The sequence below is a fragment of the Rutidosis leptorrhynchoides genome, chromosome 2 (genome assembly GCF_046630445.1).
Source record: "Rutidosis leptorrhynchoides isolate AG116_Rl617_1_P2 chromosome 2, CSIRO_AGI_Rlap_v1, whole genome shotgun sequence".
Classification (NCBI taxonomy): domain Eukaryota; kingdom Viridiplantae; phylum Streptophyta; class Magnoliopsida; order Asterales; family Asteraceae; genus Rutidosis; species Rutidosis leptorrhynchoides.
The window spans coordinates 191115768-191187856 of record NC_092334.1 but is presented as its reverse complement, the minus strand read 5'-3'; positions in this window follow the sequence as shown (position 1 = coordinate 191187856).

The following is a 72089-nucleotide window of genomic DNA, read 5'->3' as shown; positions in this document are numbered from 1 at the left end:
AGCCATGATGACCACCTTCAAATTTCGGGACGAAATTTCTTTTAACGGGTAGGTACTGTAATAACCCGGAAATTTCCGACTAAATTTAAACCTAACTTCGACTAGTTCCGATGACTCACGAACAATTATTTGTAAATAATTACGCATTAATTTAATATATTAATATTATTATTATTAATATCCTTTTTAATCAATATATTAATAATTAATATCATTATTATCATTATTATTATTATGATTAATAAACAATATTATTATTATTATTATTCTTATCAGTATTATAATTATTATTATTAAAAATTATCATTATAATTAATATAATTACTAATATATTATTAATATTATTAGTATTAGTATTAATACTTAACATTTATATCAAAATAATTATTATTATTAATAATATTATTATTACTCGAATTATTAAAAATTCTATAATTATTATTATTGTCATTATAAAACAACTTAATAATATTTTCATTCATATTATTATTGTTATTAACATTATTACTAATAATTATTATTATCATTATTATTTATATTATTATTAGTATTTTTATTATTAATAATATTAATAGTATTATTATAATCAATATATTTATTAATTATTAATATCAATTAAAAGTCAAAAACAATGAACTAATCATGTAAATTTTTTTAAATCTCCTTTTTAATTATTTTAATTAAAACATGATCCGCTTTTAATTTTTTTTAAACGTGATCTCCTTTATTTTTTTTATCGACCCTTTTATTTTTTTTATTTATTTTTCTTATTTTCTTCTTGTGTGTGCTGCTGTCGACCTAATCTAGCATTATAAAACAATCGAGCATTCCACTGTCATCCTAAATTACCAATTTAAATTACAATTATCGAGTGAATTTAACAGAAATATATATAATTTTTTTTTCAGACCTCTGTTCTTGGTTTATATTTCAAAATATTCAAAACCGAATGAATTTCAAAAATCTATAATTGTAGTCTTATTAGGAATCTTATACTCAATCTATTTGCAAAGTTTCACGATCCAATTCTTCAAAGCGAGTTCAAATTTTTGAGTTAAAGTTTATTTTTAAAAAGTCAACTAATTTGTTCATCGTGAAATTCGTGATTTCTTTTATGTTTCCAGTTAAATTAATGATAAAAACAATTTCTAGTAATCATTTGCAACCTCTTTAATGTTGAAATCGCGAGCTAAATCGGTCTCTAATTCAAGAATCAATTTGGAGTTCAAGTGGGTTAAAAAGAAAAAAGAAAAACGAGCTGTATCTTTTTTTCCCGTTTTAATAAATTTAACTATCCACTAATCATTTCTGTACCTGTTTTAAATCCTAAATTTTATTAAGTGACTTATTGTTAGTTGGTTTTGACCTCTGGTCGAATTTGAAATTGAGAAGAAGATGAAATTAGGGACAGAAAGTTATATTAGATAAATAGATATAGGATGAGTGTATATTCAGAAAAACAGAAACGGCTCCATGGTTCAGGGTGTTAGTGAGTGTACGAGAGGTCGTGGGTTCGAGCCTGGTCTCAGCCATTTTTTTGGGAAAAGCTTAGAAGGTAGTTTTATTATCAAAGTTATTATATTTATTATTACTAGTATTATTATTATTATGATTAAGTATTATCATTTAGTGTTATTAATATTATTTTTAGTATTGTAATTATTATTATTATTGTAGAAACAAAACAACTTATTATTATTTTCATAAATATTAGTATTAGTATCATTTCCTAAATATTAAGATTATTATTATTATCATAAATACAATTATTAATATTATCACTATTATTATTAGTATGATTATTACTGTTGTTATTATTAAAAAGTATTATCATTATTATTATTATTACTAATATGATTATCTTTATTAGTATTATTATTATTAAAAAGTATTATCATTATTATCATTTTTACAAAAATTATCATTTTTACAAAAATTATCATTTTTGCTATCATTAACACTATATTATTATTATTATTATTACTAGTATCATTATGAAAATTACCATAATCATTATGAATATTATTATTATTATTACAAAATAATACAACTCTTTTTAAAATCATTTTATCAAAAAAATACTTATATATATATATATATATATATATATATATATATATATATATATATATATATATATATATATATATATATATATATAACAAGTGAAATAATATATATGAACTTATTCGATTACAACTATATGTGTTAATATATATACTTAATATAGGTTCGTGATTCCGAGGACAACCCTACACTTGTTCAATACTGTTGTATGTATTTTTACTACAAAATACAGTATCGTGAGTTTTCATAGCTCCCTTTTTTATCTATATTTTTGTGCTGAGAATAAATGCAATATTTTATAACGGATAGACACAAGTGCAAACTATTATGCGACCAACATGAGTACTTTTATTGTGTTGATATCTAACATGTTATTGAGTTCATATGAAACATGCAAAACCCTGCTTTGTAATATCATTAATTGCTAGATAATGAAGAGGCAAACAGAATTATTATAAATAGCGCTATTGGGAGTAACGTCCCGCAATGTTGACCTCAGGTCAATTGGTGGTATAATAATGATCTCGGCAATTACATATGTATTGTTACGGGGTAAAATCATTTAGTTTTGATATAATACGCTCATGGCATACTTTTGATATACATGATATATCGTCTTTTATAAAATCTTGTGATCTATTACTAAAATCATTATTTATGACAAACCTATAAACTTACTCAACCTCGTGTTGACTTTTAAAAGCATGTTTATTCTCAGGTACTTAAATATTGCTTCCACTGTATATCTGCTGCTTTGATGATGATTGCGTGCTATGCTTGGAGTCTTCATTACATATCATGTCAATTAAAAATATTTAATGCTCTAAATACAATGTAATCTATTTATCTTCCACTGCAAAACTCAATAAAATGACTCATATAGAGTTGTTCTCGTTTATACAACTGTGATTTGATATAATTAGTCACAAATACCCCAGGCCCTATTTGGGGTTGTGACATTCGAGCCTGGACATTTTTAATTTCAAGTTGTGAGTTGGAAGGCTCTAGGAGCACCGCTCCTGGCCTAGGAGCATGGCCTTTGGTCCCGAGTGAGTGCTGTTGGAAATTTTAAAAAAGTTAAATGAAGGTATTTGGGTCTTTTCACATGGGGTTAATGTTGAGCCATTAAACTGATTCATTGATCATTCTTATCTTCATTTCACCCACACTAACACTTTCATCAAACCCTAGAGTGAGAAACCCATTTTAGTAAGAGAAAGCTCCATTTGGAGAAGAAGAAGGTTGATTCGGGTTAAAGTGCAAGTGTTAAAGTTGTTCTACTCGTCAATGGCATCATTTTGGTGGTATTGGTAAGTCTCAACTCCGAATTTCATCTTTATGATTTGATATTCAAGTTAGGGTTTGAGCTTATTAGTTGTGAAACTCATTTGGATGATGAAGTGGGTTTATGGTGACTAGTTATTGTTGATACTTGGTGGGTTTTGGGTTGGTTGATGATTTAACCATGTTTAAGGCTTGTAAATGGTGTATAATCTGTGACAACCCTAAAATTTACGACCAAATTTAAACTTTATCTTTAAATGATGTAATGTTTCCGACACGATAAACAAAGTCTGTATTGTTGAAATCTCAAAAACTTTGAACTGTGTTCATGTAATCAATTACCCTTTGACTGTGCTCGACAATTCATGAACATTTATGTGTATATAGATACGTATATATAATATAGTTATATTAATTGAAAACATTAACAAAGTATTAGATGTATAATACTTTACATAAACGTATTTGTTTCAATATATGTTTAATATATTTATCGACGGAATTAAAAGATAATATCAAATGATTGAATTATCAGATACATTGTGATATGATTACGGGTCTATGTTTTGAGGTCCACTGTGATTTAAGAAATCTATTCTTTTTGACAACATTCAGAAAATGGTAAAGTGATTTATAAGTAAAAACAAATGTGTCAATTAACGGGAACTAGACAAGGGTTAGTGAAAATTCCTTTTTAATTTCCAATTCATGTTTTATAATATTTTCCTCGTGACCTTGATAAGATAACTATGTTAACTTTCATTTTATTTAATATGAAAGTAAGAACGTGGAGTGTAAATAACTTAGATGCTGGATATCGACAAGTTAAGTAACTCGACATTTTCATTAAGATGATTTCATATGTTTATTTAACCTTTGGACTTTATCCCATGCTTCACCAACAGACTGTAATTTAAAAACTTGAAACCTATTATGAATATATATAATTCTACTTTTCTAAAACGTTTTATGATATAACGATTTCCATTATTTTAACCTTTTAACAAAATGATTCTTAAATATATTTAGTTTTGGAAAAGAAAATTTTCATATTTATTTGATTTAATTTCAAACGTACAAAAACATTTTTAGTTTAAAAAGAACTTTATTATTAAAACGTATATAACTTTTATAAATATCTAGAACCACTTTTGACAACTCATTACTTAACCAGTATAATAAAGATAACGATATTTATATTTTATTTTATTAAATATATATAATGATTTAAATTAATACTATATATCTTTATACGAGTATTATACGTACATAATTTTATACTTTTACTATACTTTAACTTTACCTTTACTTTACTTTTACTTTACTTTAACTTTAATAATTTATTTTAATAATTCATACTTTAATAATTCATACTTTAATAATTCACTTTAATAATTCATACTTTAATAATTCATACTTTAATAATTCACTTTAATAATTCAAAAATCTATTATAAATTGAATTCAATAGGTTTCATTATTTCATAGAAACTTGAAAATATATTTCTCTAAACTCTCTCAATCGATTTACATATATATATTTGCTCAGTATTATTTCAAGATATTATTAGTATACATAAAATACTACGACGGAGTTATGTTCAGGCGATTTCAAAATAAGTTTTCAAACCGGATAGAGCTAAGGAAATTATGGGTTATAGCTATGGAAGTTATGGGTATTGTTCGAGGGTATTGTTCGTGAGGTCAACCTAACGTTTATCATTTTCGTTGCGTCTACGTACTTTCCTGCAATATTGAATCACAATATTGATACGTGAGCATTCATATCTTATCTTTTATATATTAATAGTGTATCCTTGACTAGTGCTCGAGTATATATGATTATGCATGTTTGTATGCTTAGTTTCGTCGTTAAATAGTTTATGATAAATCATAAATTTAATACATATGCTACTAAGATAAGGTATATGATATGCATGTAGTTGGAAAGCTGGCGAAAAATTAATAACTTTTCATTTAGAAAGCTTATGGTTTCAATGAACGAATTAAAAGATATGGTCAACTGAATTATTATTAATTTTAGTATTATTATTATTAAAATGATTATTATTATTACTATTGTCGTTATTATCGTCGTTATTATTATTATTTAATAATAATAATAATTATTATTATTAATATCATTATCTTTATTAATATAAATATTATTATTGTTATTGTAATTGTTATTACTATCGTTATTATCATTAAGGTTATTATTAATATTATCATTATTATTATTATTATTATTATTATTATTATTGTTATTATTATTATTATTATTATTATTATTATTATTATTAGTATTATCATTAATATTATTATAATACTTATTAGTATCATTATCATTAAGAGTAATATTAGTATCATCTAATTATTATGATTACTATTATTATCATTATTATGAATACGATATAAAAGAGGACTAAAAGCTATTAAACAAGTCAATTAGAAAATAATGAGTATAAGTATCATGATTCAGTTAAAATATTGTTAAGATTATGATTTAGATAAAAATATCATTTTCATTATTTTTTATCATTATTAGTAATGTTATTATGACATTAGTATTACTACAAAAGATTATTATTTGATATCAAATTTATTATTATCATTAGTAAATATCAATATTGTTATTATTATTATTATTATTAAAATAATTAATATTATTATTATTATAAAATAATAGAACTTTTGGGTCATTATTATTATTATAAATAATATATTATTTAATCAAATAAATACTTGATACAAATATATATTTATGATACATATCACTACATTTTTATCATTAAAAGGATATTATGTGAACATTATACAAATTATAATACTTACTATATAAAAATATATTTTTACTATATATTAACATAAATTTTTATCATTAATACATTATAATAAATGATGAAATTAAAATATTGTAAGATACTGATTTAAATAAAAATATTGTTTTTATTATTTTTATTATTATTATTATTATGAAAAGTATCATTAATATTAAAACTATCATTCTATTAAAATTATCATTTTTAATAGAAATATCATTGTTATTATAAGATATCATTTTTTAGTATCATTTTAGTATTAATTATCATTTTGAATAAAAGTATTATTTTTATATAAAATATTATTTTTATTATAGTTAATATTAAAAAGTATCGTTATTATTAAAATTACCATGATTAGAATTATCACTTTATTTTAATTAATATCATCATTAGTAAATAAATATTGTTATTATTATTATTAGTAGAATAATAATAATTATTATTATTATTACAAAATAATACAACTTTTACTCATTATTATTATCATTAATATTATTTTATCAAATAAATATGTGATACAATTACATTAATAATACATACCACTATATTTTTATGATATTGAGTGAACTGTATAAATTTTATTACTTGAGATATATAAAAGTATATTTTTATCATATATAAATTTTAATATAAATTTTTATTTATTAATAAATGACTTGTATTATTTAATTTAATAAAATCTAATAAATATATTTAAATATATAAGACTACTATATTTAAGTTATATAATAAAGATGTATAAATTTTAGAAGTCATTTTGGGTCAAGTTGACTTTTGTTGACTTTTGATATCGGTATCGAGCATTAGGATTGTGATACACTACGACTTGACTTAAATTGTTAGACAGATATTGACCAACATATAAATACATATACTAATATAGGTTCGTGAATCCGAGGCCAACCTTGCACTTGTTCAATGCATTCATATGTATTTTTACTACGAAATACAGTATAGTGAGTTTCATTTGCTCCCTTTTTAAATGCTTTTGCAATATATATTTTTGGGACTGGGAATACATGCGCTGCTTTTATAAATGTGTTACGAAATAGACACAAGTAATCGAAATTACATTCTATGGTTGGATTATCGAAATCGAATATCGCCCTTCAAGTCTGGTAACCTAAGAATTAGGGAAATGACCCCTAATTGACGCGAATCCTAAAGATAGATCTATTGGGCCTAACAACTCCCATTCATGTCTATGGAAGGCTTTAGTATTTCGAGATTATTATTATACAGACGACGATGTCTATGGGGATATTCTATGCATTATGGTTAATGTCGGTTACCAGGTGTTTAATCCATATGAATGATTTTTATGCAGATGGCTATATGCATGCATGATGTTTATGAGAAATGGAAATATGAAATCTTGTGGTCTATTAAAAATGATGAAAATGAATATTGATGATAAACTAATGAACTCACCAACCTTTTGGTTGACACTTTAAAGCATGTTTATTCTCAGGATTGAATGAAATCTTCCGCTGTGCATTTGCTCATTTTTAAAGATATTACTTGGAGTCATTCATGGCATATTTCAAAAGACATTGCATTCAAGTCGTTGAGTTCATTAAAGATTGTGATTAAGCAAATGACAGATTAGGTCATTTATATTTGGATATTATGAAATGGTATGCATTCCTATCAACTTTCGATGTAATGAAAGTTTGTCTTTTAAAATGAATGCAATGTTTGTAAAATGTATCATATAGAGGTCAAATACCTCGCAATTTAATCGTATGTTATTGTATTCGTCCTTATGGATTAGGAAGGGTCGTCTCATAATCACTAGTGTTAGTGATTATAGAAGTGTTGGAAACCATTTTGGGTGTATTTGGTTAACTAATTTTGAATTGGGTCAAAATTAGGGTTTAGGTGTCAAATTGGGCAAGATGGGTGTTTAACCCTTATGATTGGGTTTAATTGGTGTATTAGGAATATTCTCACTTGTGTTAGTGATTATTGGTTAGTTTGGGCGCGGTTTGTGCTTGGAAGTGCAATTGGGTCGAAATTGTACTAGTTGTCAAATTGGGTTGGTTTGTAAATCCACGCTAACTGTGTTGTTTGTATGTGATTAATGGAATATGTACATTCCATTGGCGATTGCGGATTTATTCAATTGCATTCATCAAGATGACAAGGTGAGTGTTAATATCCTATGTGCATATGTATGTGTAGGATGGGTGCGGGTCGGGTGAAGTGAATCTCGGCTATAGAGCTCACTTCACATATAGGTGGATCTGATGGACTTGTGTAATAGGTCTAATTGGTACGGTTGTGCGTTTTGGTTGACCACCTTTGGCAAGGTGCACACTTTGTGTGTACGTTATCACATATGTTTGTGATGTGGATTATACAACCCCAACGGTGAAGGGTTGGTATTGAGTTGTGATTGGAGAAGTGGATCACGTGTGGATGTGGATTCACGATGACGCGTATAGTTCGGTCATCTTATTGATGTAGTGATCTCGTGTGGTTGCGGATTTACTAAGGCTCGTGTAGTTCGGGCAACCTCGATGTTGTGGTGATATTGAAGATAGTAGTCTCGTGTGGATGCGGATTTACTAAGGCTCGTGTAGTTTGGCCAATCTTCATTCGGTATTGGGTTAAGGAGTTAACCTTGGGAGTTTATGCTTTATTGTTATACATATTGTCGTATTGTTGTGGTGTAGCTAGCCCCCCGGGTGTAGCTTAATGGCGTCGTACATATCGTCATTGGGGTACTTACATTGTTGATTTTATTAGCTTGTTGTAAAGCGATCGTACGGTATGCTTAGCTTAGCTTGCCTTTATGCATTAGAATCCGGTATGTGCTATTTGATTATTATTGTGTGGCGTGTCTATTTTATGCATATATATGTATGTAGTATATTCTCACTCACTAAGCATTAGCTTACCCTCTCGTTGTTTACATTTTTATAGATTCGCGTGGAAGTAGTGGCAAGGGTAAGTGCGGTGATTAGTGGACTGTTGTGAGTTGCTTTAGAAGACTTTGCTTTTGGATTAGACTTAGTATTTGGTAGTGCAATCCCAATCTCCATGCTCGGTCTTTTGTTGTGTTTAAACGAAACGGGTCATTTTGTTAAAAACTAATGATTCGTTATGGTTATGGGGTACTTAAATTGTGAATGAGTGTATTTTGAGTCAGTAAATTGTTAGACTTGGAATCGGGTTTAATGGGTTGGTTGAACACTTAGTAAAATTCGAGTTTGCATTAGTTCGGGTCCAAAAGCGCCGCTCCTGAGGTCAAAAGCGCGCTCTTGGGCAGCAAGTTGTAGTCTTTTTGGTCAGACGGCAAAAGCGCCGCTTTTGCCTGTAACAGCACCGCTATTGGGTAAAAAAAAAAAGTTTTGTGTTTTTCGTTAAAATGGTTTGTGGTCATTACAATGACTTACTGTAATATAACCACGTTGACCGGGCGTCATTATATTATACTAACTCATGCTTCAATTCCCAACACTTCTCCAGAAATCATTCATAATTTAAACTCAAATTTTACAGAAGGATAGAAACTAAAACAGTTTTTGTTATGATGTAACTTAGATAGCACGAGGAGATAGGTAATTTCTGGACAAGAATATTTATGAAATTATCCTCAGAAATATCGAAGATATTTATGATGATATTTTGGAATTTCTAAGATCGAAGGTTGAGGAAGAAAAATTTTGTGCAAGGATTTAGAATAAATAAGGAGCAAGATATTCGCTAAAGATTTCATCAGATACAGAATCATCTAGATTCTTTGAATACAAGGTTATTCCTTGTGATTTATCCACAGCCTCCTTCATGGTTTGCTCAATCCGTTTTTTTTCAGTTCCAAATCTGAGCCTTTTCAACACCATACTTTAGTATCAAGCTTTTGGCCATTAAGACCATCTATAGCTTTTGCTGCTTCATTAGCATTCTCATTTCTGAATCATTGGTTACCAATCCAGTGTCCCCAATGTGATATACCCCATCTTTCAAATGAAAGCCTTTTATAAACTAAGGCATGCCTGGAACGTTCTTCAAATGTTCTACAAACTAATTTTGTCGTAAATAATTGTGCCGACGAATTCTGACCGACTTTAGACAAGATTTCATCAATCATGTCCCCGGGTAGGTCTTCTAAAATTTTGGTTACCTATCCTTAACGTCCATTGTGTTTTTATACTGTAAAACAGACGAGAATTAGATTCGTAAAAGATAATTATCAAATAATACAAGCAACTTATACAAACAACAAGAAAATACAAGCACACTATATTACATATATTACACCGCATGATTACAACTCTTAATTTCGACTCACTTGTTTCTTCTTCTTCGGACTTGGTTTGTTTCGCTAATTTCCTAGGGATATATGGTGCTCCCCTAATACGAGCCGTTCTTTTCACAAATGGTCTAGAAGGACCCGGTGGCTTATATATATATATATATATATATATATATATATATATATATATATATATGTTCCCGGGTTATAGTTAAAACTTAAGAAATACGGGTGTTAATGGTATTTTCCATCGGGACATTTCATGTTAACATAGAGGTCATCGGGGTTGGACTTGAGTTTTTCTATTTTTATGCCTTTTCCCTTATTATTTTCTTTTGCCTTTTCAAATTGTGTAGGGGTAATTTCTATAACATCATCGGAATTCTCATCGGGATCCGATTCATCGGAAAATTGGTAATCTTCCCAATATTTTGCTTTCTCAGCGGAAACACCATTGACCATTATTAATTTTGGTCCATTGGTTGAGGATTTTCTTTTATTTATCTGTTTTTCAATGGTTACTAATATTTCTTCCTCCGGAACCTCTTCTTCTTCCGGTTCCTCTTCGGGAATTTGTGAGTCTTTCCAATATATATTCGACTCTTCATTATTATTAGGTGAGTCAATGGGATTTGTACCAGGGGTAGACATCTATCACACAATATCAAACACATTAAGAGATTAATATATCACATAATATTAAATGTTAATAATGTATAGTTTTCAACAAAAAGTGTTAAGCAGTCGTTTTTAAGAAAAATATACGGTCGAAGTCCAGACTCACTAATGCATCCTACAAACTCGATAAGACATACTAATGTAAATTTCTGGTTCTCTAAGACCAACGCTCGGATACCAACTGAAATTTCCCGTTCATAATAATTATAAACGTTTCATATTAATTGATTTCGTTGCGAGGTTTTGACCTCTATATGAGACGTTTTTCAAAGACTGCATTCATTTTTAAAACAAACCATAACCTTTAAAATATTACGACGATTATCAAATAATGATAATCTAAAATATAGCGTTTTCACACGACCATTACATTATGGTTTACAATCATATTACACAACAATATATGTCTTCGAATGCAGTTTTTAAACAATATTATACAAGCATGCTGACTCTAACTCTTGTCCATAAATTAGCATGCAATAGCGGAAGCTCTTAATAATCACCTGAAAATAAACATGCTTTAAACATCAACAAAAATGTCGGTGAGTTATAGGTTTAACCTATATATCAATTTGTAATAATAGACCACAAGATTTCATCTTTCAATAACATGCAATCTGCATAAAAATCATTCATATGATTGAACACCTGGTAACCGGCATTAACAAAATGCATCTAGAATATCCCCATATATAAACATCGAAGTACTAAAGCAGTTCAAATTCTCTGACTGGGGCGTGTCAAAGACCATAGATCTATCTTTAGGATTCGCGTCAATTGGTGGCAATTATAATAAACACAAATTCTTAGGTTACCAAGTTCAACAAGGGCGATATCCGGTATAACGATTCAACATAGAATGTAGTTTCAATTACTTGTGTCTATTTTATAAATCATTTTCAAAACTGCATGTATTCTCATCCCAAAAATATTAGATAGTAAAAATGGGACTATAACTCACTTTCACAAATTTTCACTTCGTCGAAAAATAAGAGTTGGCCACGGGTCGATTCACGAACCTATAACAAATATGCACAAATATGTACAAATATGTTCACAATATTTTTTATTACGTTTTTATGATTTAAGTTTGTTAAGTTAGCAGTCCTCGTTAGTTACCTACAACTAGTTGTCCACAGTTAGATATACAGAAATAAATTAATATATATTATCTCGAATCAATTCACGACCCAGTGTATACAAGTCTCAGGCTAGATCACAACTCAAAGTATATAAATTATTTTGGAATCAACCTCAACCCTGTATAGCTAACTCAAGCATTACTGCATATAGAGTGTCTATGGTTGTTCCGAAATATATATATAGACGGGTCGATATGATATGTCAAAACATTGTATACGTGTCTATGGTATCCCAAGATTTACATAATATGTATAATACAATATAAATTAGTTAGGAGATATTTAGTCTAGATTTGTTACAAAATTTTCGTAGCTAAAACTAGCAAATTTATCCAATTTTGTTTTACCCGTCATTTCTTCGTTTCAAAACCGTTTGGAGTGATTCAAGTTGCTATGGTTTCATAATTAACTAAAATTTATGAAACTAAACAGAAAAAGTGTAAGTTTATAGTCAGAAATACAGGTTACAAGTCATTTTTTAAAGAGGTAATCATTTCCGTCGAAAGAACGACATCTTGATGACCATTTTGAAAAACATACTTCCACTTTGAGTTTAACTATAATTTTCAGATATAGTTTCATGTTCATAAGAAAAATCATTTTCCCAGAAGAACAACTTTTAAATCAAAGTTTATCATAGTTTTTAATTATCAAACCCAAAACAGCTCGCGGTGTTACTACAACGGCGTATGTCCGGGTTTACGATGTCTTTCGTGTTTCCAGGTTTTAAATCATTAAGTTAGCATATCATATAGATATAGAACATGTGTTTAGTTGATTTTAAAATTCAAGTTAGAAGGATTAACTTTATTTGCGAACAAGTTTAGAATTAACTAAACTATGTTCTAGTGATTACAAGTTTAAATCTTCAAAAAAGATAGTTATATATATATGAATCGAATGATGTTATGAACATAATTACTACCCCAAGTTTATTAGGTAAACCTACTGGAAATGATGAAAAATAAACTTGAGCTTCAAAGGATATTCGATGGCTTGGAAGTTCTTGAAGTAGAATCATGACACGAAAACAAGTTCAAATAAGATTACTACTTGAATTAAGATAGTTATGTTTATAGAAATTGAACCAAAGCTTGAATATGATTATTACCTTTGATTTGAAATGAAAACCTACTAAGATTAACAAAAGTTTCTTGATCTTGGATGATTACTTGGAATGGATTTGAAAGGTTGGAAGTAATTTAGCAAGTTTGAAAGATTTATTGAAGTGTTCTTGAATGGTTTATTTTATGATGATTAAAGCTTGTAATTGAAGCTAAAAGATGTTGAAAATTCTTGGAGATGATCAAGTATGATGTTAGGAGTATTTTGAGAGAGAATTTGGAGTGTAAGTATGAGAAAATGGAATGGAAAAATGAGGTGAAATCATAAAAACATTTTTACTCATTATAAAGAAAGAAAAGATTCTTAAGTTTGTTTTCTTGCTAAATAATTCATGCTAGTTGACAAATGATTGGTTTCACATGTTCCTTAATCATTTAAGGCTGCTAAGGAGCAGATTTTTATGTGTATATATTAATAGTGTGTACATCTAGGAGCTGGGTATTGTACGAGTACGAATACGGTTGCATACAAGTAGAATTGTTGATGAAAAAGAATGAGAATGTAATTGTAAGCATTTTTGTTAAGTAGAAGTACTTTGGTATGTGTCATGAAGTCTTTCAAAAGTGTACTAATACATCTTAATATACAACATGTATATACATTTTAACTGAGTCGTTAAGTCATCGTTAGTCGTTATATATAAGTGTTGTTTTGAAACCTTTAAGTTAACGATCTTGTTAAATGTAATAGATCCATTGTTATTACACTTAAATGAGATGTTAAATTGTTATGTTAACATGTTAACATGGTGTATTAATATATCTTAATATCATATATATATATATATATATATATATATATATATATATATATATATATATATATATATATATATATATATATATATATATATATATATATATATATATATATATATATATATATATGTGTGTGTGTGTGTGTGTGTGTGTGTGTGTGTGTATGTGTGTGTAAAATACTATTACAATGATAATTGTTACATATATGTATTGTCTCGAAATCCTTAAGTTAGTAGTCTCATCTTACTCGTGTAGTTCATTGTTTATACGCTTAATGAGATATGTAATTATCATTTCATGATGTTAAACATACTGTATTAATATCTTAATATGATACATATGTATTTAGTAAGACGTTGTTATAACGATAATCGTTATATATATCGTTTCGAGTTTTCTTAATTCAATAGTCTCATTTTATGTATATAACTCATTGTTAATATACCTAGTGAGATACTTTCTTATCATAATATCATGTTAACTATATATATATCCATATATATATATATACATATATATATATATATATATATATATATATATATATATATATATATATATATATATATATATATATATATCATATCATATAATTTTTACAAGTTTTAACATTCGTGAATCGCCGGTCAACTTGGGTGGTCAATTGTGTACATAAAACTCATTTCAAATAATCAAGTCTTAACAAGTTTGATTGCTTAACATGTTGGAAACATTTAATCATGCAAATATAGTTTTCATTTAATATATAATCATGGAAAACTTCGGGTCATTACAGAATTGGTATGAAAATGGTTATTCGTGGATGAACGGATACGTATATCTGTGGTTGTAAGTAGGATAGTAAATGACTGTTGAATTGGATTTGAAGAATGTACAGTGTAACATGATAATGTGAAATCTAAATATTTCTCGGGTATCACCTACCCATTAAAATATTTTCACCATTAACAGTTTGTACAAAAAAACTTTTAATTACAATCTTTATGTAAATATACTTACATATATATTTTCTTCAGATGTAATCATGGATTTAATGAGTCAATATGATATTAAACTCATTTGATTTACCATTAGAACTAGAATACATAATCTCTAAAACATTAGAGATTACATAATCGCCAGGAAGAACGAAGATAATCGATGTAGAAAAAGATGTAGAACGAAGATAATTGACGTAGAATAAGATGTAGAACGAAGATTATGCTCGAGGTATAGTTTGTGATGTTGAGGCTTGTTTGTTGGTGGTACAGTTGTTGATGTTGGTGGTACTGTTGGTGTCAGTGACGCTGCTGTTGCTTGTAAGTTTTGCATCGTATTCTCCAATGCCACTACTCGAGCGCGAAGCTTGTTGACTTCTTCTATTATTCAGGGATGACTGGCAGTTGGAACGAGCAGATGAATAAGATTAAGATTGGTAGATGTTATGTAATCATTGCAAGCTATTCTGGAAATGAGGGTGAAAATGGTGTTTCAGACTGGTTCACCGGTAAGTGTTTCAGGTTCTTCGCCACGAGGTGAATTCTGTTGGTGAAAAGGATCGCCTTCTTCTTGTCTCCATTGGTTAAGTCGACTACGAACCCATCCCAATTCATCTATAATTGATGATGGCTAATTGGTTGATCCATTCCGGTTACACTGCTTTCGGGGCTTGAGTGGAAATCCATATCGGAATAGCTGTCGGAATCCGAGGAATTTGAACTAATTGCGAGTTCCATCTTGTACGGTCAGATAAAGGATTTTCGATATGAAATAATTTTCGGATATCGGATGATATTCTAATTACATAGAATACCTAATACCTATATATAGTACAGAGTATCCCGTATATTACAGAGGGAATTAAGGAAACGTTTCAGACAAGGTCTAATGTGATGGGATATGAATTTGTCTGTACACCATCTATGCAGTAATTGCAATAAGACGTGTCTAGACATAAAATGATAGGTAGATATTTTTGTGCATAGAATAATATTCAAACTTTTGACATGTAAACAAGGTCCAAGTCTAGACTCATTAATGTATCCTAACAACTACTAGGTCAAAGTCCAGACTCACTAATGCATCATAACAACTACTAGTTAGACACACTAATGCAAGATCTGGTTCACTAAGAGCACCGCTCTGATACCAACTGAAAGGACCTGTTCATACTGATTATAAACAATTCACAATAGTTGATTTCATTGCGAGGTATTGACCTCTATATGATACGTTTTTCAAACATTGCTTTCGTTTTTAAAAGACAAACTTTCATTTCAACGAAAGTTGACAGGTATGCATACCATTTCATAATATATCCAAACTATAAATGACTTAATAATAATCTTGTTGAACTCAATGACTCGAATGCAACGTCTTTTGAAATATGCCATGAACGACTCCAAGTAATATCTTTAAAATGAGCAAATACACAACGGAAGATTTCTTCCATACCTGAGAATAAACATTCTTAAAAGTGTTAACCAAAAGGTTGGTGAGTTCATAGGTTTATCATAAACAATAAAATTCATAATTTTGATAGACCACAAGATTTAAATATACATGGTACAAATGGGCCCGAATCCTATACCCACCTGTAATGTACATGCGATTTATTTTACATAAAGTACACATATCTCGTGTATGAAACCATTTGTCAACAATTCTTTATAACCGTACACATATCTCGTGTACAAAATATCTTACACATAACCTGTATATAAAAATCATTCTCTCTATATTACCTTGCTTGATAACCGACCTTAACATTAAATGCTCATCATGAATATCCCCAAAATAAACAGAACTTTCAGTCTGTAATAATATATAAACCTCGAAGTACTGAACACCACGCCCACTAGCTCTTCTGTCTAGTGAACATTCTGGGTGGGGGTGTTAAACCCGGAAGCTACCTCTAGGATTCGCGTCAATTAGTGGCAATTATAACGTCCAACTAATTCTTAGGTTACCAAGCTATAATAAACAGGGGGAAATATTCGATATAATAACCTACAGAACTTCTATTTGTATAATAATTCATTATAGGAATGTTTTTCTTGTGTCTATCTTGTCAAACATTTATAAAAGCATTTCATGTATTCTCAGTCCCAAAAATATATATCGCAAAAGCATTTAATAAAAAGGGATCAAATGAACTCACGCATATAAATATTGTAAAACAGTTATTAAAACTTTGCATGAATTCACAGTTCAAAAATGTAATGAGTAAAAGAGAGCAAATGAACTCACAATACGATATTTTGTAGTAAAAATATGCATACGACGAAACTGAACAATGCAGGGTTGGCCTCAGTGTAGTGACCCGAACTTTTCCATGTTTTTATATATTAAATGAAATTGATATTTACATGATTAAATTTTTCCAACATGTTAAGGAATCAAACTTGTTAAGACTTGATTAATTGAAATAGGTTTCATATAGACAATTGACCACCCAAGTTGACCGGCGATTCACGAACGTTAAAACTTGTAAAAACTATATGATGGAATATATATGGATATATATATAGTTAACATGATATTATGATAAGTAAACATATCATTAAGTATATTAACAATGAACTACATATGTAAAAACAAGACTACTAACTTAATGATTTTGAAACGGGACATATATGTAACGATTATCATTATAACGACATTTAATGTATATATATCATATTAAGATATATTAATACATCATGATATCATGATAATGTAATAATTTAACATCTCATTTGATTTAATAAACAATGGGTTAACAATATTTAACAAGATCGTTAACCTAAAGGTTTCAAAACAACACTTACATGTAACGACTAACGATGACTTAACGACTCAGTTAAAATGTATATACATGTAGTGTTTTAATATGTATTCATACACTTTTGAAAGACTTCAAGACACTTATAAAAATACTTCTACTTAACAAAAATGCTTACAGTTACATCCTCGTTCAGTTTCATCAACAATTCTACTCGTATGCACCCGTATTCGTACTCGTACAATACACAGCTTTTAGATGTATGTACTATTGGTATATACACTCCAATGATCAGCTCTTAGCAGCCCATGTGAGTCACCTAACACATGTGGGAACCATCATTTGGAAACTAGCATGAAATATCTCATAAAATTACAAAAATATGAGTAATCATTCATGACTTATTTACATGTAAACAAAATTACACATCCTTTATATCTAATTCATATACCAACGACAAAAAACACCTACAAATACTTTCATTCTTCAATTTTCTTCATCTAATTAATCTCTCTCAAGTTCTATCTTCAAGTTCTAAGTGTTCTTCATAAATTCTACAAGTTCTAGTTTCATAAAATTAAGAATACTTCCAAGTTTGCTAGCTTACTTCCAATCTTGTAGAGTGATCATACAACCTCAAGAAATCTTTATTATTTACAGTAAGATATCTTTCTAATATAAGGTAATACTCATATTCAAACTTTGATTCAATTTCTATAACTATAACAATCTTATTTCGAGTGGAAATCTTACTTGAACTTGTTTTCGTGTCATGATTCTGCTTCAAGAACTTTCAAGCCATCCAAGGATCCTTTGAAGCTAGATCCATTTTTTTCATTTCCAGTAGCTTTATCCAGAAAACTTGAGGTAGTAATGATGTTCATAACATCATTCGATTCATACATATAAAGCTATCTTATTCGAAGGTTTAAACTTGTAATCACTAGAACATAGTTTAGTTAATTCTAAACTTGTTCGCAAACAAAAGTTAATCCTTCTAACTTGACTTTTAAAATCAACTAAACACATGTTCTATATCTATATGATATGCTAACTTAATGATTTAAAACCTGAAAACACGAAGAACACTGTAAAACCGGACATACGCCGTCGTAGTAACACCGCGGGCTGTTTTGTGTTAGTTAATTAAAAAATATGATAAACTTTGATTTAAAAGTTGTTCTTCTAGAAAAATGATTTTTCTTATGAACATGAAACTATATCCAAAAATCATGGTTAAACTCAAATTGGAAGTATGTTTTCTAAAATGGTCATCTAAACGTCGTTCTTTCGACTGAAATGACTACCTTTACAAAAATGACTTGTAACTTATATTTCCGATTATAAACCTATACTTTTTCTGTTTAGATTCATAAAATAGATTTCAATATGAAACCATAGCAATTTGATTCACTCAAAACGGATTTAAAATGAAGAAGTTATGGGTAAAAAAAGATTGGATAATTTTTTTTGTTGTAGCAACGTGAAAATTGGTAACAAATCTATATTAATTATATCCTAGCTAACTTATATTATATTATACATGTATTCTAATATATTATATAATCTTGGGATACCATAGACACGTATACAAATGTTTTGACATATCATATCGACCCATGTGTATATATTATTTGGAACAACCATAGACACTCTATATGCAGTAATGTGAGAGTTAGTTATACAGGGTTGAGGTTGATTCCAAAAATATATATACTTTGAGTTGTGATCTAGCCTGAGACGTGTATACACTGGGTCGTGGATTGATTCAAGATAATATATATCAATTTTTTTCTGTACATCTAACGTTGGACAACTAGTTGTAGGTTACTAACGAGGACAGCTGACTTAATAAACTTAAAACATCAAATTGTATTAAAAGTGTTGATAATGCTAAAAACGAACATATATTTCATAGCATTATTCCCCAAGAAAGACAAGCTTTTAGTTTCAAATGTTCTATTTACAAGTGATATTCGTTTAAATATTAAAAGGTGAAGACAAAAGACAGATTCGACGAATTGAAGACGCAAACGACCAAAAAGCTCAAAAGTACAAAATACAATCAAAGAGGTTCCAATTATTGATAAGAAACGTCTCGAAATTACAAGAGTACAAGATTCAAAACGCAAAGTACAAGATATTAAATTGTACGCAAGGACGTTCGAAAATCCGGAACCGGGACCAGAGTCAACTCTCAACGCTCGACGCAATGGACTAAAAATTACAAGTTAACTATGTATATAAATATAATATAATATATAATTAATTATATTAATTATATATATATATATATATATATATATATATATATATATATATATATATATATATATATATATATATATATATATATATATATATATATATATATAATTAATATAATTAATTATATATTATATATATATATATATATATATATATATATATATATATATATATATTATATTTATAAAATAAATCGTCGGCAAACAAAGAGTCAAAGGTGGGTGAGCTGTAAAAACAAACTCCGCGACTCGCGGAGTTTTAAGAAGGAAAGGGCCGCAAGTCGCGGAGCCCCAAAAACTGAAACTCCCTATAAAAGCAAACGAATTCTGATCATTTTAAAAATATATATATCCATTCATCTATCTATACGTAATATTTATATTTATAATTTATATTTTAATTTTAATTTTAATTTTAATCTTAATAATAAGGGTATGTTAGCGAATGTTGTAAGGGTGTAAGTCGAAATTCTGTCCGTGTAACGCTACGCTATTTTTGATCATTGTAAGTTATGTTCAACCTTTTTACATTAATGTCTCGTAGCTAAGTTATTATTATGCTTATTTAATACCGAAGTAATCATGATGTTGGGCTAATTACTAAAATTGGATAATTGGGCTTTGCACCATAATTGGGGTTTGGATAAAAAAAACGACACTTGTGAAAATTAGACTGTGGGCTATTAATGGGTTTTATATTAACTAAACAATACCTTGTTAATTTAATATACAAACTTATAATTCGATGTATTTATGTATAACCACATACGCTTGACTGGGTATGGTGGGCGGGATATCTATAAATACCAATAATTATTCATTTAACCAGACACGGAACTGGATTAATAGTTAATAGACTTGTTGAAACAGGGGTGAATTACATTCAAGGGTAATTGGTGTAATTGTTAACAAAGTAGTAAAACCTTGGTTTACACGCAGTCGATAACCTGGTGTATTCATTAAACAAAGTATTAAAACCTTGTTACAATTCGAATCCCCAATTAGTTGGAATATTTGACTTCGGGAAAAAGAATAATTTGACGAAGGCTTTCGCTCTTTATATTTATGACTGATGGACTATTATGGACAAATCCGTATGGACATATTAAATAATCCAGGACAAAAAACAATTAACCCATGGGCATAAAACTAAAATCAACACGTCAAACATCATGATTACGGAAGTTTAAATAAGCATAATTCTTTTATTTCATATTTAATTTCCTTTATTTTATATTTAATTGCACTTCTAATTATCGCACTTTTATTGTTATTGTATTTAATTGCACTTTTTAATTATCGCAAGTTTATTTTATCGCACTTTTATTATTCGCAATTTCATTATCGTTATTTACTTTACGCTTTAAATTAAGTCTTTTATTTATTTAATATTTTACATTTGGTTTTAACTGCGACTAAAATTTTAAAATCGACAAACCGGTCATTAAACGGTAAAAACCCCCTTTATAATAATAATATTACTTATATATATATTTGTATTTTTATAAAATAAAACTAATATAGCGTTAAGCTTTGTTTAAAAGATTCCCTGTGGACCGAACCGGACTTACTAAAAACTACACTACTGTACGATTAGGCACACTGCCTATAAGTGTTGTAGCAAGGTATAAGTATATCCATTGAATAAATAAATAAATATCTTGTGTAAAATTGTATCGTATTTAATAGTATTTCCTAGTAAAATTTAAAGCTATTTTATATACACCTCGCATAATATCAAGTATATTTTTGGCGCCGCTGCCAGGGAATCTTAAACGCCGAAAGCGTAACGCTAAATATTAAAAAAAAAAAAAGGATTTTCATTTTTAGTTTACTTTTATTAAAATTCACTTTTGTTAAAATACGTTTTTAATTATTCGAAAACATAAAAAGAAAACAAAAATATAAATATTTTTAAGAATTTGTTAAATATTTAAGTTTTGTAAAGTTTCTTTATTTTTATTTAATAAAAATTATAAGTTTTATTTAAATATTTTGTGTTTATTTAAAATATAAAAAAACCGAAAAAAAAATTTAATATATATATAAATCTATTTTTAAGATATTTTTAAAATTATAAAGTAGTTCTATTTTATTTTAGTTTTTAAATATAAGTTTTTATTATATAAATATTTTTATTTAAACAGAAAATAAAAAAAAAACGCGTCGAATTTTAATCAACCTGTCATCTGAAAATTGGAACCCCGCGACTCGCGGAGTTTTCCAGCTTCGAGAACCGCGACTCGCGGGGTTATCCTTGACGCGCCTGACAGAACCCTAATCAGCATTTATTGCGGAGTAATTATTATTATTAATTTTTAATTAAACCCTAATTAGTTTTGTTAATTTATTATTAAGTTTAGTTTATTTATTTAATTTGTATATTTATTTTATTTAGTTTAATTAATATAAAATTAATAGTTTAATAAAATAAATAATATAAAAATAATATTTTTATAAAAATTGTAATTTTTACAACTTTTTGTATATTTTTATATTTTGTCCCTTTTTAATTGTTTTAGCGTAATATTTGTATTTTTCGCTCGTATATAGTTTTAAGATATAGTTTTTGCCATAGTTATTTTTTACTTCTAGATTTTTAGGCTTTGCCGTAAAATTCCTTAATTGCCTTTTCTTTAGACTAAGATTTAGGTACTTTAGAATTTTGCGACGCCTTTTTAAGTTTTAGTTTCTTTTTAAGTTATTGCCATTTGGGATATAGTTTTTCTTGTAAGCTTTAATATTTTTAGACACCTTTTACTATGTATCAATTATCATTCCAATTAGTAATCTCAATTTGCGATTATAATTTTAAGTTAGTGATAGTAATAAGGTTGGGTTAGTCTAGTGTTTTTAAGTTCTATAAGTCACTCTTTTTCTTTCTTATTTTTATTTTTCGATCTTTTTCCGATACGCTCTTTTTCTTTCTTATTTCTTGCTATTCTAGTTTTAGGACATAGATTTTTATTCTACTTCTTATCTAAATTTCTTAAAATTACGAAAATTTATTTTAAGTGGTTAAATTGATAGACATCAAAATTTTCTGGTTCGTAGTAATAGTTGGATTTGTACGTGGACCGGGTTATTGGAGCCAAACAGTCCTCAATTATATTGAGACCAAACGAATCCTGCCCCTCTGCTGCATCTTTTGGCTATTCGAAACGTGGGCAAAATCAGAAAAGTCTATTAATTGGATAACTTATATAATTTTTCTTTCCTTTTTAAAAAACTAATAGGATATTCAGTGAATGCACCGAGCAAGATGTTCACCACCTTTTGTACGTTCACCACCTGTAACTAGATCAAGACATTTAGAAAATATTACCGCCGTTGATTTTTCTTTAGAATCGTCATCCAGTCGACCAAGTACTCCAGTTCAAATTTCCGATAATCCATTTTTTGAACCCGACCTCACAATTGAACCACTAAACTTTCCTCCGGAACCACCAATCATTCAAACAGAGATTGTTGAGGAACGAACCATTAAATCAGAATCCTCTAGTGATTCCGATTTAACAAATTTAATTATGGAGAATCTGGAACCTTTAAGTATGGAAGACCGAATGAGAGCTAAACGCACTGGCCAAGGTCGCGCAATTACTCATCCTGACATTAATGCGCCAGATTATGAAATCAAAGGACAAATTCTACACATGGTGACTAATCAATGCCAATTTAGTGGTGCACCGAAGGAAGATCCAAATGAACATCTTCGTACCTTTAATAGGATCTGCACTCTATTTAAAATAAGAGAAGTTGAGGATGAACAGATATATCTCATGTTATTTCTCTGGACTTTAAAGGGAGAAGCCAAAGATTGGTTGGAATCGTTACCTGAAGGGGCGATTGATACATGGGATGTTTTAGTTGAAAAATTTCTTAAACAATTCTTTCCTGCATCTAAAGCCGTAAGACTTCAAGGAGAAATTGTTACGTTCACACAGAAGCCAAATGAAACTCTATATGAGGCGTGGACAAGATTTTGAAAGTTATTAAGAGGATGTCTGCAACATGGTTTAGACACCTGTCAAATAGTACAAATATTCTTCCAAGGATGCGACATCACTACAAGAAAAGACATAGATATAGTAGCTGGTGGTTCCATTATGAAGAAAACCGAAACTGATGCTTACAAAATTATTGATAACACTGCTTCCCACTCACATGAGTGGCACCAAGAAAAAGATATCGTTAGATCATCTAAAGCAGCTAGAGCCGATTCTAGCCATGACTTAGATTCCATTTCCGCAAAGATAGATGCTGTCGAGAGACGAATGGAAAAGATGACTAAGGATATTCACTCAATACGAATTAGTTGTGAGCAGTGTGGAGGACCACATTTGACAAAAGATTGTCTTAGTATTGAATTAACAATGGAACAAAGAGAGAATATTTCATACATAAACCAAAGGCCTGGAAATAATTATCAGAATAATTATCAACCGCCAAGACCGATTTATAATCAAAACCAGAATTATAACAGAAATGTTCCATACAACAACCAACAAGATCCTAGCAATCAACAAGTGTCCAACAATAATTACAATCAGCAAAGACCTAATTTTCAAAACAAACCACCACAAACCGATGATAAAAAGCCGAATTTAGAAGATATGATGACGAAGCTAGTTGAAACTCAAATGCAGTTTTTCATATCTCAAAAACAAACTAATGAACAAAATGCTCAAGCATTTAGAAATCAACAAGCTTCTATTCAAAACTTGGAACAAGAAGTAAGTAACCTAGCAAGGTTAATAGGTGAAAGAAAACCGGGAAGTCTACCTAGTGATACAAATGCTAACCCCCGGAATGAAACAGCTAAAGCCATTACAACAAGAAGTGGTACAACACTTAAACCACCTAAAATACCTATAACTTCTGATGAAGCTATTCCTACTCCACAAGAACCACAACCTGATCAAGATAAGGAAAAAGAACCGGTAGTTGAAAAGGTTAATGAAGATAACACAGTTAAGGCTAAACCTTATGTTAAACCATACCAACCACCACTTCCTTACCCGAGTAAAATGAAGAAAGAGAAACTTGAAGCCGAGCAATCCAAATTCTTGGATATGTTTAAACAGATAAATGTAAATCTTCCTTTCATTGATGTGATTTCAGAAATGCCTAGATATGCTAAATTCTTGAAAGATCTAATCTCAAATAGAAAGAAAATGGAAGAACTCTCAGCTGTTACTATGAATGCTAATTGTTCAGCAGTGCTGTTGAATAAGATACCAGAAAAACTATTTGATCCAGGAAGTTTCACAATTCCATGTTTTCTGGGTAGTCTTAGTTCAATAGAAGCATTGGCAGACTTAGGTGCTAGTATAAATCTAATGCCGTTTTCACTATACACTAAACTAGACCTTGGAGAATTGAAACCAACAAGAATAAGTATACAACTAGCCGATCGATCAATAAAATATCCTAGAGGGATAATGGAGAACATGCTAGTTAAAGTTGGTACTTTAGTATTTCCAGTAGATTTTGTTGTTCTGGACATGGAAGAAGATTCTCAAGTTCCTCTCATATTAGGAAGACCATTCTTAAACACGGCTAAAGCAATGATAGACGTGTTCGGTAAGAAATTGACCCTAAGTATAGAGGATGAGAGTGTTACCTTTTCAGTTGATAGAGCAATGCAACAACCACAATCTGCAGATGATACATGTTATTATATTCAAACTATAGATGCACATGCAGAATTATTAGAAGAATTTCCAGAATTACAAGGAACGGGAGAATGTTCTTTAGGAGAAGGAACTGAACCAATTGATGAAGTTGAAATGTTAGCTACACTTATAGCTAATGGATATGAACCAACAACAGAAGAAATTCAAATGCTAAAAGAAGAAGACAGATATCGATACAAATCATCGATAGAAGAACCACCGAAATTAGAGTTAAAGCCACTTCCAAACCATTTGGAATACGCTTATTTACATGGTGAATCTGAATTACCTGTAATAATATCGTCTTCTCTTACTGAAAATGAGAAATCACAACTCATTTTTGTGTTGAAAGCTCATAAACCAGCCATTGCATGGAAGATTCATGATATTAAAGGAATAAGTCCTTCGTATTGCACACATAAAATCCTTATGGAAGAAGGTCATAAAACGTATGTGCAACGCCAACGAAGACTAAATCCGAATATGCAAGATGTAGTTAAGAAAGAAATTATTAAACTACTAGATGTAGGTTTAATATATCCAATTTCTGATAGTCCATGGGTAAGCCCAGTTCAATGCGTGCCTAAGAAGGGTGGCATGACTGTCATTACAAATGAGAAAAATGAGCTTATTCCTACTAGGACTGTAACAGGATGGCATGTGTGTATTGATTATAGAAAATTAAATGACGCCACCAGAAAAGATCACTTTCCCTTACCTTTCATTGATCAAATGTTGGAAAGATTAGCCGGAAATAGTTAATATTGTTTTCTAGATGGATTTTCCGGATATTTTCAAATTCCAATAGCAACCGAGGACCAAGAGAAAACCACGTTCACGTGCCCTTATGGTACTTTTGCTTACAAACGCATGCCATTTGGACTTTGCAACGCCCCTGCAACCTTTCAAAGGTGTATGATGGCGATTTTTCACGACATGATAGAAGAATGCATGGAAGTTTTCATGGATGACTTTTTAGTCTTCGGTGATACATTTGAATCATGTCTAGTTAATCTGGAACGAATGCTTATTAGATGCGAACAATCAAATCTAGTACTTAATTGGGAGAAATGCCATTTCATGGTTAAAGAAGGCATCGTTCTTGGACATAAAATTTCAAAAGAAGAAATTGAAGTGGATAGAGCTAAAGTAGATGTAATTGCTAAACTTCCACATCCCACCAATGTTAGAGGAGTTAGGAGTTTTTTAGGGCATGCCGGTTTTTACCGACGTTTCATAAAAGATTTTTCTAAAATTGCCACTCCTATGAATAAACTCCTAGAAAAGGATGCTCCATTCATCTTTTCAGATGAATGTATCAAATCTTTTAATATTCTTAAAGAGAAACTCACTAATGCGCCGATCATGATAACACCAAATTGGAATCTACCGTTTGAATTAATGTGCGATGCAAGTGATTTTGCAATGGGAGCCGTTTTAGGACAAAGGATTGAAAAACGATTTCAACCTATATATTATGCTAGTAAGACGTTACAAGGAGCACAAACGAATTACACAACTACTAAAAAAGAACTCCTTGCTATTGTCTTTGCTTTTGACAAATTTCGATCATATCTCGTTCTAGCTAAAACGGTGGTCTATACCGATCATTCTGCTCTTAGATACCTATTTTCGAAACAAGATGCCAAACCAAGATTAATCCGTTGGATCTTACTCTTACAAGAGTTTGATATTGAAATCCGAGATAAAAGAGGAGCAGAAAATCTCGCCGCTGATCATCTTTCTCGTCTTGAAAATCCTGAATTAGAAGTTCTAAATGAATCGGCCATACAAGACAACTTTCCTGATGAATATCTATTGAAGATAGATTATAATGAAATCCAATGGTTTGCAGACTATGCAAACTACTTAGTATGTGGATTCCTTGAAAAAGGATTATCGTACCAAAAACGAAAGAAATTCTTCAGTGATATAAAACACTATTTCTGGGAAGATCCACATTTGTTTAAAAGTTGTCCAGATGGAATAATACGCCGATGTGTATTCGGAGATGAAGCTAGTAAAATTTTAAACCATTGTCACACAGGACCAACAGAAGGGCATTATGGGCCTCAACTAACAGCAAGAAAAGTTTATGATGCTGGATTCTATTGGCCTACAATTTACAAAGACGCACACCTTCTTTGCAAATCCTGTGATGCTTGTCAAAGGGCCAGAAAAATAAGTCAACGTGATGAAATGCCACAAAATGTCATCCAAGTATGTGAAGTATTTGACATTTGGGGTATTGACTTTATGGGTCCATTTCCAAAATCTCATAATAATCTCTACATTCTCGTTGCCATTGATTATGTATCTAAATGGGCGGAAGCACAAGCTCTCCCAACTAACGATGCATGAGTTATAGTCAACTTTTTAAAACGTCTTTTTGCAAGGTTTGGAACACCGAAAGCTTTAATAAGTGATCGGGGAACTCATTTCTGTAATAATCAACTTGAGAAAGTTCTTAAAAGATATGGAGTAACTCATAAAATCTCCACCGCATATCATCCACAAACAAGTGGACAAGTTGAAAATACCAACCGAGCTTTAAAACGTATTCTAGAGAAAACCGTAGGATCAAATCCAAAGGAATGGTCCATTAAATTGGAGGATGCACTCTGGGCTTTTAGAACAGCCTACAAAACTCCAATTGGAACCACACCTTTTAGACTTGTTTACGGAAAAGCATGTCATCTTCCAGTAGAAATTGAACACAAAGCATTTTGGGCTTTGAAGACATGTAATCTTGATTTACATGAAGTTAGACGTCTACGATTAAGTCAACTAAATGAATTAGAAGAATTAAGACATGAAGCATACAAAAATTCGTTAATCTATAAAGAAAGAACGAAGAAATGGCATGATAAAAGAATCAGAAGTTCAAAAGAATTTAAAGAAGGAGACAGAGTTCTTCTTTTCAATTCACGATTCAAGCTATTTCCTGGAAAATTGAAATCAAGATGGTCTGGACCATTCATAGTCAAAAGAGTTTTCCCATACGGAATGATAGAATTAATAAATTCAAATGGGATTGAATTTAAAGTTAATGGTCACAGAGTTAAACATTACATACATGGTCCGATGGAAGTTGACAATGAAGTTAATCATAATTTCACCACCCAAGAAAACCTTCAAAATGAAAACATAAATACGTTATCAATAACATATGAAAAATCAAAATTAGAATATAAGGAGGATTCAAATTTGAGTGATGAAGAAGAATTCTTATACAAACCTCCCATTCCAAGAAACGAAGAAGGAGGATTCAACTCGACTTACTAAAGCAGGAGACCCGGGTGAATTTATCATTTCTTGCTTACTTAATGATGGTGCTGTATATAATGGACTCGCAGATTTAGGAGCAAGTGCAAATATTATGCCTCTTTCCTTATACAAAAGATTAGGCATGGGTAAATTAAAACCAACCAAAATAGGTGTTCAATCATTTGACCAAACCATTAAACACCCGGTTGGAATAGCAAATAATTTACTTGTTAACGTGGGAAGTTTGACCTTTGTTGCAAACTTCATAGTGATTAATATGGAGGAAAACCTTGATATTCCTCTAATTCTAGGTCACCCAAGGATTTGATATTACCACGTATGAAAGACATTCATTGATGTAAGAGAAGGTAGAATGACACTTAGGGATGGTGATACATCGATCACCTTTGTGAACCGAAAGTTTAGATCTCCACAAACCAAAACTGTTAGACCAATAAAAATGCATAAGTGTGGGGAAGATGAAGAAACACTTAATGATGATCCAATCACAAAGAATGCTGTTGATGATACGAAATTAGATAAACCCATTTTTAACAGTTCAACGAAGAAACTTTATAAACGGATTCACGATGCTAAGATTAAAGGAAACTTTAAGTTATATAACCGATTAATATCCAATTTATCGTCAAAAGAAAAGGAAATGTTAGTTGAATTTGTGAAAGTTACGGAGGAAATCAACAGTTGGATTGAAGTAAAAGTCAAAGATATACAAGTTGTTGATGATTCAATTGAAAATAATGTTAATCACAATTTCAACTAAGTATAGGGGGTTTATGTATTTCTGTTAGAGTTAGATTTTCTGTTTTCGTGTAGTTCTCGAAAATGGAACTCGAATGGTCTTTCCCTAGCAGACCCTAAAGAACTAGTCTTCTCCCCCCATTCTGAATTTTTATTTTTTTAGGTTTTTACGAAATGAAGACTGCCTATGAACTAAATCATGGTCTAATGCTACACGCTTTGATCACTAAACGTAATAATGACACACTTCTGAGTGAAATAGTATCAGTAATCAGAGAAAGATTGGACGGAGTAAGAAAAGAATCCAGATGCGAAGATAATAAGTTACAATTTGGTAAAGGAAAATCAAAATCCGCAGCAAAAAGAAGAGCACGACACCTTGAAAGATGTCACAAATGCGGAAAATGGTCACATGGAGGTAAATGTTCAAATAATCAAACCTATTCAAATACCGAATTTGTTACTTTATGCAGAGACGGACCGTTCATATGTTTAGAAGAAAAAACACTGAATGCTCGAGGTTAAGCCTATGTAGCTATGGAAAACCAATTAAACCGACTATCTTATGAATGGGATAGATCATATAACTAAGAATACTATCTCACAGGTAAGTCTGTACAGTTTTTATTTTTATTTTTTATTTTTAACCTTTTGATAATAAACGCTAATTTGTTCGTTATAAAGTATTAAATTGGTATTGAATAAAATTAGGTTTGGCGACCAAAATTATTGATATCATACAAAAATTTATTACATCACTGCGAAATTTAACGTTTATTCTTAAGGTATAAATATCTTTAATCAATCAACCCAAAATATTTCAAAAATTCGTCATGAGTTAAATTAGGTCTTGGAACCGAAATTACTTTACCGAAAAGAGGGGCGCATATTTTTGATAATATTTGATTGATTAAAGTGGGATAAAAAGCCAAAAAGATTTTTAATTTTATTTTTACCATGTTTTTAAAATTAATATATAAATCTTAAATTAATATTGTAAACTTTGTAAAAACAATATATTTAAAATTGTAAATATTTGAAAAATATAATATAAGTTTGGTGTGATTTTATAATATGAATTTTTAAATTAAGTTTAGTGTGAATTTTTAATTTTTAAAAATAAGAATTTTTAATGCATTTCAAATTTTAAGTTTGGTGTGAATTTTTAATATTAATTTTGAATTTTATGTATTTTTATTTTAAGTTTGGTGTGAATTTAAAAACAACAATTTACTTTATCTCATTAAGTTAAAAATATGATTTTTAAAATTCGTCGTAAGTTGAAGACTAGGTCATTGAACCGAAATTGCTTTACCCGAGGGAGGGACGAGAACTTTTATTATCATTATTTTTAATCTTATTGAATTAAAGTATGCCAAAAACATTAAAAAAAAACCCAAAAATCTTAGCTTTTAAAACAATCGCTACAAAAAGACAAATTTTAAAATTTTGTCGAGGGACGGACTAGGACATCGATCCGAAACGACCTCGTCCTAAATAACAAGGGAAACAAAATTTTAAAATTAATTACTTAATTGTTTTAATTAGTATATGATAGTAATATGATATATATATAAAAAAAAAATACAAACTCCGCGACTCGCGGAGTTTGAAGGGTAAAATACCGCGAATCGCGGAGTTCCAAAAATACAGAAAAAAATAAAAGGGCCAAAACTGATCAGTTGCACAACCCAACACACCACAAAACTGCGAAAATACTGCGAAAAACCCCGAAAAAGACCTCCCAAATTCACAATTTTTCACCGTTAATCATCAAATCTTTTACTAAAATCATGTTAAGAAGGATGCTATCAAGGAATTACTCAAGAAAAATGGTAAATTTCTACACCTAAATACCATTTAATCCGAAAATTGGTGTTCTTGAGCAATTTTATACCCAATTTGATTTTGATGCTTTTTAGTGTAATTATGCTTAAATTGTTTATGTATTATGCTTGTATAACCTAGATTGATGCTATTTAACATGATTAGAAGCCTTAAACTTCAAATTTTGAGTAATCTAGAGTTTTTGTTCTTGAGCAAATTTGGGGCTTTTTGATATAAACAGGTTATGGCCGATTTTTGTCATGAATTGTTGCTAAATTAAGTAGTGTAACATGTTTAGGTAATTAAATGATCCAAACTTTGAGCCTAAACATGATTTTGAGAATTAAAGTGGACTTTTTCAAGTCTAAAATTCATGAACTTGATTTTTGAGAGATAATGCCATTTGAAACTTGTTTAATTGCTAGTAATGATTATTTTGACATATTATTTGAGTTGAATGTGTGATGACCCGGGAATTTTCTACCAAATTTAAACTTAATCTTTATATGATTTCGATATGATAAGAAAAGTATGTAATGTTGAGTCTCAAAAATTTTGGAACTATGTTCATGTATTCAAATACGTTCGACCAGTTTCGACGATTCACGAACAATTAATTGTATATAGATATGTGTGTATGTATATATAAATAATAATTCAAGATATAATTTAAAGTATTATATGTTGTGTTATTATATATAAAAAAATAGAATATTATAATAATTATTATTTAAAATATATCTCTATATATAAATAATGTATATTAAAAATAATTATTAAATGATTGTAAAACTCGTTTGAGATTCCGATTGACATTAGGGAAGTTAAATTTGAACTTATATGATTTTAAGATAAACGGTGATCCGAAAATGAGTTTTATAAATTTTAGGATTAGTAATAATATATTTAGAAGTTGTTTATCAATTTTTTAAAACTTTTTATATTTTACTTGGGGGATGAGAGTAAATAATTAATGTAATTTTTACTTACTAGTTAATGATCGAATTTTATACCATAATGACCAAAATAAATAAACATAATTAATTTAAAAATATAGGATTTTTTTCTCTAAAGGATCACGATATAAAATTCGTAGTTACAACTGTCAGTAAGAACATGTCAAATAAACTGGGCTGCTTAACTATTCGTGCACTAATTCTCTTTTTAGTTCATTCATTTTTTTCCTTTTCCATATGAATTATAGAATTAATATTTTATTATTAATAGTCTTATATTACTTTAAAGTATATACATATATCGACATATATAGTAATGTTGGGATAACAACCCTTAACTACTTCACTGTGTATAATTTTTTTTTATTGAAAAGTTATGAATTATGTTCTCAATACATCACATTCCACATATTATATATTATATAAAATATAGATTAGGTGTTTGATCAAACAAACTAATCACCATCTTCTCTCTCTATTCTCTTCGATGAACCCACCACCGAGAGCACACCCAACCGGCCACCATCACCCCGGTTTAAACACCACCATGGTACCATAGCCAACCACCAAGAACCACTCTTCATCAACACCTTCAATCATCACCATCTCCACCCTCATAACCACGTCAACTCCTCCGATCACCCTCAACCACCACAAAACACCCCAACCGTCGCTATTACTGCTGTATACTTTCGATACTGTTTCAGCCACCGGAACCATTAAATCATGGGGATCAATTCTAAACCATCCTTGTTAAAAGCATACACGTGAACCACCACAAAACCATCACGTTTACTATTGTTTGCTGCTATCGTGTTCCTCACAACTGCTACCAAATTATCTGCTTCTTGCTCGACATCATCCCCGGCGATTACTGCAGTCCAAAATGATGTATCTGTTCTTGTTAGAATAGCGTGAACAATGATGATGGGGATGCTACAGTAGGATGATGGATCACGATGATGATGAAGGTATAAAAGATGATGGACGTACGGAGATGTTGAAAAGTGACTATGTAATGATGATGATACATGTAGGATGATGATAATGATGATGATCACAGTGGGTATGCATGATGATGATGACAATTACATGACGATGTGATGTTATTGATGATGATAAAACCGATGTGAAAATGGAGATATGTATTTCACGATGATGATGATCATCGTGATGAGGATAATATGAAGATGCTAATGATTATGGCGATTAGTGATGATGAAAACTGAAATATGATGATGACGATGATAATGGATAAATGGAAGCTGATGATATTCATGATGATATGATGATGATGATGACGTACGATGAGGATGAGTGAAGGAAGTTGTTTACTCTCTGTTTTTGTTTTGTGTGCTCACAATCAACACACTTTCTTAAAGTTAAAGTTAAAGGTAGTATTATTATTATTATTATTATTATTATTATTATTATTATTATTATTATTATTATTATTATTATTATAATAATAATAATTATTATTATTATTATTATTATTATTATTATTATTATTATTATTATTATTATTATTATTATTATTATTATTATTAAAGGCAAGTATGATTAGTACCATTGACATTATTATCATTATTGCTTTGTAAACATAAATACTATGATTAATTATCATTTTGTTATTAAGTAACATCTTTATGTATTTTTAATGTTGATATAAGTATTATTATGATTATGATTAGACCTATTATTATAATTGGTATTATGAAAATAATACAAACTATTATTATAATTGGTATTATGAAAATAATACAAACTATTATTATTAGGATTAATATTAGTATTAGTATCATTGTAGAATCATTATTATTATTATTAATAAAATTATTATTATTCTTAAGATTATCATTAATAATAAGATTGTTATAGTTATTATTATTAAGTATTATGTACTAATGTCAAAAATTATTATTTTCACTACCATTATTATTAAATTATTCATTCTATTAAAAACTACTGATATTATCATTATTATGAGTTTGATTATTGAAAACTACCATTAATATAGTTATTAATAGAACTATAAATAATATTATCATTTTTATTAATATTAGTATTAACACTATTATTATTTCAAATATTATTTTAGTATTATTAAAGTACCGTTTTAACTAACAAATAATATATATATAAATATAAATATATTTATTACATATAACATAACTAAACTTAATATTTTTATATAAAATGAATATAAGTTATTAATATAAAAATTGTATCACTAATAATATATATATATATATATATATATATATATATATATATATATATATATATATATATATATATATATATATATATATATATATATATATATATATATATATATATATATATATATATATATCTTTGTTCAACTACAAGTATATGTTTTAATATATATACAAATGATATAGGTTCGTGAATCCGATGACAACCCTGCATTGTTCAATATAGTCATATGTATTTTTACTACAAAATACATTAGGTGAGTTTCATTTGCCTTTTTACCCTTTTATATTTTTGGGCTGAGAATACATGCGCAATTTTTATAAATGTTTTACGAAATAGACACAAGTAATCGAAACTACATTATATGGTTGAATGATCGAAATCGAATATGCCCCTTTTTATTAAGTCTGGTAATCTAAGAATTAGGGAACAGACACCCTAATTGACGCGAACTCTAAAGATAGATCTATCGGGCCCAACAAGCCCCATCCAAAGTATCGGATGATTTAGTACTTCGAAATTTATATCATGTCCGAAGGAGGATCCCGGAATGATGGGGATATTCTTATATGCATATTGTGAATGTCGGTTACCAGGTGTTCAATCATATGAATGATATTTTTGTCTCTATGCATGGGACGTATGTTTATGAGAAAGGGAAATATGAAATCTTGTGGTCTATTAAAATGATGGAAATGATTATTTATGTAAACTAATGAACTCACCAACCTTTTGGTTGACACTTTAAAGCATGTTTATTCTCATGTATGAAAGAAGTCTTCCGCTGTGCAATTGCTTGTTTTAAAGATATTACTTGGAATCATTCATGACATATTTCAAAAGACGTTGCATTCGAGTAGTTGAGTTCATCAAGATTATTATTAAGTCAATTATAGTTGGATGTATTATGAAATGGTATATATGTCGTCAACTTTCAATGAAATGAAAGTTTGTCTTTTAAAAAAGAATGCAATGTTTGTAAAAATGTATCATATAGAGGTCAAGTACCTCGCGATGTAATCAACTATTGTGATTCGTTTGTAATCGATGTGGACTTCGTCCGGATGGATTAGGACGGGTTCTTTCAGTTGGTATCTGAGCGGTGGTCTTAGCGAACCATGTCTGCATTAGTGTGTCTAACTGATAAGTTGTTAGGATGCATTAGTGAGTCTGGACTTCGACCGTGTCTGCATGTCAAAAGTTTTGCTTATCATTTTGTGTCAAAAATTACCTGCTTATCATCCTTAGGAGATTACCTGCTTACCATTCTTAGTCTAGACACATCTTACTGCAATGATTGCATGAATAGTGTATAGACAAAATTCATATCTTAGCGTATCTGCTACTTCATATCTTAGCGTATCTGTTACTGTAACTTTGTCTGACAACTCCCGTAGATTCCTCCGTAACTCATGGGATTTTAGTATTATATATGCATATATAAATTATGTATTGCAGGGTACTAATCTACATACTATAATCTATTTCTTATCGAAAATCCTTCATCTGATCGTACGAGATGAATCCTGCAACCAGTTCGAGTCCCTCAGATTCCGATAGCTATTCCGATAGTTATTCCGACAGCTATTACGACATAGATGTTCACCTAAGCTCCGAAAACAGCGTCATCGGCATGAATCAACCAATCAGCCATTATCAATTCATCTGATGGGTTCGTAGTCGACTTAATTAATGGAAACGCGCAGAAGGCAATCCCTTCCACCAACCGAATTCACCTCTTGACAATGAACCTGAAGCGTTTACCGGCGAACCTGTTCGAGACACCATTTTCAGTCTCATTTCCAGGGTAACTCGACAAGATTATATTCTCTCCACAATTCTGAACCTTATTCATCCGCTCGTTCCGACCGACAATCATCCTGAAGTAATAAGTAAACGAACTTCGCGCTCGAATAATCAATTCGGAGATTATGGTGCAAAATGTACCAGCTTCAGCAACATCACCGGCACCAACAGTACCATCAATAACAGCACCAGTACCATCAACAATCCATGCTTCAATATCATCTTCTGTACTTTGAGTATGATCTTTGTTCTACGTATCGTTCTACCTCATTTATCTTCGTTCGACATGACAAATATGTAATCTCTAAAGTTTTAGAGATTATTTATTCTAATTCCAACCGAAAAGCAAATGAGTTTAATATCATATTAACTCATCAAATTCATGATTACATCTGAAGAAAATATATATGTAAGTATATTTTCATAAAGATTGTAATTAAAATTCTTTTGTACAAACTGATAATGGTGAAAATATTTTAACGGGTAGGTAATACCCGAGGAATATTTAAATTTCACATTAATAAGTTACACTGTACATTCTTCAAATCTGATTCAACAGTCATTTACTATTCTACTTACATCCACCGATATACGTATCCGTTCACCACAGAATAACCATTTTCATTCAATTTCATACTTGAATTTTGATCTATCAGAATCCAACAAGTGGCATAATAAAGAAAACATTGGACAAAAATAAAATTTATTAGAAACAAACAAATTAACTATGAGAAATTTTGTTAAGAATCCACGCTAACAAAATCCTAGCTAACTGTTCCTAGCTAACTGTTAATTCCATATTACATTTTATTTATCGCAATTTATTTTATCGCAATTTTAATTCTCGCAATTTTATTTATCGTTATTTAATTTCTGTTATTTACTTTACGCATTTTATTTATCGTCATTTAATTTCTGTATTTATTTTACGCACTCTAAATATCGGGACACGTATACAAAGTTTTGACATATCATATCGACACATCTATATATATTATTTGGAATCACCATAGACACTCTATATGCAGTAATGATTGAGTTCTCTATACAGGGTTGATGTTGATTCTATAATAATATATATACTTTGAGTTGTGATCGAGTCTGAGACGTATACAGGTCACGACACGTATTAATTAATTCGAATATTGTATATTAAACTATATATGAATTATTGGATTGTTACTGTGGACTATCGACTGTGGACTAATAACATTGGACAATTAAAATGAATTAAAATATTGATTATAATATATGAAACTAAACAATTCTTCAAGTTGCCACTTGATTTCGTCTTAAACATCATTTGTATCTTCACGATTACAATCTGCGTTCAAACCTCTCATGATTTTTGAAAACACCTCAATCGATAGGATGAATCAACCGCACTCCATCTACGGAAGGAAAGATTTATGCATATAGTTATGCACCAGAGAAACTCTCGGCAACTGAGTAAAAGTTTAACACGTAGCCGCGTCAGATCCTTTGGCATTTATTAGCAAAAATAACTTTACTATCCCTTTTCAAAGTAGCCAATTTTTTCACAGCTCCAGCAAGTCAACTTCGACTTTTCATTCGAAGTAAACTTACTATAATCCTGATATATACGATTACCCTTTTGATACCGGAGAATTCTTTTATATTCCACTATATTACCAGTAGACGTACCAGCAACCTCGTTGCTCCTTGGCTCAAATCACTCTGACAAATCATTATATTTATATTTATTCATTGAAACCCTATCATATACTCATCCGCATCTTGTAACGAGAACTGCCATACCAATTACCGGGAATCAGCAATCAGTACTTTGAAAACTCACAGCATATCTACATCAACAGTTATTTGTATGACATTTATCTTTTAGAATTATGATCTCTCATTCTGTTATTCTGAAAAGCACTCAGTCACAAATCAATACTCTGAATATTGAAAAGCTGAATGAAGCAGCAGAAACCATAGACAACTGTAAATGACCTTAATCATCGGAAGTTTGATGATAAAGAGTAGTATGTTGGACAAGCTCAGAAAAGTTGAAACTGGAAAACGGATTGAGCTAACCACGAAGGAGACCAAGGACAAATACAAGGACCATACCATATATTCAAAGAATCCAGGTAATTTTGGATCCGATGAAACCTTCAACGAATATCTTGTTCTGTACTCATGTTAAAATCTTGCGGAAAATCTTCCTCATCAACCATCGAACTTAGAAATTCCAAAAATATCATCATCAATATCTTCGATATTTTTGAGGATATTTTCATAAATATTCTCGTCTGAAATTATATACCTCTTCGTGCTTCCTGTGTATCATTATGTTGGAAACATTCAATAGAAAATTTAGTACCAAAAAGCGGATTATGCGAAACTATGAAGGAAGCCGTGAACAAATCACAAAGAATAAGTTTGACTTCAAAGAATCCAAATGATTCAATACCTGCTGAAATCTTTAGCGAATACTTTACTCCTTAACCACTCCAAATCATCGTGAATGAATTTCTTCATCACAATTTAACTCTAAAATCCTAAGATATCATAGTACCTTTCTATATTAATATCCTCAATATTTCTGAAGATATCTTCATAAATATTCTCGTTCGATATTAATTATCTCTCTGCGCTATCCGTATGATATCATAAAAGGAAACTGTTTTAGTTCTATATTCTACGAACCTTCGAACTTAAAATATGAATGTTTTTTTTGAAGTAGTGTTGGGAACTGAAGCATGAGTTAGTATAATATAATGACACTTGATCAACGTGATTATATTACAGTAAGTCATGCTGAGTTTTTAATGAAACGTGATGATTCACAGACTCTAACATCATCATGTGCCATGTACACGACTCTTACATTCTATCTAGTCTCCAAACATATCGAGAACATATCTTCTTGATAAATCTATTTTCTGGGATATTCTGGTAATTTGACAAGTCAAATTGCTCTATTACCGTATCTTTCTTAGGACATTAACAATGTTCATTCTGAAACTTATATCTGCTAATTCTGGACCATTACAAGAGATGCCCAATCGCAAGAAGAAGAAACGAAGGGACAAAGCTCCGAAACAGAAATTGGCGTATAAATCGCAGCAAATAAGGGGAAGTATTAACTGGGGATGACAATGATTATAGAAAACAGAAGCAAGGACTTCGAAGTATAAGGGAAGATATAAAGCCCGATAACAACACATAAATTACAAACCATGGATATTAATATGAACAGCAATATAAAGACACGGTAGAATTAAGAATAGTATCACCCCAAGGTAATAGTAGGAGTAAACAGATTTTTCTGGTGGAAGATTGAAAAGAAGAATGACAGAAACGATAATTAGAAAAATATTAAGGATTAGAAATGGATTAAGCATTTACACAATCTTTTAAATGTATGAACTAAGAAAGAAAGTATAGGAATGGTGAGAATAATGGAACGGAAAAAGTTTAATTTATAATAGAAATATCAGACAGAGTAATCGAGGCAGATCACCGTATTTATTTATAGAGATCTTAATTTCCTTATTCGTCGAAGAAATCAAATCTTTTAGATTTCGAAGATTTTCCTTATATCCCTTGAATTCCGGAATTTAACCAAGACAACGTCAAAAGTAAAAACGAAACTTCATTTATTCATTTCACTCTTTTGTGATAGCTTCATTCGTGCTCTTCGAATAATCGAATTATTTTATCTGTATTATTCAATAATGATAAAACTCTATTTATCAGCTCATATTCGTCAGAAAAACATATTTATTGTTAGCCATGACGACCTCACTCAAATTTCGGGACGAAATTTCTTTAACGGGTTGGTACTGTGATGACCCGGGAATTTTCTACCAAATTTAAATTTAATCTTTATATGATTTCGATATGATAAGAAAAGTATGTAATGTTGAGTCTCAAAAATTTTGGAACTATGTTCATGTATTCAAATACGTTCGACCAGTTTCGACGATTCACGAACAATTAATTGTATATAGATATGTGTGTATGTATATATAAATAATAATTCAAGATATAATTTAAAGTATTATATGTTGTGTTATTATATATAAAAAAAATAGAATATTATAATAATTATTATTTAAAATATATCTCTATATATAAATAATGTATATTAAAAATAATTATTAAATGATTGTAAAACTCGTTTGAGATTCCGATTGACATTAGGGAAGTTAAATTTGAACTTATATGATTTTAAGATAAACGGTGATCCGAAAATGAGTTTTATAAATTTTAGGATTAGTAATAATATATTTAGAAGTTGTTTATCAATTTTTTAAAACTTTTTATATTTTACTTGGGGGATGAGAGTAAATAATTAATGTAATTTTTACTTACTAGTTAATGATCGAATTTTATACCATAATGACCAAAATAAATAAACATAATTAATTTAAAAATATAGGATTTTTTTCTCTAAAGGATCACGATATAAAATTCGTAGTTACAACTGTCAGTAAGAACATGTCAAATAAACTGGGCTGCTTAACTATTCGTGCACTAATTCTCTTTTTAGTTCATTCATTTTTTTCCTTTTCCATATGAATTATAGAATTAATATTTTATTATTAATAGTCTTATATTACTTTAAAGTATATACATATATCGACATATATAGTAATGTTGGGATAACAACCCTTAACTACTTCACTGTGTATAATTTTTTTTTTATTGAAAAGTTATGAATTATGTTCTCAATACATCACATTCCACATATTATATATTATATAAAATATACATTAGGTGTTTGATCAAACAAACTAATCACCATATTCTCTCTCTATTCTCTTCGATGAACCCACCACCGAGAGCACACCCAACCGGCCACCATCACCCCGGTTTAAGCACCACCATGGTACCATAGCCAACCACCAAGAACCACTCTTCATCAACACCTTCAATCATCACCATCTCCACCCTCATAACCACGTCAACTCCTCCGATCACCCTCAACCACCACAAAACACCTCAACCGTCGCTATTACTGCTGTATACTTTCGATACTGTTTCAGCCACCGGAACCATTAAATCATGGGGATCAACTCTAAACCATCCTTGTTAAAAGCATACACGTGAACCACCACAAAACCATCACGTTTACTATTGTTTGCTGCTATCGTGTTCCTCACAACTGCTACCAAATTATCTGCTTCTTGCTCGACATCATCCCCGGCGATTACTGCAGTCCAAAATGATGTATCTGTTCTTGTTAGAATAGCGTGAACAATGATTATGGGGATGCTACAGTAGGATGATGGATCACGATGATGATGAAGGTATAAAAGATGATGGACGTACGGAGATGTTGAGAAGTGACTATGTAATGATGATGATACATGTAGGATGATGATAATGATGATGATCACGGTGGGTATGCATGATGATGATGACAATTACATGACTATGTGATGTTATTGATGATGATAAAACCGATGTGAAAATGAAGATATGTATTTCACGATGATGATGATCATCGTGATGAGGATAATATGAAGATGCTAATGATTATGGCGATTAGTGATGATGAAAACCGAAATATGATGATGACGATGATAATGGATAAATGGAAGCTGATGATATTCATGATGATATGATGATGATGATGACGTACGATGAGGATGAGTGAAGGAAGTTGTTTACTCTCTGTTTTTGTTTTGTGTGCTCACAATCAACACACTTTCTTAAAGTTAAAGTTAAAGGTAGTATTATTATTATTTTTATTATTATTATTATTTTTATTATTATTATTATTATTATTATTATTATTATTATTATTATTATTATTATTATTATTATTATTATTATTATTATTATTATTATTATTATTATTATTATTATTATTATTATTATTATTATTATTATTATTATTATTATTAAAGGCAAGTATGATTGGTACCATTGACATTATTATCATTATTGTTTTGTAAACGTAAATACTATGATTAATTATCATTTTGTTATTAAGTAACATCTTTATGTATTTTTAATGTTGATATAAGTATTATTATGATTATGATTAGACCTATTATTATAATTGGTATTATGAAAATAATACAAACTATTATTATAATTGGTATTATGAAAATAATACAAACTACTATTATTAGGATTAATATTAGTATTAGTATCATTGTAGAATCATTATTATTATTATTAATAAAATTATTATTATTATTATTAAGATTATCATTAATAATAAGATTGTTATAGTTATTATTATTAAGTATTATGTACTAATGTCAAAAATTATTATTTTCACTACCATTATTATTAAATTATTCATTCTATTAAAAACTACTGATATTATCATTATTATGAGTTTGATTATTGAAAACTACCATTAATATAGTTATTAATAGAACTATAAATAATATTATCATTTTTATTAATATTAGTATTAACACTATTATTATTTCAAATATTATTTTAGTATTATTAAAGTACCGTTTTAACTAACAAATAATATATATATATATATATATATATATATATATATATATATATATATATATATATATATATATATATATATATATATATATATATATATATATATTTATTACATATAACATAACTAAACTTAATATTTTTATATAAAATGAATATAAGTTATTAATATAAAAATTGTATCACTAATAATATATATATATATATATATATATATATATATATATATATATATATATATATATATATATATATATATATATATATATATATATATATATATATATATATATATATATATATATATATATATATCTATATCTTTGTTCAACTACAAGTATATGTTTTAATATATATACAAATGATATAGGTTCGTGAATCCGAGGACAACCCTGCATTGTTCCATATAGTCATATGTATTTTTACTACAAAATACATTAGGTGAGTTTCATTTGCCTTTTTACCCTTTTATATTTTTGGGCTGAGAATACATGCGCAATTTTTATAAATGTTTTACGAAATAGACACAAGTAATCGAAACTACATTATATGGTTGAATGATCGAAATCGAATATGCCCCTTTTTATTAAGTCTGGTAATCTAAGAATTAGGGAACAGACACCCTAATTGACGCGAACTCTAAAGATAGATCTATCGGGCCCAACAAGCCCCATCCAAAGTATCGGATGATTTAGTACTTCGAAATTTATATCATGTCCGAAGGAGGATCCCGGAATGATGGGGATATTCTTATATGCATATTGTGAATGTCGGTTACCATGTGTTCAATCCATATGAATGATATTTTTGTCTCTATGCATGGGACGTATGTTTATGAGAAAGGGAAATATGAAATCTTGTGGTCTATTAAAATGATGGAAATGATTATTTATGTAAACTAATGAACTCACCAACCTTTTGGTTGACATTTTAAAGCATGTTTATTCTCAGGTATGAAAGAAGTCTTCCGCTGTGCCACTGCTTGTTTTAAAGATATTACTTGGAATCATTCATGACATATTTCAAAAGACGTTGCATTCGAGTCGTTGAGTTCATCAAGATTATTATTAAGTCAATTATAGTTGGATGTATTATGAAATGGTATACATGTCGTCAACCTTTCAATGAAATGAAAGTTTGTCTTTTAAAAAATAATGCAATGTTTGTAAAAATGTATCATATAGAGGTCAAGTACCTCGCGATGTAATCAACTATTGTGATTCGTTTGTAATCGATGTGGACTTCGTCCGGATAGATTAGGATGGGTTCTTTCAGAATGCTTATGAACTTGGGGAACATTTTCGTATATGCTTATTTGAAAAAGTGTAGATTTGATGAAAATATGTAAATGAGCTTAAGTTTGATATATATTGATCATGTCATTGTAATTATTTTGATTGATGATTTTGCTGACACTAATGCATATTTGGATGCACAAAAATTGTGTTTGATGTGTTTTGCAGACTGAAAGGGGTGAATCTTCATCCCAAGCTCGCAATGCTCCTGGTGAGAATGCGGAACAACAGGAGGTGGATAACTACTACAAACAAGAAATACCTCATCTAGTCATGACATTTTCTGATATGCACTTGGAAGATTTGCACCCGAACCTGAGATTTGACAGACTTTGGATAGATTATCCAAAATACCAAAGGGGTTTGCATACTCTTCATTCTAAAGCTGTTGAGGTACCTAGGGTCATAGAATGGGGACCATTAGAAGCTGTAGAATTGGCCGGGCCAATTAGGGAATTACTTGCACAGAGGTATGGTAATTCTACTTTTCACGATTGGGTACGGTTATTCAACATGCGTAGACCTGTATATAAAGTATGGTGTGAAGAATTGTTGTGTAGTATAGAATTAAATGATCGGGTAGTTAGTTTAACCGATCGATCTTTTATTAGATTTTTGTTAGGAGGTTCGATGCACCACATGTCTTTACTAGACATGGCTCAGGCTTTACGTATATATACACCTGAGGAGTTAGCATCTGTCGATTGTAGAGGGTTGATATTGAATGTTAGGAAGATAGACGAAAATTTTGATACGCATGGTGTATGGAGTCAAATGACTAGCCATCACCGATTCAAAGGGGGAAATTACTCTTATTTGGATATAGATAGAGCTGAATTAAGAGTAATTCATAGGTTTTTAGCTAATTCGATTACACAAAGAGGTAAGAATAAGGAAAAGGTAAATGAACAGGATTTGTTTTACCATATGTGTATTCGAGACCCACAAAGCGCTGTAAGTATACCTTATTGTGTGGGTTATTATTTATCAGCTATGGTTAGGGGGATGAGACCGCATAGCATAATAGGAGGTGGTATATTTATTACTTTGATTGCTGAATATCTCGGTGTGGATGTAAGTCGGGGGGATTACTAATCGAAGAACCAGAACCCCGAGATACAATAGGTTTAAATGTATACCATGGTGCGAAAGTTTTGAAGAGGCGAAATAACGCTGCAGTACGATATAATGGTAGACATCCACAGGTTGAGAGAAACCAACAGCAAGGTAATGTAGGAGGGGGAAATGAAATGGCAGAAATGCAAAGGTTTATAGCTTCACAAGAGTATGAAAATGCTAGACATAGAGCATTTGAAGATTGGCAAGTTCATCAAAACCAAATCATAGCTTATTGCCAACATATAGGTAGAAACTATATTCCTACTCCATCGCCCATATTCCCTCACTGGTCTATAGAGATCCAACCACCGTATCCTACGTATAACCCAGCCGAAGCATTTTATAGCACATATGGTTATGCATGGAACCCCTTCTGGTATCAGTATCATCCCTAGTCTACTTAGTTTTTTTTATTTTTATTTGTAATGTTAATACATTTAATACTTATGTTGGATTTGTAATAGTTTTATAATTTTCTAAATTTTATTATTAGATTTTAATAAATTTTGAATGTGGGGTAATATACCAAACTTCAAAAATATGTATATATGTTTGCAGTTTATCTTATGTACACAACAGGGTAAAACAACGCATTTTCAAAGACTGGCATTAAGTTCAGCAAAAGCAACTAATTTTGACGACAAGATGCAAAATATATGTGAAATAACAACAAGACGGAATGAACAAATGATATGCACCATTTATCATTCAGCAAGCAAACACAAATATGTTTGGAAACTTTGGTAAAATTTAATCATTTCTACGCTAACCACCCTCAATAATTTAAATTGTTACTGATTTCTTGCAAATGAGGGCATTGCAAGATCTTAAGTGTGGGAAGGGGTTAAATTCTTTCGGATTTTAAAATTTTTATCTTAAACACTGGGTTACCATTAAAAATACTAGTAAAGCAGTTGTTGTATTAGAATCTAGTGCTCTCTGATAATAAAGAACAGCCCTAGTCTTATATACTGACTACCCAATTCTAGTAAAATTTTTCAAAATTTTCAATTAAATGAACTCAAAATCATGTTTATACATATTTATGAATGATAAAACTAGGTTTTAACACCGAAATTATTGTTACCTCGGAAAGGACATAAATAGAGAAACAAACCAAAATGTTAAAATTCATTTAAAATGGAATAGAGGATAATAAAAAGGAAAATAAAAGCCAAGTGTGGGAAAATTTACCAAGATATTTTAAACATATGTCACATATTTCTGTACAAATAACTGAAAATACTTTTGCTTTGGACTAAACTAAAAAGTTTTACCTGATTTACTGTAAGAAAGATGGATCTACACGATGAATCAATTCCATCATTAAAAGGAAGTAAAGTCTTCCGAAAAAGAAACGCGCTTCTTGATTTAGGTCAGGAAGTTGTCGTTCAGACCAGCTGTAGGTTGACGAAAAATCTAGAAAAGTCATCACTAAAATCAGCAGGAAATCCACGGACCTCAGCATTAAACAGGGTCGCCAAGTGGTCAGATTTATCCTAACCATGAGAAGGATTTATCTCGTACAATGGGGGGCACTGTGCAAATTAGCTTGATAAGACTAATAAATCAGATCCCCAGAAAGGATAATCTCCTTAAAAATTAAAAATCAGCTTTTAAGTCTGATATTACTCAATCCTTGAGATTGACCTTAAAGATTGAGAATTACAAACTCATGGAATTCAATGATATCTAAACTCGAGCTTGAACGAGAAAATATTTTGATCAAATTATAAACCGATTTGTTTTCTGAAAACCCATTTTCAATGCGTTCATTACCATTGAACGTAAAATCCTAGGAATTCACCTGGAATTCATTAGGTCACCTGAACTAAATCGGGTGTCAACCGTAAGAACGGTGGTTGTATAGCATGGTCAAAGACAGGACCTTGTGCCAGACCAAAAAATCATAAGGGTGAGCTTTACTATTGCTCCTACCAAGGATAGTAATTGCGTCCGACACGTTATAGACCATAATTAAAAGCATGTCAGGGGACATTGCCTTAACAGTTGCTTGTTCAAACGCTTTCCTTTACAACCGGACGGTAGTTTACCGAAAGGTAATATACGGGACAAGTAAACTGGACGTGTTGCTTTCCTAATACAAGGTTAGCAAGTGGGTGACACAAAATCGCAAGTTTTGAGCTAAAATTTTCAAATCTGAAACCCACCAAACCTACAAAAATAATTTGCAAACACCGGTGAAGGGTTATTCCGGAAAACTTATCTAGGGTAAAAACTAGATTTAATTTTCAAAAGATCAAATATTTTCATAAAGATCCAATTTCCTTAATGGATCTAAATTTTTATAGTCATGTGGGACTGTAAACCATATCGTTACTACCATTATTTATACCGCCGTAAAGAAATTACTGATGTACAAAGTGTGAAGAATAAAGAAGTGATTCTAGTATTTCAAGACTATATTGCTTGAGGACAAGCAACGCTCAAGTGTGAGAATATTTGATAATGCTAAAAATGAACATATATTTCATAGCATTATTCCCCAAGAAAGACAAGCTTTTATTTGCAAATGTTCTATTTACAAGTGATATTCGTTTAAATATTAAAAGGTTAAGACAAAAGACAGATTTGACGAATTGAAGACGCAAACGACCAAAAAGCTCAAAAGTACAAAATACAATCAAAGAGGTTCCAATTATTGATAAGAAACGTCTCGAAATTACAAGAGTACAAGATTCAAAACGCAAAGTACAAGATATTAAATTGTACGCAAGGACGTTCGAAAATCCGGAACCGGGACCAGAGTCAACTCTCAACGCAATGGACTAAAAATTACAAGTTAACTATGTATATAAATATAATATAATATATAATTAATTATATTAATTATATATATATTATATTTATAAAATAAATCGTCGGCAAACAAAGAGCCAAAGGTGGTTGAGCTGTAAAAACATACTCCGCGACTCGCGGAGTTTGAAGAAGGAAAGGGCCGCAAGTCGCGGAGCCCCAAAAACTGAAACTCCCTATAAAAGCAAACGAATTCTGATCATTTTAAAAATATATATATCCATCCATCTATCTATACGTAATATTTATATTTATAATTTATATTTTAATTTTAATTTTAATTTTAATTTTAATCTTAATAATAAGGGTATGTTAGCGAATGTTGTAAGGGTGTAAGTCGAAATTCTGTCCGTGTAACGCTACGCTATTTTTAATCATTGTAAGTTATGTTCAACCTTTTTACATTAATGTCTCGTAGCTAAGTTATTATTATGCTTATTTAATACCGAAGTAATCATGATGTTGGGCTAATTACTAAAATTGGGTAATTGGGCTTTGTACCATAATTGGGGTTTGGATAAAAAAAAACGACACTTGTGAAAATTAGACTATGGGCTATTAATGGGTTTTATATTAACTAAACAATACCTTGTTAATTTAATATACAAACTTATAATTCGACGTATTTATATATAACCACATACGCTTGACTGGGTACGGTGGGCGGGATATCTATAAATACCAATAATTATTCATTTAACCGGACACGGAACTGGATTAATAGTTAATAGACTTGTTGAAACAGGGGTGAATTACCTTCAAGGGTAATTGGTGTAATTGTTAACAAAGTAGTAAAACCTTGGTTTACACGCAGTCGATAACCTAGTGTATTCATTAAACAAAGTATTAAAACCTTATTACAATTCGAATCCCCAATTAGTTGGAATATTTGACTTCGGGAATAAGAATAATTTGACGAAGGCTTTCGCTCTTTATATTTATGACTGATGGACTATTATGGACAAATCCGTATGGACATATTAAATAATCCAGGACAAAGAACAATTAACCCGTGGGCATAAAACTAAAATCAACACGTCAAACATCATGATTACGGAAGTTTAAATAAGCATAATTCTTTTATTTCATATTTAATTTCCTTTATTTTATATTTAATTGCACTTCTAATTATCGCACTTTTATTGTTATTGTATTTAATTGCACTTTTTAATTATCGCAAGTTTATTTTATCGCACTTTTATTATTCGCAATTTCATTATCGTTATTTACTTTACGCTTTAAATTAAGTCTTTTATTTATTTAATATTTTACATTTGGTTTTAACTGCGACTAAAGTTTTAAAATCGACAAACCGGTCATTAAACGGTAAAAACTCCCCTTTATAATAATAATATTACTTATATATATTTGTATTTTTATAAAATAAAACTAATATAGCGTTAAGCTTTGTTTAAAAGATTCCCTGTGGACCGAACCGGACTTACTAAAAACTACACTACTATACGATTAGGTACACTGCCTATAAGTGTTGTAACAAAGTTTAAGTATATCCATTCAATAAATAAATAAATATCTTATGTAAAATTGTATCGTATTTAATAGTATTTCCTAGTAAAATTTAAAGCTATTTTATATACACCTCGCATAACATCAAGTGTTGTAAATATATTTTGAATATACTTTGATATATATGTACATATTTGTTATAGGTTCGTGAATCGACCAGTGGCCAAGTCTTACTTCCCGACTAAGTAAAAATCTGTGAAAGTGATTTATAGTCCCACATTTAAAATCTAATATTTTTGGGATGAGAATACATGCAGGTTTTATAAATGATTTACAAAATAGACACAAGTACGTGAAACTACATTCTATGGTTGAATTATTGAAATCGAGTATGCCCCTTTTTATTAAGTCTGGTAATCTAAGAATTAGGGTACAGACACCCTAATTGACGTGAATAATAAAGATAGATCTATTGGGCCTAACAAACCCCATCCAAAGTACCGGATGCTTTAGTACTTCCAAATTTATATCATATCCGAAGGGTGTCCCGGAATGATGGGGATATTCTTATATATGCATCTTGTTAATGTCGGTTACCAGGTGTTCACCATATGAATGATTTTTATCTCTATGTATGGGATGCGTATTGAAATATGAAATCTTGTGGTCTATTGTTACGATTTGATATATATATATATATATATATATATATATATATATATATATATATATAGATATATATATATATATAGGTTAAACCTATAACTCACCAACATTTTTGTTGACGTTTAAAGCATGTTTATTCTCAGGTGAATACTAAGAGCTTCCGCTGTTGCATACTAAAATAAGGACAAGATTTGGAGTCCATGTTTGTATGATATTGTGTAAAAACTGCATTCAAGAAACATATGTCGACGTAATATATTTCTATTGTAAACCATTATGTAATGGTCGTGTGTAAACAGTATATTTTAGATTATCATTATTTGATAATATACGTAATGCTTTTGAAACCTATATTGATAAAATAAAGGTTATGGTTGTTTTAAAAATGAATGCAGTCTTTGAAATACGTCTCATATAGAGGTCAAAACCTCGCAACGAAATCAATTAATATGGAACGTTTATAATCAATATGAACGGGACATTTTAGTTGGTATCCGATCGTTGGTCTTAGAGAACCAGAATTTTACATTAGTGTGTCTTATTGAGTTTGTTAGGATGCATTAGTGAGTCTGGACTTCGACCGTGTTTACTTGAAAAATGATTGCTTAACAAATTTTATTGGAAACTATATATTTTTAACATGTGAATATTATGTGATATATTAATCTCTTAACGTGTTTGATATTATGTGATAGATGTCTACCACCAGAATAAGTCCCATTGACTCACCTAATAATAATGAAGAGTCAAATGTAAATTGGAATGATTCGTGGACTGATTCACAAGTTCCCGAAGAGGAACCGAAAGAAGAGTCGGAACCGGAAGAAGAATCGGAACCGGAAGAAGAAATAGAACCAGTGGGGAAAATAATAAAACGGTTAAGTAGAAGAAAATCCTCAACCAACCGACCAAAGTTAATTATGGTCAATGGTGTTTCCGCCAAGGAAGCAAAGTATTGGGAGGATTACCAATTCTCCGATGAATCGGATCCCGACATGGATTCTGATGATGTTATAGAAATTACCCCAACACAATTTAATAAGGCAAAAGAGAACAATAAGGGAAAGGGCATAAAAATAGAGAAATTTGATTCCAAACCCGATGAACTTTATATGTATCGTCAACACCCGTATTTCTTAAGTTGTGACAATAACCCGGGAACCTCTAAACCACCAGGTTTTTCTAAACCAATGTGGAAAATGACTGCTCCTATTAGGGGAACATCATATATCCCTAGAAACTTGGAAAAACGAACCAAAACCGAAGAAGAAGAAACGAACGAGTCGGAATAAGATAGTTGTATTCGTGTGGGGTAATATATGTAATATAGTGTGCTTATGCTTTATGATATATGTAAAAATTGCTTGTATTAATAAGTATTTTTTTATGAATCTAACTCTTGTCTATTTTACAATATAAAAACACAAAATGGATAGACAACCCAATATTTTAAGAGACCTACCCGGAGACATGATTGATGAAATCTTGTTTAGAGTCGGTCAGAATTCCTCGGCACAACTATTTAAGGCGAGATCAGTTTGTAAGACATTCGAAGAACGTTCCAAGAATGCCTTGGTTTATAAAAGGCTTTCGTACGAAAGATGGAAGATATCATATTGGGAAATCCATAAGTTACGATGTGTTTACTTTGACGCATATATTGCGGGGAACCCAAATGCTATTTTACGCAACGGGTTAAGAAATTATTTTGACTCAATATATCCGAATATAGGACTTCGTGATTTAGAAAAAGCGGCTAAAATGCAACATAAAGAAGCATGTTATGCTTACGGGTTAGTAATGTTCACTTCTCACCAAAGTGAGAACAAGAACATCGGGCTAAAACTATTAAACAAAACGTTCCCACAAGTGACAGACTCAATAGTTGGGGTGAGAAACAAGGTTTTTAGATTGTTACGGGACTGTTGGACATTACGTAACCCTCGTCCCTTTGACGACGTTACAACACACTGTCTTATCAATGGCCATAACGGTTATGTTCCACAAGACCAAGGATGGGAAGTAGTCCTAGTAAAACCAGAATGCATGACTTGTTTCTGGACGTATGAATTACGTGTCTTTATTGCCTTTGCTGAACGACTTGTGTACTAGCTAGAATTATCTTCACAACTATCTTGTATCAAAGTTATTGTGTGCTATATTTCATGTTATATGTAAAATAAGCCGTATTGTAAGTTTGTAAAATATTGTGAAAAAGTTTGAACGCGAAATATTATTATAATCAGTTTTTCATATAGAATTGTAGTAGTTGAATTGTATATTAGCTACTAAGTATGAACTTAACGGGTAGGTACTACCCGAATTTAAACTTATAAAATGCTAATATGAAGAAAAAGCTTTTATAAATGAGTTCATATTATGCTACGAGATACTATTGACTACTCTTAATATTCTGTATGATTAACTTGTTTCATTTGACTATTTGAAGGAAATGGCACCGACTACTCGACAAACTATGAATATGAGCGAAGAGGAATTTCGTACCTTTCTTACTGCAAACATAGCCGCAGTACAGGCTGCACTACATACCAACAATAACTCCGAATCTAGCAATGCAGCTAACGGCGTAAGAAATCGTGTAGGATGCACCTACAAAGAATTCACTGCCTGCAAACCTTTGGAATTTGATTGAACCGAAGGACCGCTCGGATTGAAACGGTGGACCGAGAAGGTCGAATCGGCGTTTGCCATAAGTAAGTGTACTGAAGAGGACAAAGTGAAGTACGCTACGCATACCTTCACAGGTACTGCATTAACATGGTGGAATACCTATCTAGAGCAAGTGGGACAAGATGATGCTTACGCACTACCGTGGTCAGCATTCAAGCACTTGATGAACGAGAAGTACCGTCCCAGAACCGAGGTCAATAAGCTCAAGACAGAACTTTGAGGGTTACGAACCCAAGGATTTGATATTACCACGTACGAAAGACGATTCACAGAATTGTGCCTATTGTGTCCGAGAACGTTCGAAGATGAGGAAGAGAAGATCGACGCGTTTATGAAAGGATTACCGGAAACAATCCAAGAAGATATAAGTTCACACGAGCCCGCCTCCATACAACAGGCATGTAGAATGGCTCACAAACTAGTGAACCAAATTGAGGAAAGAATTAAAGAACAGGCGGCTGAAGAGGCCAATGTGAAGCAAGTCAAAAGAAAGTGGGAGGAAAACGGTGATAAGAATCACCAATACAACAACAACAGCAATTACAACAATAATCGCAACAACTATCCCAACAATCGCAACATCTATCGCAACTACAACAAACGGCCCAACAACAACAATCAGAAGCAGAAACAACAACAACAACAACAACAACAACAACAACAACAACAACAACAACAACAACAACAACTACAACAATCATCCCAACAATAATAACAACCGTAACAACAACAACAATCAGAAGCAGCTATGCCAAAGGTGTGAAAAGTATCACTCGGGGCTCTGCACCAAATTTTGCAACAAGTGTAAAAGAAATGGTCATAGCGTGGCGAAGTGTGAGGTCTACGAACCAGGGGTTAACATAACGAAAGGAACAAATGGTGTCGGAACGAGTAATGGTGGAGCAAGTAGTGTCGGAGCAAGTTATGCCAATGTAGTTTATTATAAATGTGGAAAACCGTGCCACATTATTAGAAATTGCCCGAACCAGGAGAAAACGAATGGACAAGGCCGCGGAAGAGTTTTCAATATTAATGCGGCAGAGGCACAGGAAGACCCGGAGCTTATTACAGGTACGTTTCTAATTGACAATAAATCTGCTTACGTTTTATTTGATTCAGGTGCGGATAGAAGCTATATGAGTAGAGATTTTTGTGCAAAATTAAGTTGTCCATTGACGCCGTTGGATAGTAAATTTTTACTCGAATTAGCAAACGGTAAATTAATTTCAGCAGATTATATATGCCGGAATCGAGAAATTAAACTGGGTAGCGAAATATTTAGGATTGATTTGATACCAGTAGAGTTAGGGAGTTTTGATGTAATAGTTGGCATGGACTGGCTGAAGAAGGTGAAAGCAGAGATCGTATATTATAAAAATGCATTTCGCATTGTACGAGAAGAAGGAGAACCCTTAATGGTGTACGGAGAAAAGGGCAACACGAAGCTACATCTTATTAGTAATTTGAAGGCACAAAAACTAATAAGAAAAGGTTGCTATGTTGTTCTAGCACACGTCGAGAAAGTACAAACTGAAGAAAAGAGCATCAATGATGTTCCCGTCGCAAAAGAATTTCCTGATGTATTTCCGAAAGAATTACTGGGACTACTTCCACATCGATCTGTTGAATTTCAAATAGATCTTGTACCAGGAGCTGCACCAATAGCTCGTGCTCCTTATAGAATCGCACCCAGCGAGATGAAAGAACTGCAAAGCCAACTGCAAGAACTATTAGAACGTGGTTTCATTCGACCAAGCACATCACCATGGGGAGCTCCTATTTTGTTTGTCAAGAAGAAGGATGGTACATTTAGGTTGTGTATTGACTACAGAGAGTTGAACAAACTTACCATCAAAAACCGTTATCCACTACCGAGAATTGACGACTTATTTGATCAACTACAAGGCTCGTAGGTTTATTCGAAGATCGATTTACGTTCTGGATATCATCAAATGCGAGTAAAGGAGGATAACAGTTTTAGGACGCGTTATGGTCATTACGAGTTTATGGTTATGCCGTTTGGATTGACTAACGCACCAGCTGTGTTCATGGACCTTATGAACCGAGTGTGTGGGCCATATCTTGACAAGTTTGTCATTGTTTTCATCGATGAAAAACTTATTTACTCAAAGAATGATCAAGAGCACGAAGAACATTTGAGAAAAGTGCTAGAAATATTGAGGAAAGAAAAACTGTACGCTAAATTTTCAAAGTGTGCATTTTGGTTGGAAGAAGTTCAATTCCTCGGTCACATAGTGAACAAAGAAGGTATGTAGGTGGACCCGGCAAAGATCCAAACCGTTGAAAAGTGGGAAACCCCAAAAACTCCGAAGCATATACGTCAATTTTTAGGATTGGCTGGTTACTACAGAAGATTCATCCAAGATTTCTTCAAAATAGCAAAACCCTTGACTGCATTAACGCATAAAGGGAAGAAATTTGAATGGAAGGATGAACAAGAGAAGGCGTTTCAATTATTGAAGAAAAAGCTAACTACGGCACCTATATTGTCATTGCCTGAAGGGAATGATGATTTTGTGATTTATTGTGACGCATCAAATCAAGGTCTCGGTTGTGTATTAATGCAACGAACGAAGGTGATTACTTATGCGTCTAGACAATTGATGATTCACGAGTAAAATTATACAACACATGATTTGGAATTAGGCGCGGTTGTTTTTGCATTAAAGACTTGGAGGCACTACTTATATGGGGTCAAAAGTATTATATATACCGACCACAAAAGTCTTTAACACATATTTAATCAGAAACAACTGAATATGAGGCAGCGTAGGTGGATTAAATTGTTGAATGATTACAACTTTCAGATTCGTTACCACCCGAGGAAGGCAAATGTGATAGCCGACGCCTTGAGCAGAAAGGACAGAGAACCCATTCGAGTAAAATCTATGAATATAATGATTCACACTAACCTTACTACTCAAATAAAGGAGGCGCAACAAGGAGTTTTAAAAGAGGGAAATTTAAAGGATGAAATGCCCAAAGGATCGGAGAAGCATCTTAATATTCAGGAAGACGGAACCCGGTATAAGGCTGAAAGAATTTGGGTACCAAAATTTGGAGATATGAGAGAAATGGTACTTAGAAAAGCTCATAAAACCAGATACTCAATACATCCTGGAACGGGGAAGATGTACAAGGATCTTAAGAAACATTTTTGGAGGCCAGGTATGAAAGCCGATATTGCTAAATATGTAGGAGAATGTTTGACGTGTTCTAAGGTTAAAGCTGAACATCAGAAACCATCAGGTCTACTACAACAACCTGAAATCCCGGAATGGAAATGGGAAAACATTACCATGGATATCATTACTAAATTGCCAAGGACTGCAAGTGGTTATGATACTATTTGAGTAATAGTTGATCGTCTCACCAAGTCAGCACACTTTCTGCCAATAAGAGAAGACGACAAGATGGAGAAGTTAGCATGACTGTATTTGAAGGAAGTCGTCTCCAGACATGGAATACCAATCTCTATTATCTCTGATAGGGATGGCAGATTTATTTCAAGATTCTGGCAGACATTACAGCAAGCATTAGGAACTCGTCTAGACATGAGTACTGCCTATCATCCACAAACTGATGGGCAGAGCGAAAGGACGATACAAACGCTTGAAGACATGCTACGAGCATGTGTTATTGATTTCGGAAACAGTTGGGATCGACATCTACCGTTAGCAGAATTTTCCTACAACAACAGCTATCATTCAAGCATTGAGATGGCGCCGTTTGAAGCACTTTATGGTAGAAAGTGCAGGTCTCCTATTTGTTGGAGTGAAGTGGGGGATAGACAGATTACGGGTCCGGAGATAATACAAGAAACTACCAAGAAGATCATCCAAATTCAACAACGGTTGAAAACCGCCCAAAGTCGACAAAAGAGCTACGCCGACATTAAAAGAAAAGACATAGAATTTGAAATTGGAGAAATGGTCATGCTTAAGGTTGCACCTTGGAAAGGTGTTGTTCGATTTGGTAAACGGGGGAAATTAAATCCAAGGTATATTGGACCATTCAAGATTATTGATCGTGTCGGACCAGTAGCTTACCGACTTGAGTTACCTCAACAACTTGTGAATGTACATAACACTTTCCACGTCTCGAATTTGAAGAAATGTTTTGCTAAAGAAGATCTCACTATTCCATTGAACGAAATCCAAATCAATGAAAAACTTCAATTCATTGAAGAACCCGTCGAAATAATGGATCGTGAGGTTAAGAGACTTAAACAAAACAAGATACCGATTATTAAGGTTCGATGGAATGCTCGTAGAGGACCCGAGTTCACCTGGGAACATGAAGATCTGATGAAGAAGAAATACCCGCATCTATTTCCAGAAGATTCGTCAACACTTTCAACAGCTTAAAATTTCGGGACGAAATTTATTTAACGGGTAGGTACTGTAGTGACCCGAACTTTTCCATGTTTTTATATATTAAATGAAATTGATATTTACATGATTAAATGTTTTCAAAATGTTAAGCAATCAAACTTGTTAAGACTTGATTAATTGAAATAGGTTTCATATAGACAATTAACCACCCAAGTTGACCGGCGATTCACGAACGTTAAAACTTGTAAAAACTATATGATGGCATATATATGGATATATATATAGTTAACATGATATTATGATAAGTAAACATATCATTAAGTATACTAACAATGAACTACATATGTAAAAACAAGACTACTAACTTAATGATTTTGAAACTAGACATATATGTAACGATTATCATTGTAACGACAGTTAATGTATATATATCATATTAAGATATATTAATACATCATGATATCATGATAATTTAATAATTTAACATCTCATTTGATTTAATAAGCAATGGGTTAACAACATTTAACAAGATCGTTAACCTAAAGGTTTCAAAACAACACTTACATGTAACGACTAACGATGACTTAACGACTCAGTTAAAATGTATATACATGTAGTGTTTTAATATGTATTCATACACTTTTAAAAGACTTCAAGACACTTATCAAAATACTTCTACTTAACAAAAATGCTTACAATTACATCCTCGTTCAGTTTCATCAACAATTCTACTCGTATGCACCCGTATTCGTACTCGTACAATACACAGCTTTTAGATGTATGTACTATTGGTATATACACTCCAATGATCAGCTCTTAGCAGCCCAAGTGAGTCACCTAATACATGTGGGAACCATCATTTGGCAACTAGCATGAAATATCTCATAAAATTACAAAAATATGAGTAATCATTCATGACTTATTTACATGTAAACAAAATTACACATCCTTTATATCTAATCCATATACCAACGACCAAAAACACCTACAAATACTTTCATTCTTCAATTTTCTTCATCTAATTAATCTCTCTCAAGTTCTATCTTCAAGTTCTAAGTGTTCTTCATAAATTCTACAAGTTCTAGTTTCATAAAATCAAGAATACTTCCAAGTTTGCTAGCTTACTTCCAATCTTGTAGAGTGATCATCCAACCTCAAGAAATCTTTATTATTTATAGTAAGATATCTTTCTAATACATGGTAATACTCATATTCAAACTTTGATTCAATTTCTATAACTATAACAATCTTATTTCGAGTGGAAATCTTACTTGAACTTGTTTTCGTGTCATGATTCTCCTTCAAGAACTTTCAAGCCATCCAAGGATCCTTTGAAGCTAGATCCATTTATCTCATTTCTAGTAGCTTTATCCAGAAAACTTGAGGTAGTAATGATGTTCATAACATCATTCGATTCATACATATAAAGCTATCTTATTCGAAGGTTTAAACTTGTAATCACTAGAACATAGTTTAGTTAATTCTAAACTTGTTCGCAAACAAAAGTTAATCCTTCTAACTTGACTTTTAAAATCAACTAAACACATGTTCTATATCTATATGATATGTTAACTTAATGATTTAAAACCTGGAAACACGAAGAACACTGTAAAACCGGACATACGCCGTCGTAGTAACACCGCAAGCTGTTTTGGGTTAGTTAATTAAAAAATATGATAAACTTTGATTTAAAAGTTGTTCTTCTGGGAAAATGATTTTTCTTATGAACATGAAACTATATCCAAAAATCATGGTTAAACTCAAAGTGGAAGTATGTTTTCTAAAATGGTCATCTAGACGTCGTTCTTTCGACTGAAATGACTACCTTTACAAAAATGACTTGTAACTTATATTTCCGACTATAAACCTATAATTTTTCTGTTTAGATTCATAAAATAGAGTTCAATATGAAACCATAACAATTTGATTCACTCAAAACGGATTTAAAATGAAGAAGTTATGGGTAAAACAAGATTGGATAATTTTTCTTGTTATAGCAACGTGAAAATTGGTAACAAATCTATATTAATCATATCCTAGCTAACTTATATTATATTATACATGTATTCTAATATATTATGTAATCTTGGGATACCATAGACACGTATGCAAAAGTTTTGACATATCATATCGACCCATGTGTATATATTATTTGGAACAACCATAGATACTCTATATGCAGTAATGTGGGAGTTAGCTATACAGGGTTGAGGTTGATTCCAAAAATATATATACTTTGAGTTGTGATCTAGCCTGAGACGTGTATACACTGGGTCGTGGATTGATTCAAGATAATATATATCAATTTTTTCTGTACATCTAACATTGGACAACTAGTTGTAGGTTAATAACGAGGACGGCTGACTTAATAAACTTAAAACATCAAAATGTATTAAAAGTGTTGTAAATATATTTTGAATATATTTTGATATATATGTACATATTTGTTATAGGTTCGTGAATCGACCAGTGGCTAAGTCTTACTTCCAGACGAAGTAAAATTCTGTGAAAATGAGTTATAGTCCCACTTTTAAAATCTAATATTTTTGGGATGAGAATACATGCAGGTTTTATAAATGATTTACAAAATAGACACAAGTACGTGAAACTACATTCTATGGTTGAATTATCGAAATCGAATATGCCCCTTTTTATTAAGTCTGGTAATCTAAGAATTAGGGGACATACACCCTAATTGACGCGAATCCTAAAGATAGATCTATTGGGCCTAACCAACCCCATCCAAAGTACCGGATGCTTTAGTACTTCGAAATTTATATCATATCCGAAGGGTGTCCCGGAATGTTGGGGATATTCTTATATATGCATCTTGTTAATGTCGGTTACCAGGTGTTCACCATATGAATGATTTTTATCTCTATGTATGGGATGCGTATTGAAATATGAAATCTTGTGGTCTATTGTTACGATTTGATATATATATATATATATATATATATATATATATATATATATATATATACATATATATATATATATATATATATATATATATATATATATATATATATATATATATATATATATATATATATATATATATATATATATATATATATATATATATAGGTTAAACCTATAACTCACCAACATTTTTGTTGACGTTTAAAGCATGTTTATTCTCAGGTGAATACTAAGAGCTTCCACTGTTGCATACTAAAATAAGGACAAGATTTGTAGTCCATGTTTGTATGATATTGTGTAAAAACTGCATTCAAGAAACATATGTCGATGTAATATATTTCTATTGTAAACCATTATGTAATCATTGTGTGTAAACAGTATATTTTAGATTATCATTATTTGATAATCTACATAATGCTTTTAAAACCTTTATTGATAAAATAAAGGTTATGGTTATTTTAAAAATGAATGCTGTCTTTGAAAAACGTCTCATATAGAGGTCAAAACCTCGCAACGAAATCAATTAATATGGAACGTTTATAATCAATATGAACGGGACATTTCAGTTGGTATCCGAGCGTTGGTCTTAGAGAACCAGAATTTTACATTAGTGTGTCTTATCGAGTTTGTTAGGATGCATTAGTGAGTCTGGACTTCGACCGTAATCGAACAAATTTAGATATTATTATTAATTGTTATTTCAGTAACTTGTATGTTTCATTGGTAACTATATTAACTATATTTATTTTATATACTTTAGATAAATAATTAGTATTTATTATGAATATATTAATGTTGTTATGCGATATGTTCTAAATATATTCTTATATAGCTATTTATTTGTTAAAATAATATCAATAATAATAAATAAAAATTTGTATCTTTTTATGATAATAATAATAATAATACTAAAAGTAATTAGATTTAGTAATGATACTGCTATTAATTGTTTTGACAATAATACTAATAATAGAATTTTTAAATAAAAAGATAATAATGATAAGATAAAAATGTTAGTTTTCATAAAAATAATATTTTAAATAATAATGGTACTTTTAATAAAAAGATGATTCTAATAGAAATTTTAATAGTCATATTAATAATAATACTATATATTTTAATAATAATAATAATGATAATAATTTTAATTATACTAATAATCTTATTTCTAATATTGGTAATAATAATAATTATTTAATAACAATCAATAATAAATAATAATAAAAATAATAATAATAATAATAATAATAATAATAATAATAATAATAATAATAATAATAATAATAATAATAATAATAATTTTAACAATATTAATAATAATAATAATAATAATAATAATAATAATAATAATAATAATAATAATAATAATAATAATAATAATAATAATAATAATAATAATAATAATAATAATAATAATAATAATAAGAGTATTATTAATAACTACCTCAAAGGAGTAGCCCTTAAAAAATGCCCAAGTCCGGGTTTGAACCCGCGACCTCCCGCTAACCCAATAACAACCTAAACCATTTCGCTACACTTCCATTTCTGTCTTAATATCACAGATATATATATATATATATATATATATATATATATATATATATATATATATATATATATATCCGGATCTATCTGTTTCTTCTTCTATCTTCAATACCATTTATCAACTTAATCGTGATCATAATTCTTGACCACGTCTATCATCATATACATTCTGATATCGTCATTAACCGTATCATCTTATCATAATCATGATCATAGTCATAATCATATCATAATCATAATCATATAATAATCATAATCATAATCACATAAAATTTCTATTTATCGTCTTCATGAGTCGTCTTTTCTGTTTCCACATCATACGCGTATCATAAGCCTCACACTCACCATCAAAATTCATCATCATGGAATATTATCAATCGTGTAAAAATAGAATAGCAGTTATGGTCATAGTATTAACGGCCCACCAGTATGTTACATGGATCTAAAGTTTATGGCCCTAATAATATGCAGTCCGACAGAAAAATATGGTGGCCCAACAGCATTCTTATACTCAATTGATTTCCTTTCCCATTAATAAACAAGTGGGTTTATCTATGTGGTAATTGCCAACCATAAAGAAAAAGAAAACGAATTATCTGTAACTTGAATTGTCATTGTTTATCATGTATTACACCACGTCAATATTGCATTACTTATCATAATTAACTTCTTCCTAGTTCATCAAATCAAAATCTTAATCATTATCTAAACATAATCATAATCATCCTTTTACTAAGTGGCTCGGCCACTACCATGTAACTAGTCCCCACTTGATATATTATAATACACCATAACTTAGAATCTTACAATCAATTTACTAAACTGGTCATCCATGAGTAGATAAACTGTCCCACTTGTTATATTTGATAAAGCTCTATAAATATTCTACATCTATGTTGATAAGAATTTAGCATATTCAATCATTTTCGTTTAACAACATGCTCAACAGAAGAATACTAAGCAACGGTAGATACGTATTTTATAGCAGCTGTAGCAGCAGTGTCAAGTGCCACAAAGTATAGGTGATTGTTTACGTACATAAGTAGTAGCATATGGCCAGCAAGGAGCGTACAGCAGAAGGGAAAGCCTGTTTTAGGTGTTCGTATGAAAGCGGGAAAAATATATGGGTGTGTGTGGGTTTGATTTGGGTTCGAGGGTTTGAAGAAAACAGAAAAGGTAACATAATTGTAGTGGCTCTAGTTCGAACAATGAAGAAAAATAGAAATGGGAGAATACCCAGTAGTAGTTATCACGAGATAGTGGTGATGTGATCAGCTAATCAAAACAGGAATGGAGTAGCAATTTTGATCGCGAGTTATATAATAAAAATAAAACAAGGATGAGAGAGAATGGAGATGGTTTAGCAGTAAATGTGATCGTATGTGAATTTGGTGTGGTTTGTTGCTTGATCGAATGAGAGATAGAAAAAGAGAAGAACAAGAGTGCTGGTAATAAAATGGGTGGAGAAATTGAAGGAATTTTTAATCCGCAACATAGAAGGATGATGTATTATATAATGCTCATGTTATCGACATGAAGAATCAAGCCTAAAAAGAAACAAAAAATATATATAACACCGAAAGTGAAGTGTAACAGATTCGTACGATATATACAGCACAAGATTCGATTACAGTTTGTTTCGTAGCTTTGACTGGCTCGACAGAAGAATCAATCGGGTACAAATAAATATATATATATATATATATATATATATATATATATATATATATATATATATATATATATATATATATATATATATATATATATATATATATATATATATATATATATATATATATATATATATACAAGTTGAATAAAATTTGATTGTTTGATATCGATATGTAACAAGATTTTTGTTTTGTAACTCCGAATGAAGATCGATACGAATCAGATATAGTACAAATCATGAGCAGAAGATGAAGAAATTTTGTAAAATTCGATTGTGATAGGAAACATAATACGTAATTATGTATTTATCTATGTATATAGCTATATTTATATTTATATATATCAGTATATGTATTTGTATATCTATATATAACTGTATTTTATATATGTATATTTATTTGTATATATCTATAGTTATATATCTGTTTATATAATTTAAATTTTACTAATATTAATAATGTATTAATGATAATAATATTATTAACATTTATAATAATAAGAATACTAATATTAATAAGAATAATAATAATAGAAATAATAATAATAGTTTTAATATAAAAATGGTAATAATAGTAATATCATTACTTATAATACTAAATATAATAAATTATATATTTCAAATAAAAATATAAATAATAATTTTTAATAATACTGATATTAATATTGAAATGTCCCGTTCATATTGATTATAAACGTTCCATATTAATTGATTTCGTTGCGAGGTTTTGACCTCTATATGAGACGTTTTTCAAAGAATGCATTCATTTTTAAAACAACCATAACCTTTATTTTATCAATAAAGGTTTCAAAAGCATTACGTAGATTATCAAATAATGATAATCTAAAATATACTGTTTATACACGACCATTACATAATGGTTTACAATAGAAATATATTACATCGACATATGTTTCTTGAATGTAGTTTTTACACAATATCATACAAACATGGACTCCAAATCTTGTCCTTATTTTAGTATGCAACAGCGGAAGCTCTTAGTATTCACCTGAGAATAAACATGCTTTAAACATAAAAAAAAATGTTGGTGAGTTATAGGTTTAACCTATATATATCAAATCGTAACAATAGACCACAAGATTTCATATTTCAATACACATCCCATACATAGAGATAAAAATCATTTATATGTTGAACACCTAGTAACCGGATCGATTCACGAACCTATAAAAATATGTACATATATATCAAAGTATGATCAAAATATAATTAAAACCATTTTTATTATGTTTTAAAGATTTGAGTGTATTAAGTCAGCTGTCCTCGTTAGTAACCTACAACTAGTTGTCCACAGTTAGATGTACAGAAATAAATCGATATATATATTATCTTGAATCAATCCACGACCCAGTGTATACACGTCTCAGGCTAGATCACAACTCAAAGTATATGTATATTTTTGGAATCAACCTCAACCCTGTATAGCTAACTCCAACATTACTGCATATAGAGTGTCTATGGTTGTTCCAAATAATATATATACATGGGTCGATATGATATGTCAAAACATTTGCATACGTGTCTATGGTATCTCAAGATTACATAATATATTAGAATACATGTATAATACAATATAAGTTAGCTAGGATATGATTTGTATAGATTTGTTAAACATTTCCCGTAGCTAAAATAATCAAAAAATATCCAATCTTGTTTTACCCATAACTTCTTCATTTTAAATCCGTTTTGAGTGAATCAAGTTGCTATGGTTTCATATTGAACTCTAATTTAAGAATCTAAACAGAAAAGGTATAGGTTTATAGTCAAAAATTTAAGTTACATGTCAATTACTAAAGAGGTAGTCATTTCCGTCGAAAAAACGACATCTTGATGACCATTTTGGAAAACATACTTTCACTTTGAGTTTAACCATGATTTTTGGATATAGTTTCATGTTCATAAGAAAAATAATTTTCCCAGAAGAACAACTTTTAAATCAAAGTTTATCATAGTTTTTAATTAACTAACCCAAAACAGCCCGTGGTGTTACTACGACGGCGTATGTCCGGTTTTACGGTGTTCTTCGTGTTTCCAGGTTTTAAATCATTAAGTTAGCATATCATATAGATATAGAACATTTGTTTAGTTAAATTTAAAATTCAAGTTATAAGGATTAACTTTTGTTTGTGAACAAGTTTAGAATTAACTAAACTATGTTCTACTGATTACAAGTTTAAACCTTCGAATAAGATAGCTTTATATGTATGAATCGAATGATGTTATGAACATCATTACTACCTCAAGTTTTCTGGATAAAGCTACTGGAAATGAGAAAAATGGATCTAGCTTCAAAGGATCCTTGGATGGCTTGAAAGTTCTTGAAGCAGAATCATGACACGAAAACAGTTCAAGTAAGATTTTCACTTGAAATAAGATTGTTATAGTTGTAGAAATTGAATCAAAGTTTGAATATGAATATTACCTTGAATTAGAAAGATAACCTACTGTAAATAACAAAGGTTCCTTGATCTTAGATGATTACTTGGAATGGATTAGAAAGCTTGGAAGTAGACTTGCAAACTTGGAAGTATTCTTGATTTTTATGAAACTATACATATGTAATTTATTAAGAACACTTAGAACTTGAAGATGGAACTTGAGAGAGATCAATTAGATGAAGAAAATTGAAGAATTAAAGTGTTTGTAGGTGTTTTTGGTCGTTGGTATATGGATTAGATATAAGGGATATGTAATTTTGTTTTCATGTAAATAAGTCATGAATGATTACTAATATTTTTGTAATTTTATGAGATATTTCATGCTAGTTGCCAAATGATGGTTCCCACATATGTTAGGTGACTCACATGGGCTGCTAATAGCTAATCATTGGAGTGTATATACCAATAGTACATACATCTAAAAGCTGTGTATTGTACGAGTACGAATACGGGTGCATACGAGTAGAATTGTTGATGAAACTGAACGAGGATGTAATTGTAAGCATTTTTGTTAAGTAGAAGTACTTTGATATGTGTCTTGAAGTCTTTCAAAAGTGTAAGAATACATATCAAAACACAACATGTATATACATTCTAATGGAGTCGTTAAGTCTTCGTTAATCGTTACATGTAAGTGTTGTTTTGAAACCTTTAAGACTTATATGTTAACCCAATGTTTATTATATCAAATGAGATGTTAAATTATTATATTATCATGATATTATGATGTATGAATATCTCTTAATATGATATATAAATTAAAATATCGTTACAACGATAATCGTTACATATAAGTCTCGTTTCGTAATTCTTGAGTTAGTAGTCTTGTTTTTACATATGTAGTTCATTGTTAACACAATTAATGATATATTTTAATATCATTTTATCATGTTAAATATAGTGTATCAATATCTTAATATGATACATATGTATTTAGTAGACGTTATCATAACGATAATCGTTATATATATCATTTTGAGTTTCTTAACTTAGTAATCTCATTTCTTATGTATATCACACATTGTTAATATACTTAGTGAGATACTTACTCATCATAATCTCATGTTAACTATATATATATATCTATATATACCACAACATGTAGTTTTTACAAATTTGTAACGTTCGTGAATTGCCGGTCAACTTGGGTGATCAATTGTCTATATGAAACTTATTTCATTTAATCAAGTATTAACAAGTTTGATTACTTAACACGTTGGAAACATTTAGTCATGTAAATATCAATCTAAATTAATATATATAAACATGGAAAAGTTCGGGTCACTACAGTACCTACCCGTTAAATAAATTTCGTCCCGAAATTTTAAGCTGTTGAAGGTGTTGACGAATCTTCTGGAAATAGATGCGGGTATTTCTTCTTCATCTGATCTTCATGCTCCCAAGTGAACTCTGGTCTTCTACGAGCATTCCATCGAACCTTAACAATCGGTATCTTGTTTTGCTTAAGTCTTTTAACCTCACGATCCATTATTTCGACGGGTTCTTCAATGAATTGAAGCTTTTCGTTGATTTGGATTTCGTCTAATGGAATAGTGAGATCATCTTTAGTAAAACATTTCTTCAAATTTGAGACATGGAAAGTATTATGTACAGTCGCGAGTTGTTGTGGTAATTCAAGTCGGTAAACAACTGGTCCGACACGATCAATAATCTTGAATGGTCCAATATACCTTGGATTTAATTTCCCCCGTTTACCAAATCGAACAACGCCTTTCCAAGGTGCAACTTTAAGCATGACCATCTCTCCAATTTCAAATTCAATATCTTTTCTTTTAATGTCAGCGTAGCTCTTTTGTCGACTTTGAGCGGTTTTCAACCGTTGTTGAATTTGGATGATCTTCTCGGTAGTTTCTTGTATTATCTCCGGACCCGTAATCTGTCTATCCCCCACTGCACTCCAACAAATCGGAGAGCTGCACTTTCTACCATAAAGTGCTTCAAACGGCGCTATCTCAATGCTTGAATGGTAGTTGTTGTTGTAAGAAAATTCTGCTAACGGTAGGTGTCGATCCCAACTGTTTTCGAAATCAATAACACATGCCCGTAGCATGTCTTCAAGTGTTTGTATCGTCCTTTCGCTCTGCCCATCATTTTGTGGATGATAAGCAGTACTCATGTCTAGACGAGTTCCTAATGCTTGCTGTAATGTCTGCCAGAATCTTGAAATAAATCTGCCATCCCTATCAGAAATAATAGTGATTGGTATTCCTTGTCTGGAGACGACTTCCTTCAAATACAGTCGTGCTAACTTCTCCATCTTGTCTTCTTCTCTTATTGGCAGGAAGTGTGCTGATTTGGTGAGACGATCAACTATTACCCAAATAGTATCAAAACCACTTGCAGTCCTTGGCAATTTAGTGATTAAATCCATGGTAATGTTTTCCCATTTCCATTCCGGGATTTCGGGTTGTTGAAGTAGACCTGATGGTTTCTGATGCTCAGCTTTGACCTTAGAACACGTCAAACATTCTCCTACATATTTAGCAACATCGGCTTTCATACCCGGCCACCAAAAATGTTTCTTGAGATCCTTGTACATCTTTCCCGTTCCAGGATGTATTGAGTATCTGGTTTTATGAGCTTTTCTAAGTACTATTTCTCTCATATCTCCAAATTTTGGTACCCAAATTCTTTCAGCCCTATACCGGGTTCCGTCTTCTCGAATATTAAGATGCTTCTCCGATCCTTTAGGTATTTCATCCTTTAAATTTACCTCTTTTAAAACTCCTTGTTGCGCCTCCTTTATTTGAGTAGTAAGGTTAGTGTGAATCATTATATTCATAGCTTTTACCCGTATAGGTTCTCTGTCCTTTCTACTCAAAGCGTCGGCTACCACATTCGCCTTCCCCGGGTGGTATCGAATCTCAAAATCATAATCATTCAACAGTTCAATCCACCTGCGTTGTCTCATATTCAGTTGCTTCTGATTAAATATATGTTGGAGACTTTTGTGGTCGATATATATAATACTATTGACCCCATATAAATAATTCCTCCAAGTCTTTAATGCAAAAACAACAGCACCCAATTCTAAATCGTGATTCGTATAATTTTGATCGTGAATCTTCAATTGTCTAGACGCATAAGCAATCACCTTCGTTCGTTGCATTAATACACAACTGAGACCTTGCTTTGATGCGTCACAATAAATCACAAAATCATCATTCCCTTCAGGCAATGACAATATTGGTGCCGTAGTTAGCTTTTTCTTCAATAACTGGAACGCCTTCTTTAGTTCATCCTTCCATTCAAATTTCTTCCCTTTATGCGTTAATGCAGTCAAGGGTTTTGCTATTTTGGAGAAATCTTGGATGAATCTTCTGTAGTAACCAGCCAATCCTAAAAATTGACGTATATGCTTCGGAGTTTTTGGGGTTTCCCACTTTTCAACGGTTTCGATCTTTGCCGGGTCCACCTGGATACCTTCTTTGTTCACTATGTGATCGAGGAATTGAACTTCTTCCAACCAAAATGCACACTTTGAAAACTTAGCGTACAGTTTTTCTTTCCTCAATACTTCTAGCACTTTTCTCAAATGTTCTTCGTGATCTTGATCATTTTTGAGTAAATAAGTATGTCATCAATGAAAACAATGACAAACTTTTCAAGATATGGCCCACACACTCGGTTCATAAGGTCCATGAACACAGCTGGTGCATTAGTCAATCCAAAGGGCATAATCATAAACTCGTAATGACCATAAAGCGTCCTAAAAGCAGTTTTTGGAATATCATCCTCCTTTACTCGCATTTGATGGTATCCAGAACGTAAATCAATTTTTGAATAAACCGACGAGCCTTGTAGTTGATCAAATAAGTCGTCAATTCTCAGCAGTGGATAACGGTTTTTGATGGTAAGTTTATTCAACTCTCTGTAGTCAATACACAACCTAAATGTACCATCCTTCTTCTTGACAAACAAAACAGGAGCTCCCCATGGTGATGTGCTTGGTCGAATGAAACCACGTTCTAATAGTTCTTGCAGTTGGCTTTGCAGTTCTTTCATCTCGCTGGGTGCGAGTCTGTAAGGAGCACGAGCTATCGGTGCAGCTCCTGGTACAAAATCTATTTGAAATTCAACAGATCGATGTGGAGGTAGTCCCGGTAATTCTTTCGGAAATACATCGGGAAATTCTTTTGCGACGGGAACATCATTGATGCTCTTTTCTTCAGTTTGTACTTTCTCGACGTGTGCTAGAACAGCATATCAACCTTTTCTTATTAGTTTTTATGCCTTCAAATTACTAATAAGATGTAGCTTCGTGTTGCCCTTTTCTCTGTATACCATTAAGGGTTATCCTTCTTCTCGTACAATGCGAATTGCATTTTTGTAACATACGATCTCTGCTTTCATCTCCTTCAGCCTGTCCATGCTAACTATTACATCAAAACTCCCTAACTCAACTGGTATCAAATCAATCTTATATATTTCGCTACCCAGTTTAATTTCTCGATTCCGGCATATATAATCTGCTGAAATTAATTTACCGTTTGCTAATTCGAGTAAAAATTTACTATCCAACGGCGTCAATGGACAACTTAATTTAGCACAAAAATCTCCACTCATATAACTTCTATCCGCACCCGAACCAAATAAAACGTAAGCAGATTTATTGTCAATAAGAAACGTACCCGTAACAAGCTCCGGGTCTTCCTGTGCCTCTGCCGCATTAATATTGAAAACTCTTCCGCGGCCTTGTCCATTCGTGTTCTCCTGGTTCGGGAAATTTCTAATAATGTGGCCCGGTTTTCCACATTTATAACAAACTACATTGGCATAACTTGCTCCAACACTACTTGCTCTGCCATTACTCATTCCGACACCATTTGTTCCTTTCGTTCTGTTAACCCCTGGTCCGTAGACATCACACTTCGCAGCGCTATGACCATTTCTTTTACACTTGTGCAAAATTTGGTGCAGAACCCTGAGTGATACTTTTCACACCTTTGGCATAACTGCTTCTGATTGTTGTTATTGTTGCGGTTGTTATTGTTATTGGGATGATTGTTGTAGTTGCTGTTGTTGTTGTTGTTGTTGGGCCGTTTGTTGTAGTTGCGATTGATGTTGCGATTGTTGGGATAGTTGTTGCGATTATTGTTGTAATTGCTGTTGTTGTTGTATTGGTGATTCTTATCATCATTTTCCTCCCACTTTCTTTTGACTTGCTTCACATTGGCCTCTTCAGTCGTCTGTTCTTTAATTCTTTCCTCAATCTGGTTCACTAGTTTGTGAGCCATTCTACATGCCTATTGTATGGAGGCGGGCTCTTGTGAACTTATATCTTCTTGGATTCTTTCCGGTAATCCTTTCACAAATGCGTCGATCTTCTCTTCCTCATCTTCGAACGCTCCCGGACACAATAGGCACAATTTTGTGAATCATCTTTCGTACGTGGTAATATCAAATCCTTGGGTTCGTAACCCTCTAAGTTCTGTCTTGAGCTTATTGACCTCGGTTCTGGGACGGTACTTCTCGTTCATCAAGTGCTTGAATGCTGACCACGGTAGTGCGTAAGCATCATCTTGTCCCACTTGCTCTAGATAGGTATTCCACCATGTTAACGCAATACCTGTGAAGGTATGCGTAGCGTACTTCACTTTGTCCTCTTCAGTACACTTACTTATGGCAAACACCGATTCGGCCTTCTCGGTCCACCGTTTCAATCCAATCGGTCCTTCAGTTCCATCAAATTCCAAAGGTTTGCAGGCAGTGAATTCTTTGTAGGTGCATCCTATACGATTTCCTGTACTACTAGATCCAAGGTTATTGTTGGTATGTAGCGCAGCCTGTACTGCGGCTATGTTTGAAGCAAGAAAGGCACGAAATTCCTCTTCGCTCATATTCAAGGTGTGTCGAGTAGTCGGTGCCATTTCCTTCAAAATAGTTAAATGAAACAAGTTAATCATACAGAATATTAAGAGTAGTCAATAGTATCTCGTAGCA